Here is a 65,829-nt window from a genome sequence, read left to right as displayed (position 1 = left end):
TAATTAAATTGAGTTAGTAATCAAAAAACTCCCCAAAAACAAAAGTACAGGACCAGATGACCTCACAGATAAATTCAAACAAACATTTAAAGAAGAGTTAATCCTATCTTCAAAATATTCAAAAAAATTGAACCAACTGACACCACTGTACTAGATGATGAAGAGCAGAGACCACACCTTATTACATGAGAATAAGAACATATGGATTCTCCCAGAAATGACAACTAGCAACTGGCAGGCAGCTGGGCCCTTGATAAATCTTGTTGAATGAAGCATGGATCTCCGAAGGTGGCCTTCTATGAACATAACACTGTGTTGTGGACATGAACGGAAATGCACCGAGTCCCAGCCCTTGGGAGACAGATCATCTTGTGAGGGAGATGGTCATTCAAAGATCTAAACATATTACAGATAGAAAGGAAAGAAACAAGCATGTGCAGTGGGAGCAGAAAGAGGAATTTAACTCTAACAACTGGGGAAGGTTTTATCGAAAATTAACATCAATGTTAATTCCAAGATTTTATACATTCCTTTCTTTTCCTTGAAAAGCCAACTTGCTCTATTCCTTGAAAATTGACTTTTAAAAATAAGAAAGGAGACAAATATTTGTTTGGTTGCTTAGCATAAGCAGGAATTTCACATGTATTTCAGTTGTACAACAGCCCAGTGAGCAAGGGATTATAATCCTTATCAGATGAAGAAATGGGGTTCAGAGCTATTGAGTAACTTGCCAAGAGTCGTGCAACTCTTAAGTGGTGAAGGACGTTTTAGAACCCAAATCTGCCTGACTTCATAGGCATCCTCTCTCCACTCCACACTGGAAGATGTTGACAGTGGCAAGAAGAGCATCCTAAGCTGAGAGAAGCACCATCCCAAAGTCACGGAGGTGGGAAAGAACTCTGCATGTGTGGGAAATGGAACATCAACTGGCCTTGAGGTCAGACGAGGTCACCACTGTTCCCTGAAATAGGCTCCTGAATCTATCTGCAGGTTCATTTATTAATTTCTTCTTCATTTTTTTGGTCATTTTTTTAAATTGAAGTATAGTCAGTTACAATGTGTCAATTTCTGGTGTACAGCACAATGCCCCAGTCGTGTGTGTGTGTGTATACACACACACATATTCATTTTCATATTCTTTTTCATTAAACATTATTACAAGATATTGAATATAGTTCCCTGTGCTATACCAAAGAAATTTGTTTCTTTAATCTATTTTTATATATAGTGGTTAACATTTGGGAGCTTAAGATTTGCAAAGATTAATTTCTTCTTGACTTGCCAACTTTTCTAACAACAACTCTGTCTCTTCCAGGCTCAGAGTTCACTTCTGCAGCATGGCATGGGACACCTTTCCATATTCAAGAAGTCCAAGTGGAATTGCCTGCTGCACAGATTTGTGATGTAACATCTCAAAGTACAGAATGTAACGGGGGTATGATGGGATTCTGGAAAGTCATGTCATTAAGCAGTGATTTCCAAGTGTGTCTGATTGTGTAAAATAATGTTTGTTCACTCCCCACAAACAAATGTAAATATACTAACAATATAGATACTAGTTATATACACACTAATATGTAATATAACATTATATTATATATATGCTAAAATTAGAATTTTAAATTTTTAAGATGAAAAGGTTTATTTTTATTTAAGAACCTCTAATGTTTTTTCCTTACCCAATAAATTATTTGAGGCAATCCCTGGTACCCCATTAAGGAACCACGTCTCAGGAGATGTACCCTGTAAAGTCGTGAGTAGGAATATTCTTAGAAGGGCTCTGGACATTTATTGCTGGGAAACTAGGGGAATCCAGCAGACCTGACTAATCCTAGAAGGGTGGGGCTAAAATGAAATGAAGGAAAGGAGGCAGAAGAATAAGTAAAAGTAAAGAGGAAGAGAAAGAGTGGGCAAGGAAAGTCAAATGGCTCTGTTTAAGAGCTGAGAGTTCCTGTACTGTTGGTGGGAAAGTAGTTTGGTACAGCCATCATAGAAAACAGTATGGAGGTTCCTTAAAAAATTGAAAATAGACTTATCCTATGATCTAGCAATCCAACTCCCATGTATATATCTGGAGAAAAAAGAAACAGGCACCCCAGTGTTCACAGTTATTGCTTACAATAGCCAAGACATAGAAGCAACCTAAGTGTCCATCATGACTGGATAAGGAAGTTGTGAGATACATATATATATATATACACACACACATATATACACACATACACACACAATGGAATACTACTCAGCCATGAAAACAAATGAAATAATGCCATTTGCAGCAACATAGATGGACCTAGAGATCATCATACTAAGTTAAGTAAGCCAGAAAGAGAAAGATAAATATCATATGATATCACTTACATGTGGAATCTCAAAAAAAAATAAAAATAAAAAAGAAGGGATACAAATGAACTTATAACAGAAACAGACTCATAGACATAGAAAACCAGCTATGGTTACCGGGGGTGGGGAGGATACATTGGGAGTTTGGGATTTGCAGATACTAACTACTACATATAAAATAGATAAACAATAAGGTCTTACTGTATAGCAAGGGAACTATATTCAATACCTTGGTGTAGCCTATAATGATAAAGAATATGAAAATGAATATGTAACTGAATCACTCTGCTGTACACTAGAAATTAACACATGTAAATCAACTATACTTCAATAAAAAATAGTAAAAAAATTAAAGTTAAAATTAACAATAAAGCAGGCTAGGCTAAGTAAGCCAAGTGTATTAAATGTATTTTCTACTTAACTGATATTTTCAGTTAAAGATGGTTTGCTCAGGATGTAGCCCCATCATAAGCCCAGGAAGAGCTGTACAATGTTGTGTCTCATAAAGAGTTCTGCTGCTTAGCTTTAGAACCATTTGAAGAGGTTCTCATGTTGGCTATTGATTGATGGCTTAGAAATTTTGGAGTCTTATTGTCATCTTTGTCTGCCAGTTGAACATTTTTCAACTTTGATTTGGAAATTATGTGATAAATACTTATTTTCACCCTTTATATGGGCTTTATATTTATGTGTATGTTATCTATGCAAATAAAATTATATTTCCTTAAAACTGGTCTATCATCAATGTTTCCATCTTTCAGCATAAATTACTCTTGTGGTTTTTATGTGATTACTGAGTCAAATATTCATTAACTAAAAGTGTATAAAAAGGAAAAAAAAAGAGAGAAAGATGTGAGGGTTGCAAAACCCAGACTGCTGCAAAAAGCAGACGGCGATGATGCCAGCTGGTCTCATCCCCCCAGACGTGTGCTCGAGGAGGGCAGGTACACTGTCCTGGGCACACTGCAGTGCGATGCCTCTCAGAGAGCCCAGCACACAGCAGACCTTCAGTAAGCATTTGTTGAATGAATGGATGAGTGAATGAATGAGTGAATGAATGAATAGATGAACCAAAAATCACACCCAGGTAAGAGTGCAGGACTGCTGAGAGTAGCTTTTAGCCCGAGCTCTGGTGATGCTCACTGGGTGACCTTGAGTAGGTCACATTCTATCTCTGGCTCTCAGTGTTCTCATCTGTAATATTACAAGTCAGACCAGATCTCTGCACTTCTATGACAGGCTAGGCTTTGGTGACTATGTACTGTGGCCCAGAAGTGGGGAAAATGCCTCTGAGCCTTGCACTAAGCCAAATCCCTGCATTCAAGCCAGGTCATTTTAGGAAAACTCATAAGCCCTGACTCAGAGCCTGTTTTCTCTTAACAAAGTGGCTCTATATTCAATTGGAAGATACTTAAATCACTGGCTTATCTCCCCTATTTCCAGTTGAGCAAATTGAGGTTTAAATAGATTAAGTCATGCAGAGTTGGATCTGGATTCATAGAAGAGGTTTGTCCCCCCAAATAGTTAGAACAAATAATACATTGTCATTTTACGTGACACGGGTCATTTAACCAGGAAAAAAAAAAGCCTGAAGAATATATATATATATATATATATATATATATTCCTGGTTATCTGGTTCCCCAACCTACAGTGACTTGGAAGTGGCCCAAAAATAAGAGAGCGAGGGGAACGCTGCAGCCAGGCCCACAGAGAGCAGTGAGCAGAAACCCGGACAGCAGAGGATGAAGGAGGCAGACAGGAACGCTCACTAGATGGGCGCCTGTGAGTGCCAGGTTCAGAAGTGACCCCATTAGGTGACGGTCTCATGTAATTCTCACACGGTGGGGATGATAGAGCCCCTATTTTCCAGCCAAGATGGCTGTTCTAAGGGGTTAATTAACTCTTTAAGCCAATGTCCAGAAGCCGGCACATGAGAGAAATCACAGCACAGTATTAAATGTTTCAGGCTCCATTGTGACTGTCATTTAGAGTCATCTGAGGGCTTGAGAAAACACTGCCCAATCAGACTTTTCTATTTTAAGCCATTTATGGTGCAGATCTGGACGTCAGTATGGTTTTGAAAGCCCCTCAGGCGATTCTAACCTGGAGCCGGGATTAACAACAGCCACCCTAACGACAGCCCTTCCTTCTGCGCGAGCTCAGCCACTCGTCAGCTGAGTCACTTTGAAGAAGTTACTGTCTATGAACCTCAATTTCTTCAGCTGTAAAATGTAGACTGATGATGGCTTCGATCTGTGCTTAGTATTACAGGTAATACTTAACGCTCAACACAGTGCCTGCCGTAAGGAAAATGCTCAATGATCATTACCCGTTACTAGTATTAGGAACAGTCTTTCCATAAGCAAAATGAGGACCTAGCATCATTAAGAAAAATGTTTAACTGTGATGTTATTAAGAAGCTGGGGAAGGAGACCATGAGTCACTGCATCATTAAACTGGAAGATACTTGGAATCACCAAGTCTTCTCATCTACCATCTTTCTAGTTGAAAACAAAAACAAAAACAAAAAAACAAAACTGAGGCTTAAGTTAAAACAACAACAACAAAAAAAGCAGAATTGGGTTTGGATTCATATTAGAGTTTTGTCTTTTACTCAAAATGGTTATAGTGAATAAGATTTTGTCATTTTAATTGATGTGTTTCATTTAACCAGAAAACTCTTGTAGGCACACTGCTCTGCCCTCTATCCACCAGTGTTCGATGGGTGAAGCATTTCTGGGTTCATGTGGAAATCTTTACCACGGAAGAAAAGCAGAGACGGTTTCCCACGTCATTGCGAGATTCAGGCAGCGGACTCTCCCGGCCTCCCTCCCCTGCTCTGAGGGACCAGAAGGGAGGTGAGACTTATCTCCCCTGGATGGAAGTAGCAGCTCATCTGATGCCAGTGGATGCAGTATTTCCAATCAGCTCCACCCTTGCTGGTGTGCTTTTTTTAAAAAAAAATTCACTGCTTTCTCACTGGTTCAGAATTGTACACAGCTCTCTATAAACCGTGTCTCCACAAATGTGCACTAGTTGAGATGAATATAACCTTAATGACTCATGAACAGAGTCAGTCAATGGCAAATGGCTCTAAAAGCAAATCAAACGTACTCTGTCTTTTTGCAAGCAAACCCAGGGATTTATGAGCAAAAAAAAAATGATACAGGCTTCCACTTTGAGCAGAAGAGAAAATTACCTGTGGGCAGGAGGAAGGTAACAAAGAAAATCATAACATAAACAAGAATATCCTTGCTTTCTACACGTATCATAGTTTTAAATTTCAAAACTTGACTTTACATCAACCTACCCTCCCCCTGGAAAATGCACAGATATGAGAGTCTTTGGAATTTTCATTCACTAGCTGTGCAAAAAATATATGTTCTGGTCTGTGCATTGTTTGCAGAATAAAAGCAAAAATATATATGTTCTGGTCTTTGCAGTGTTTTCAGAATAAAAGAGCCTTTCTGAAAATAAACCACAAAATATCAGCATACATTTTGGATTTTTGTACAATGCTGAAATCAAAACCAACTCCCTGTTAGCATATTTTTCAACCCTCCCTCAGTATGCATATTTTGAAAACTATGAGTAAGTTATTATTATTAGGATAAAGAGGCAGACTATTTGAAGTTAAGACCTTCCTTGAAAACCTGGTCCTATACTGTTTCCATGACGACATCCTAAAATATTTTTCAGGGGGAGGAGTGTCGACCATGTTATTTTCCACAATCCTTTCAGGGACCTTGTCCATTTCACAGATGAGGAAATTGTCCAAGGCCACACACCTAGTAGCAGGAATTTAAATTCAGGATGGTTTCTTTATACTGCACCAAGAAAAGACCTAGCTTGGACATGAGGAATGCTTTAGGATGGTACCTGTATGAAACATGGTGCAGCAGAAGCCTATTTTGCAGGCAGCTGATAATCCTCACTTTCCCCTCAATCACCCTCTCTCTCGCCTTCAGTAACTGATTTCCAGACAGAGGGGCCAGCATGGAGCCAGTGACTTTAGATCACACCCATCATGATCCTGACCACTGTTCTAAGCCCCAGGACCTTGCACTGTCAAGCTCTGCTCCCTGGTTTATCATGAATCAAAACCTGTCTCTCCTATGACAAATTTCCACAGAGTCGTTGATGAAAAGCATACAGTTAGCTAGTGGCAGAGGTCAAAATGTTGGCTCTTGGAGGATTTAACCAAAAAAGAATATCATTGCTTATTGCAGTGTCCCTGTGTAAATGTCTACTGCTCCCAGTAGACTGTTTCATCAGTGTGGGAGGGAACCCTATTTTATCATATGTATCTTTCTATTCCAAACACCTAGCTCAGTATCTGACATGTGGGACATTCTTTAAAATAAATAATGAATGGGTGAATAAGTGAATAACCGATTGGAAGTGTGAGTGGGTGGTGTGCGATCTGATGAGAGAAGTATGGAGAGAGCAGTGCAGCCCTAGAACATGGTGGTGAGTACAAGAGGAACCTGAGGTACCATCAGATATCCAGAAGGAAATGTATGGAAAGTGGCTGCCCTTTCCAACATGAGAGTCAAGACAGAGATCTAGAGTGGAGAGAGCGATTCCACTGTGAGGGTGTTAAGGAGTAGTAGAGGTAAGAATATCATTATGATGGATGGGGTCAGAGGGTTTTGCTAAGAGATGACCCTGCAACACCCACAGATTTTCAAACGTACTCGTCCCCCTCTACCAGAGATGTACAGTGTCTCGACCAACGTAGTCCAACCAAAATAAAATACAAGCCATGTTAAAATGACCTGAATCACTTTAAATTTTCTAATAGCCACATTTTAAAAAGCCACTTTATTATCCCCCTCTATATTCAAAATATTATCATTTCAACATGTAATAAATATAAAAATTATTAATATAATGTTTTACAGCCCTTTTTTTCATTCTGAGGCTTCAAATCCAGTATGTGTTATACACTCACACACCTTAACATGACTGTCACATTTCAAGTGCTCAATAGTCACATGTGGCTTATGGCTACTGGATTGGACAGTGTAGACCTAAAACACATACAGACCTATTATTGAGAGACATCAAATATGCAACAAAACTACTTACTCTTCTGTAAATGATTAATGTAACAAGGAAGGGTAGAAACTAAGTATCTCAATATGCCCACATTCTATGTACAGCATGTCATGTCTCCTTGAATAATCTACAAAGGTAAATGTCATTATATTATATTTACTGAAGATGGAATTGAGCCTCAAAGAGATTCAGTAATTTGCCCAAACTACACAGCAGTATTTATACACCCAGTACATGAAACTAGGTTGATGTGCTTTCAAATCCTTTGCTCTACCAAAACCTTCATATTTTTACTGAGGGAGGAAAAAAATTCCAAACAACCTAATCAGAGATGGTATGAGCTTGGCATCAACTAAAATACCTTTATTCTCATTTATGTTTAATGAGAGCATTGAAACTTGAACATGCAATCATCTGAGCCAAGCCCCACCTAGGGAGATTACTTCAGATCCACAACTCTTTAAAATATTCATTGAATGGAACAGAATAGAGAGCCCAGAAATAAACTCACACACCTACCATCAATTAATCTTCAACAAAGGAGAAAAAACAGCCTCTTCGGCAAATGGTGTTGGGAAAGCTGGACAGACACATGTAAATCAATAAAATTAGAACACTCTCTCACACCATGCACAAAAATAAACTCAAAATGGCTTAAAGACTTAAACATAAGACAAGACACAATAAATCTCCTAGAAGAAAACATAGGCAAAACATTATCTCACATACATCTCAGCAATGTTCTCCTAGAGCAGTCTAGTATAAGCATGGTTTTCTCTGGGAAATCTTCCCAGATTTAACAGACCAGATTAGTCCCCCCTTTACAAGCTCTTGTGTCCTTGTGTACAACTTATTTCTGCCTTTACACCCACTTAACTGACAACGCCATGAGGGTAGTGACCCCGCATGCTCCTGCTCACCACTTTGTCACCAGCCCCAGTCCACTGTTTGGCATTGCCTGGGTGTTCAACAAATGTTTTAATAAATAATTAACTAGATTAACTAGTTACTCTTTCTTCTCATGACAAGTATTCCAAAACTCCCTGGTAATTGCTGCCTAGAATCCAGCTGTCATTCTGACGCTCTCAGTTCCATATGGATGGAGATAAAAAAAAATAAATAAAACACACCTAAGTGGATGGAATTTCTAAAGCCCATACGTAGGAGCCCGTTGCTCCGTCCATTGGAAAAGGTTACGCAAGAGTGACTTGGGTCTCCCTCTCATTGGGGCAAACCCAAACATTAACTCACACCAAAAGAATTTGCAATCCGACACAAGATTTATTGAAGAAGGACTAGGCAGAGCTGAAGAGCTGGGACAGTGAGGCTGCCCTAAACCACCATGGGGAGTTTCCAGTCATGGGGGTGCAGAGCCCAGAGCCCTAAGCTTGGGCTCTCTTAATAGTTACACATCTACTCCTAACTCTCTGATCATGAGCTTGCTCCTTCCTGTCTAGAAACTACCTCCTTCGTTCATAGATAATGAATGAAATACAAGGAATTATTGGGGGTTTTAAACATGCAACGTATGTTGAAGAGTCATCACCTTGCCTGGCACTAGTCCACTGTCGTGGGCACTGCATTAGCTTCCTAAACTGCCCACATTACTTCTCTTCATCCCTCATCAGCAACTGTGAACTAAACGTCCTAGCTACCTACAATCTCCCAGACACTAGCAATGAGCGGTACCCATTTATTACGCTGGTCACCTTCCAACCCGTCCAATGTAGTCACAGAATCCCTGTGCACTCTCCTCTCCCACCACGGTTGCCTATCATTGCCTAAGCATTAACCTGCTTTACTTTCTTCACAATTTTTTAACACCGTTCAAAATTATCATGTTTATGGTTACGTAATCTCACCTCACCAGAATGCAAGCTTTAACACAGAAATGCGGAAGCATGCCTGGCAAGTGAATGAATGAACGTTATTACGCGCTCGTCATTTATAAAGCGTAAGGAGAACGGGCATACTGTGTCAGTTCAATCAGAGCAGTGGTTGGGGCCGGTTTGTTTATGATTTCTCCAGCACCAGAGCTGCCCAGAGTGCGCGTTCAGTGAGTATCTGCTTTCCGAGGGCTGCTTTCCCCGCTTCAGTCCAGCAGACACCCCAGAGTGGTCCTGCAGAGGGTGCACGGTCCAGGCCTGGCTGGGGCTTCCGAGGGCGAAGCCGGCAGCACAGCCCAGCGGCGGAGGACTGGGAGGGCGGCCGAGGCCCGGCGTCGGAGATCCTTGTGTTGCGGCGAAGACGCTCTGCCGGCACGTGGACTGTGGACACGCCACCGGTCCGCCCTCAAGGAGCTGACAATTTTATTAGGAGACAAGACAAAAAAATATTTTAAAGAAAGATACGATGGCCGGGGCTGTCTCCAAAAGACCCCGGGGTGGGGCAGGCGGGCCGCTGCGCACCTGCGCAGTAGCTGCGGGCTTCCCGCGCGCGGGGAAGCAGCGCCTCAGGAAGAGGCCGGCGGGGCTGCTTCCCGCTGGCCCCGGACAGGCCGATGGCGAGCCACGCCCCGGCCCGCTGCGCGCGGTGCGCCCGGATAAGGAAAGGGCGAAGCGAGAGCGGGAGGAAGGCCAGGCCGCGGCAGCCAGCACCCTGGCCGTCTCGGCCTCCCTCGGGCCGCCCGTCTGGTTCGAGACCCTCTGGATGACGACCAGTCTTTCCACCTGGAGTGTGCGGACCCGGCCGGCTTCCTGGCGGAGGAGGCATCCCCGCCGGCCCCACCCACTGGCCCAGAACCTGCCGCTGTCCGTGGCCCACCTAGAAGGGACGGAGTCGTCTCCCACGGCGTCCCCGCTGCTCCTCCGTCGCCGTCTTCAGCCCCGGAACCCGCGTGCAGCCCAGGTTGGTGCGCGGCCACCCGAGGAAGCCCGCTGCCCGCTGAGGGCTGCCGGTGGCCACACACCCAGTGCGCCCCGTCTCCCGGGGAGGTCCTGGCGGGCCCGCAGTGGGGAGAGCCCCTCAGCACAGCACCCCCACCCCCGAGGCGTCAGCCCGTGCCACAGCAGCAGCAGTCGGGGCCTCTGTGCCGGTGGCTGTGCTGCAGGTGGTCAGGACAGTGGAGTGAGCCCTTACAGCCTGGGGCTGTGCAGGATAGAAGCCCCCTCGGCAGTTCCTCAGTGCTGCTTTTCACCCCAGCGTGCACTTTGCCGCAGATAATTGGGAAACTCAGGCGATAATAATACCACCAGCCCACATTTATTTAGCATTACTCTGTGCCAGAAATGAACACATAATGCTCGCCAGAAAGTTGGCAATCTTATCCCTGTTTTATAGGTGAGAGCACTGAGGCACAGAGAAGTTAAGTCGCTTGCCCAAGGTCACACAGCTGGTAGGTAATGGAGGCACCACTGGAACCAGGATTTCGGTCTCCATAGCCAAGCACTGCTGAGACACTGGCAGGAAGAAGGCATTCTCACTGCCCACCCTAAACAAACATCATCTTTGGGATTCCTCCTTCATCCACTGGTCCTTTTAATGTTTTCCCTCTAAGGCTTTGTTTATTTGTTTTTATGGCTCTGGACGTGAACCCACCAGAGGAGGCATGGCCTTTTTTTCAGGGAGGTCCACAAAGCCTTCTGCTGGCAGGCTCAGAGGCATACAGGCTGATGGCTCCTGGGAAGGACCCAGGAACTGGAATAGAACCCAAGAAACCTGCACCCAAGGAATTCACATGCTCTATTTTTTAAATCGTCATTATGGAAAATTTACCTAACGCAATATTAGGAGGCTACTCATAATGAACCTCCATGTAGCCATCACTCAGCTTCCGTAACTCATCACCAATCTTATTTTCAGTAACCCCTTCCATTCCCCTCACCTGATTATTTGCAGTCAATTCCGAGATGTTATATCATTTCATCTGTAAATATTTCAATCTGTAGGTAAAATATAAGGGTTCTTTTAAAAAAACATAACAAAATACCAGTTTTACATCTGAGACTGACAATAAATCCATCAGCATTCAAATTTTACAAAATACCGGTAGCAAGAGTTAAGACTAATACGAAAGAGTCAATGTGGTCTTCCAGAATAAAAAACCATTAGCAACAGTGTCTACTGGGCTTTGGCATCTGGGCCTCGGATTTCTCATATCCTAAATAGACGAGGGAATTAAACAGGATGATAGTTGAGTTTTCATCTACCTATGATATTCTAGCAGTTTTCATAGCTAGATGGATTGTCTTGTATTAAAGGTCTGGGAACCCTTTAACATGCCCTCAAAATTTTTGTTAATAATTTCAGTTGTATTTCATCTATCTCCCCTACCAGAATGTAAACTTGTTGAGAGTTGAAAACTTATCTGTCATTCACTGCCAGATTCTTAGTGCCTAGAATCGTGCCAGGTTCATAGCAGTTCCTCAGTGAATATCTGTTAAAAGATTGGATGATTGAGCCTTTTCCATCTTCAATAACAAAATTGTTTGACCTTGTAGAAATTGTGAGGCATCAGTCATTTGGACAATAAAAAAAATCCAGTAAAATGGTATCACTATAAATTTCACCTTTCCCTATTCATAGAACTTCTTAAATGATCATGGTGATATTATTATTAGCTCTGGAAATGCCCCCCTTGAAAGATATTTTAGGAATTTAGAGCCAAAGCTGAAAGAGGGTGACCAAAATGCATCAGAGCCAGCTGTCCGGGTAGATTCTCTGTATGAAGGATGGAGTGGTAACAGTCAGGAGAAAAGGATCAATACGCCTTATAACAGATGATAGACTGTCAGAAAGGGAGGGCTTGGAGACCACCTACTCCTGCTCTCGCAAAGCTGTTGGACTCGTGCGGTACCTGTTCCTGCCTATGGGAGACTGGCGAGGGCTCAGCTGACCTCCCCTCTGATAGTTTGAGCAGCTAAGGGGCTGGATGGGATGGGAGCTCTGGTCGTTTGGTTTCTGTTTGCCTTTGCAGTAAGCTGCCTGGCTCACCACCTGCCCTGAGCTGCTGAGGGGGCTCCACAGGATGGCTTCCTTTGCAACCCAGCTACTAAGAAATTCTGTAAAGGGACCAAGGAAAGTCTTTGTCTCCTTGGACCCTTCTGGACTCCTGTTAGCAGCTTTTCATCAATTTCAGTCTTAACAAATTCCCTTATAAAGCCTCCATTTTACTTGGTCAATATTCAGGCAACAGATTCAAATCTCTTGAGTGCTCCAGTAAACATGGATTAAGTAATGAATTGTATGATACAATTCTTAAACCCATGGAACCTAAAGTCTGAAGTCTCCAAGAGGTTCAGTAACTTGCCCGTATTCACTAGGTTAACGGGCGATAGCGCCAGGCTTTGGGCGCAGGCAGGATGACTCTGAGAGTTCATGCTTTAAAAACCCCTGTGCCATACAGCCTGCCACCTTGCCCATCCTCCTAGGAAAAAGGTCAAGGAGACAGCCACTCAATACTTCATGATAACCACTGGGAGGTCACCATATATATGAAGAGGAGACAATAAAAACATGAATTTATGAGATCCTTTTGTTGTTCAGCCAAAGTCCCTACCAGGGCATCTACCGCCTAGAGGAGAAGGGATTTGAATTCTGTAGAATCACTCAGCAGTTCCACTCAGAGAGGACGCATAAAGAGCTCTCTAAACTGATGGTCTAGACCTATAGGAAAATAAGCTGGGAACTTTCTCCTACTGATCACCCCAGTATTAACAAGTGAGGCTTGGAGTTCATCGTGTTGATGAAGTGAGATGTGAATGCCTTTGCTGATGCCAGACAGAGCTTCAGTGGAGGATGCTGGCTATGTAAGGCCCCAAGAGTCCGTTAGGTATATGACAGTGAGCAGCAGTCAAAGAAGAAAGGGAGCCACTCAGATTTGGAGATGCCTTCTAACAGTAATAATCCTGAGAATCCCTTTCGTGGCAACGCCCTTCACAGGTGTACAGGATCGGAAGGTGTAGGAACATGCATTCCCCACGTGTTGTTCCAGCACCACAAAGGCAGCCACATCTGGTGTCATTAAGCTTTCTTTCTCTCTCTTTTTTTTTTTAACTAAAGGAGAAACAGATTTAGAACATTCTATGTAGAAAATTCAGGATACAAGATCAGGTTTTCAAGATCTAAAATCAGCTTCAGGTTGAAACAGATGGTCCCCAAACTCATGAAAGTAAACAAGAGGCCAAGTCCCTACAGGACAGAAACTTGAAAAAAAAATTTTTTTTTAATTTTTTTTAATTGTCTCAACTCAGCCCCAGTGTCTGAGGTTCTCATGGGGCTAGGTCTAAATCCCACAGCCCTCAAAAATAAACCCCCCATTTGTAGCAAAAGCAAAATATCACCTTGTCAGCAAGTATAGAAAGGGATAGTCTAACATAAATGGGACTTTATAAAAAAAGTAGCTCTTGTATTCTTCTAAGCAGACACTTGCTATGGTGTCTGGAAGAAAAATCTGAGCCTAGAAGTCAGAAAAATACACTAGGAATTTTTTCTCTGGTTCTTTGCAAGCTCCAGAAAATCTTCCTCCAGAAAATCCAAAGTAGAGACAGAGCAGAGCATCTACTGTTGGGGTGAGTTGGGAGCACTTTGGACATTGAATATTTTTAAAAAATGCCTCAAACATTGTCAGTGCTCAGTAAAAGTTTGGGGACTGAATTAATTCATCCTCATTACCAGTTCACACTTTGGGAAAGGGAGAAGTCAGTTCTAGACTCAAAATTAACTTTACTTAAGAATTTCTTTGAGTTGAACAGTGGTTGCTGGAAGGTAGGGGAAATGAAATGTTGGTCCAAGGGCACAAACTTCCAGTTATAAGAAGAATGAGTTTGGGGGACCTAATGTATAGCATGGTGACTACAGTTAACAGTACTGTTGAAAGTTGCTGTAGGAGTAGATTTTAAACATTCTTCCCATAACAACATCAGCAACATGGTAGTTATGTGATGTGAAGGATGTGTTAACTAATGTTACTGCTGTAACATTTAGCAATATGTGTATCAAATCATTACATTATGAACCTTAAACTTACACAACATTATATTTACATTTTACCTCAATAACGCTAGTAGGGGTGGGGAAGAACGTCACTGAAAGAGATACAGGAAAAGTCTGTTGTGATGTAATGTAGAAACTGATGCTAATCAGAGCAGCATTCCTGGAATTGTGCACACTGTGAGTCCCTCTTGCATCCTGTGCCCTTAGCTTGTAAGGCAGCATCACTGCGTTTTGGTCAAAGAACTTCCTCTGCTTGGAGTTTCCTTCCTGGCTGCACAAATCTCCACCTTAAATAATCCCAAACATATTTCTAGTACATTTTTAAAGCTGCTTATCTCAGAAAAGTCTTCTAGATCCTGTGACAAGAGGAGATCATTCCCTGAACTAAGGTCAGATGGCATTTGGTTTATATCTCCTCTTGGGCACTATTAACTCTGACTTTTGTCACAATCACTGTGACAGTTGAACTTGAGGACTGTGGACGTAACTGATTCACCATTTTTGACCCCAAGTCTCAGAACATTGTTTTCAGCAACTGAGTTGCTCTGTTTTTCCTTTGGATTGAATTCACCTCTTTTAACACTTAACATGGTAATTCCCTTGATTCTCTGCATATTGCATATTGCATAATATTGCACTATTGCATAATATCCTATTCTTTATACCATGTTTACTTAATTATTAGTTATTTAGTTTCTTCTTAATTTTTTGTCTGCTGTATCACATGGCTTGATTTATATTTTGAAAATCCAATTTGTTAATCTTTGAATTTTAATGATGAGTTTAATCCACTTATATTTATTTTCCTTACTAATTCATTTGGATTCATTTATGCCTCCTCAGATGATTTCAGTTTATCTTGATTTTTCCTATTCTTTTTATCTCCTTTATAATCTTTATTCAGATTGATTTTAAAGTTCCATTTGTTCCCCTAACCTTTACAAAAAAACTTCCTTTTTTGTCTTTTGTAATTATTGAAAATATATACATCTAAGTAAAATTCTAAAGTACAAGAATTTTAGAGTACCCCAAATGTAATGAATTCTCTGATCTATTAATATAAACTGATATTTTTAATTTATCACCTCCCCATAGACAATATCATTAATATTTAATACTGCCTCTCTTTGTTCCAGTATGTTCTTTCCCACCTTTACCAGTTTCTAAGCTTAGCATTTCTTCTTGCTTCTGAGACTTTTTTCAGAAATCACATCCTTCTGACAACAATCTTTAGTAGCATCTTTAGTGCACAAATGTTGATGGTAAAGTGTCTCCATTTGATCCTGCATGAGAGTGTTTTATTTTATCCATATTTTGATTAGTTTCTTATTTTTAAATGTAAGACCTTTATAACAAGATAAATAATTGATTGTCATTTTAAATGATAGTACAAGAAACACTGATACACATTTCACTTAGATTAACCGGTTCTTTTTCTTTTCATCTAGCTTTGTCTGTACATAGAAAACTAGGTAATAAATATTCAACATCTATCTCCTACAAAGAAAATCTGTTATACCCAAGCTTTCACTCCAAAGGAATTTAATATTGATAAAATCACATTTTCTATTATTTATTTAAATTCTACTTGTCCCAACAATATTCTTTATACATCCTTTGTTTTCAGATTCAGGATCCAATCAAGGATTGTGCTATAAATTTAGTTGTAATGTCTTTCTAGTCTTTTCTTTCTAATATTTTTTTGGTGGGTGAGTTAATTAGGTTTTTTCTTCTTAATGAAGTTACTAGGTATTGAACCCAGGACCTCGTGCATGCTAAGCACACGCTGTACCACTGAGGCATACCCTCCCCTCTCTAGTCTTTTCAAACCTTAAACAGTACTCAGTTTTGTTTTTTGTTTCTCTGTCTTTTATGAAATTGACATTTATTTAGGTGTCCAAGCCAGTTGATGTGTAGAATTTCCCATCAGCTGGGTTTTTTCAGGTAGCTTCATCTTAATTAGATTCACGATGAACATTTCTGGCATTAAAACAACGGTAGGTGCTGCTTTTGACCCTCCCACCATGCCCACCTTGTGTAATTGCGACGTGGGTGTGCAGTTCCAGACTGTGACTGTTTTCTCTCCGCACTCTGAGGAGCTTATTCTGCTCTCTTCTGGCTTACTGTCATATTGGGAAGTCTGCTTTTTTCAGACTCTGTCATTCCCTTTTCTCAGACTACTTTTATTATCTTCTGTTTTCTTTTGTTGTTCAATTTTTTTTCACAATGATATTTCTAGGTGTGGACAGTTTTTATTTATTCAGCTTGAAAGGCTTCATACTCTCCAAATTTTGTTAACTTTTGGCAGTTCTCAGCCATCATTTCCTGAAACATTCTCTTTCCTCCTGACATGCTAATTTTGTGCATTCTATTCTAACTTCCACATTTCTTAACCTGTCTTTCACTGTTTCCATCTCCTTGTCACTGTGTACAATTTCTAGGAAATTTCTTCATATATGTCTTCCTGCTCACCACCTCTCTCTGCAGACTTAACTCACCAATTGAGTCATTTCAGTGATTTTTTAAGGAAATCTAATACTCTTTTATAAATCCTTTGGTAGTCTTTTTCTTCCTTGCTTTTATTTTCATTGTTAATTTCTTTAAATAACAAAGATCTATTACTCTATATTCTATACCTGGTAACTAGAATATCCCAAATCCTGTGTTATTCAACCCTGCTATTGTTTCTGCAAAGTATTCTTCACAATGGCTTTTTCTTTGTTTTTGTGTTTTTTTAATTTTTTGAATTATAATATCACTGTTACTGAATTTACCTGCAGGAATCTTAAGGTGATCTGGATTATTGGTATATTCCCCTTCAGGATTTTGCTTTGTTTCTGCCAGATAGCTAAGGTATTCACAGCCCAGCAGAGTTCTCTGTTAATTTCTTACCTAGTATTGCAAATTTACACTCCAAACCCATGTGAATTCAAGGTGATAGTTACAAATATTCGGGTAGGACTTCTCCTTCTCCTTCTTCTCCATCTTTTTTTTTTTTTTTTTTTTTTTTTGGCCAAAGCAGAAGCTCTTTTTCCATCAAGGTGGCTTCGTTCTAAGCCATTACTTACCAAAATTGTATATTTGGGTCCATCTACACTCTGCAAATCTGAGACAGAGTTTCCCATCCCTCACTTACATCTCTAAACCAAAGAGCTTTGCTTCATAGAACAACAGAAATCCTTGTGGCAGCTTGAGCATCATCTCGTCTGGTTTGCAGGTTCCTTCTAGATCTCCAGGGCTGGGCACTCTTCTTACCTGCTTCTGAGCTCAGTGTGACTTTACAGTGACCTTTGTTATGTGTTGTCCAGCATTTTCAGGTGTTGGGTACAATCCGGTTTTCTCACTGTCTTTTATATTATGTGGCTTGGAGCAGAAGGATGAATGGGATTTTCAAAAATAATTCTCCCCACCTCACTTGCTTTGAATCAACCCTCAAGGAACAAACATTTCCACTATTGATTTATATTCAGGAAGATGGATTTCAGATTCTGAAAGCAATTACCAGAGGAGAATTTTCAAAAACTATTTTGTTAAAGGCATTATCACTGGTATTAACAATTCAGTGTCTGAAGCACATTGAATTTGACAATTGTCATTGAAATGTGAGATTTTGGTAAAATGTTAATCTTAATATTTTGCTGGGATACTGCATATAAATGAGTCCTGTGATTTTAGCAGCCACACTCCCACATGCAGTTGTCATTTGATATTCATGATGGTTAGGTTTAGAGAATTTTGAACATTTAATTTCTTTTAATGCCCTAAAAGACAAAGTACAGAGAACAAAAGAAACCTGACATTGAAATGTATCAATTATGCTTTCTTTTTTGGAAAATAATGCATTCTAAACCATACAGACTCTCACAACTCACAAGACTCAGTCTTACTGTAACAGTACTCCAGTTTACTGTGCATCAGATAATTAAAGGTCACTCATGAATAATCAGAAGCATGACTGCAGTGAGAGCTGATTAAAATAACACTAGCTGTGAGAATAAACAAATCTCAAAATCTCAGTGACTTCTCACACCCGAAGTTCTCAATCACATACAGTCCAGTGGAGGAAACAGTTTGCTGGCAGAGGGTCTCTGCTCCACATAGTCTTTCAAGATCAGAGACTGAACAAGGCTACAATAGTGACATAGATGGGGCTACCAGACTTGGCAAATAAAAATGCAAGTCTCAGTTAACTGTGAATTTCAAATCAACAGTAATTTTTCATAGATTTTCCATGCAATATTTAAATTGTAGTTATACTAACAAATTATGTGGTTTATCTGCAGTCCTGATTTAACTGGTTTTCCTGTATTTTATCTTAACACATGGCTTCCAAAATTTTCCTGAATGTCAGTATCCTGTCAACAGATGAGGGATAAAGGGAGTAGAAAGTCATATGATTCCAGTTGGAGGGGAGCAGGGAAGAGCTGGTTCAGGTCTAGAAGCAGCATTCTTTCCTTTTGCCCATGTTCCACTGGCCGAACAGGGTATCCTGGCCAAGCTTAAGAAAGTTCGGTTGGAAGTGATGTTTAACTGTGTGCCTAGAAGAGAAAGGAGATCTACTGATGAGGCCATTTCTGCCTCAGCAAAGGCCCATGACACATTACTCCACACTGAGCAGTGCTCAGCAGTTGGAGTCGTGTTTAAGAGTAAAGGCACTAGAATAGAGGAGTTGGGGGCTTACAGAATATGAAAAATTATAGAAGAAAATAACTCAGCTGTATTCCTAACCAGGTAGAGAGGTAGCAAAACTCAGAGTGGAAAACAAAGAGCTCTGTGATTTAAAATAAGCTATCATTATATACTAATAGAGTTATTACAAGATGATTTGTCCTGCAGCTGGGCTATGGCTAAAGAGAAAAACAAGGAAATGGGAAATGCAGGACTATCTCTTAGAAATCCATAAATATATATATACACAAATACAAGTGTGTGTATGTGTGTGTATATATAAATATATGTACTTATGTATATATATACACACAGTTGCATGCTAAGGATGATGGTATAAAGATGCTCTGAAGTCTTCCATGCATATGTGAATCATAAACAAATCTCAGAAAATTTCCCTAGTGAATGCTGCTAACTTCAGGAACTTGACCAGAATTCAAATGATAAGTGGGTGAGAAAAGCTATAGGTTGTTGAAAGGTACAAAATCATATAAGAATATTGGTTTAAGCAAATATGAATACATTTTTAATATAATGAAAATGTGTTAATCTGTGTTTCCTAGATTAACACATATTAGAAATCAGTCTTCTTCTATGAAATCTTACTTATTTTGGAGATGAATCCATGGCTCACATATCACTGTTTTTGTGGTGGGTTTTTAGCAAGAAAATAGAAAAAAAATTGGAAAGAAATAAACCCTGTTGTGAGTGTTTGTCATGAAAATCTGTCAAAAAATGGTCACTGGAATATAACCTTTCATGTTTAAGAAGATTTCCTTTCTTTTCTTGGTCCTCCTCTTGGTCCTTTTTAGGGTTTTGATAGTCATGACACAAGGAAATAGCACTGGAGTGACTGAATTCTTTCTTCAGGGATTTGGTCCCCAACACAAGTTTCAGTATGTCCCCTTAACTTTATTTTTGGTCATCTATGTGAAGTCCAGACTTCAGACACCCATGTACTTTTTCCTACAACATTTGGTTTTTGTTGATATCTGTTACAGTTCTGCTATCACTCCCAAGAAAATGCAAAACTTCATAGTAGAAAACAAATCAATATCATTCAAGGGCTGTGTCATGCAATTATTGGTTTATGCAACATTTGTGACCACTGACAGCTACCTCCTGGTGGCTATGGCAGTGGGCCATTATGTGGCCATCTGTAACCCACTTCGCTATCCCATAGTCATGTCCCAGAGAGTCTGCATCCAGTTGGTAGCTGGTTCATATGTCATGGGCACTATAAATGCTTCTGTGCACACAGGGTTTACATTTCAGTGTTCTTCTGAAAGGGCAACACCATCAATCACTTCTTACGTGACGTTCCTCCAATCCTCACCCTCTCATGCTCCAACATTGACATCAACATCATGCTACTTGTAGTCTTTGTGGGATTTAACTTGGTGTTCACCGTGTCAGTCATCATCTGTTCCTACACATATATCCTGGCTGCCATCCTCAAGATGTCTTCCACTGCAGGGAGGAAAAAAGCCTTCTCCACGTGTTCCTCCCAAATGATACAGTCACCATTTTCTGTGGGACCCTCTCTTACATGTACTTATAGCCTCATTCTAATAATTCCCAGGAGAACATGAAAGTGGCCTCTGTATTTTATGGCATAGTGATTCCCATGTTGAACCCCATGATCTAAAGTCTGAGAAATAAGGAGGTAAAAGAAGCTCTAAAAGTGATGGGGAAGAAATTCTTCTAGATTGGACCCCAAGGGTTAAAATGCAGCACACCAAAGTATGCAGTAGAGATGTTTGATCATATTTAATGTTTCTGAAATAGGGAACCTGTTCACCTCTTAAACCAGAGATACCTCCTTCAATAGATAGCTTAGTAGAATATAAGAAATATAGTATTCAAGTGGAGAGTGTTTCATTGATATTTGCTGATATCACATTGGTCATAACAAGTCACATGGACAACCCAGATTCAAAGACTTGGAGTAACTGATCTACCACTTAATGGAAGGGCCTGAAACATCACATTGAAATGCTGTGACTCCACTGAAGAAAAGGACTTGTGGCCATTTTTATAATCTACCACACCCTATGCCTGCCTGGAAAAAATGGTGTTTTTTTTTTTTTTTGGCTGACACCTTGATTAGGATATGATTTGTATTGCCATAGGTGTATATATCAGAAACAATTCAAATTTAATCTCTGTAAACACAGTGTAATTTGTATTTTCTCACTATTGTAACCCCAGTGTCTGTTAGTTCTGGAATATAATAAGTACTCAAGAAATGCTTACTGAGACAATGAACAGTGAATGCACCCAAAAAACTGACCATGTCCACTACAATGAGGGAAAATACTAGCACAGCTTAGTGCAGCTAACTCTTTTTGTAACATCCCAAATTATGAGAGCTTTGGGGGTGCACCAACTGCCTATAAGCCATTATGATAGAGGTTCAATTCTTCAACCACAATTTGAGATCAAGGACTAGCAAAGATGGCTAACACTATAGAAAAATATTAGTCTATACCACAATGGAAAAAAATATGTTATCACCCATAAAAGTTTTGAACAAGAATGACCTGCGGAAGAGAATACTTACAAAAGCTGAAAGCTGAAAAATCTATTCACCTGTCCCTATGTGTACTCACTAGCTGTGGTGAAATATGCTTGTTTTTCTGTCCACCTTCCATTCTCTTCTCATTTCTTCCTAAAAAGAATCCAGTGTTATGTGGAAGATGATGCAGCCAGATAAACAGGTACTTCTCAGCTTTCACTGTAGCTAGAGTGGTACATGTCTTAGTTTATGTTCCTGAGACATGGCCTTGGGTAAAGGGAATGTATGTGCTAGGGGGGTTGTGGTGAAGAATTAACCTTACCTGAAGAAAGGTCTGGTCTGTGCCTTCAGCTACTGGGAGGTGACCTCAAAGCCCCTGGAATGCCCTCCCTAATAGGACTGTGTTTGTTTGCCTGGAGGCTTTGGCCACTGAAAAGTCTAACAGTGTGATTTATGGGATATGCCCTACCAGTTCAAGCCTCCAGAGGAACTGGGAACTATATGTATTGCCCTAAACCTCCAGGAGGGATTGAGAACTAAGATCATCCACATGAACAATGACAGAGAGCCCCAAAAGGAACAAACCAAAGGCTCAGGTGAGCCTCCTGAGGTGGCCCCACTCCGTGGGCATCACAGACACCCCAGCAGGTGATGCATCCCTGAGAATGGTGGGGGCTTCAAGTTTGGAGCCTCATAGACATTTCCCTCTGTGTATCTTTAATTTTATGATGATAATTTGTGTCCATTTGCTGCAATAAAGTTGTAATTGTATGTGTAGTGCTTTCCAGATGTGTTGGTTCAGGTTCTATTACAAATTACATAGATTGAGTGGCTTCTGAACAACTGAAATTTATTTGTCACGTTTCTGGAGGTTGGAAGTCTGAGATCAGGGTGCCAGCATGGTTGAGGTCTGGTGAGAGCCCCATTCTGGGTAGCAGACTGCCAGCCTCTCATTATGTCCTCACATGATGGAGAATAGCTGGAGAGCTCTCTGGGGACACTTTTCAGGGCATTAGTCCATTCTTGAGGCTTGAATCATCATGACTTAAATAATTTCCAAAGACCGCACCTCCTAATACCATCACACAGGGAGTTAGGATTTCAATAGGTGAATTTGGTGGAAGGGATACAAACATTGTCAATAACATAGAGTGGATTCCAGTAAATTATCAAATGTGCGGGTGATTGTGAAGACCACTAATTTTCAGCCAAGTACAAATGAGAACAGCCCTGAGATCCCTTGAACTTTTGACCAGTGTCTGAACTGACATCAGCCCTATGGGAACTGTTCCCACAGACTGTACAGTTTGCTAAACTCTATGAAGGGGGCTATTCTAAGCGGCTCAGAGAGGAGCAGGAAGAGTGAGGTACAGAAAGACAAAGGCAAGGAAAGGGTGAATAATGTAGCTGGCTTACACCCTGGGACCTGGACCTCAATCCCACAGGGGACTTTGGTAAACTATGTAGAATATCCCCCACAGCTGTCCCTCTGAAGGACAAGAGCTGAAGACAATAATTTACTTCCCCTCCCCCATTGCTTGGTGGTCACCCAGCATCTTCCACAGCTTCTAAGATACTCCTGAGAAACAGAGAAGCAGAGGTACCACAGGAAACCTGCCCCTGGCAGCACAGACAGCCACACACACAGATGCACTGAAACCCAGTAACTGAGGGGCTGTGGTGTGGGACAGATTTCTGTTGCTCCATGTAACACAGTTCAAGACAACGCAATGGAAGTAGAAGTCCCCTAGATGTGGGCAAAGCTTTTGTCTTCCTGATCAAGAGTGTGCATGTGGTTGTCACTCTTTCCTGGATCTTTACCTCCAGGACTCCTCTCATCTGCTTTGAAAGGGTGTGTGATGTCTGGCACCGTAGTAGATATGGTAGACTGTGAGGCAACCAGCACATGGGAGAGACCAAATGCATCATAGAAGTGCAACTCCTGACTTCCAGGCTGTTGCTATAAGTCCTTGCTTTTATAAAATAAGTTGGATTTTTATCTATTCACAGTGGAACACATTCCTAACTGCGACTCGTTCTGCAATAAGGAATACCGAATGTCAGTTCACCAGACATTGGCAATAAGTCTCCTAGAGGCAAGAAGCTACAGGCTCGTTGAATCTAGCTTTCACATTTCATTGAATAAAGCTCTAACCCTAGCAGCAATATAGCCAAACACTCCTCAAAATCTTGTGTTCCATAGATTGTTGTTTGAAATGTTCTTAAGTTATGAAGTGTCGCAGGATGAATGGGTGTCTTTATCCAGGGCTGATTTTTTTAATATAAACATTATTAGACCAAAAAAAATAAAAGGGATCAAGAGTAAAATTCTACTTCAAATTTAAAAAATGGTCAAAGTAGTAATATAAATAATTATTTAAGTAGTAGTAGTAGTAACTCAATTTGTTACATTAGGAACATAGGGACTTAAATTTAGATTAGCTTTGGATTTCCTTTTTCCAGATAGCTGTGTTTGTTGCTAAACATCATGACAAGGTCAGTTTTCTAGACTTGAACACTATTTTTTAGACATCGTAAAAATTGCTCAACTTGATTCATGGCAAGAAAAAAAATTTAAAGGAGTTGTTCTATCAACAAAGCAACACACAAAAAAGTCCCTGATGACAGTAACATGATTAAATCTATCTTCTCTAGAGAAAAATTAAATGTTCTTCAGCTGAAAATAACTACTGAACATCATTTATTCCAATTGCATCACAGCCCCTGGATGCCCAGGTTCCCAAGGGAGCAAGTATTGATGATCCCTCAGGCTCCAGCTTTAAGCTCCCCAGTTAGAAGGAAGCACACAGAGAGCCTGGTGGCCATCAGCCTGTACCAGTTGCAGAAAGAAAATCTGGATGCAACCCCGATGTAAGTAAAACAAAACACAGCCCATTTATCAAAATCAGCTGTGTGGCCTCCCAGCGTGTGCCAGAAACAGTGGAGCAAAGAGGTCAGAGACAAAGCTCTAGTAAGTTTCAGCCAAGACCAGGGGTAGTCATTTCATCCCTGGTGACACAATGGAAATGGAGTGAGGGACCTGAATTGGGCTGAGTGTTGCCTGAGAAGGATGTGAATGAACAAACGATTGAAAGATTAGACAAATGAATGACTGAATGAATGAATAGTATATGGCTTTAGTGTGTTATTTGCATGTGTTATGGCCAGTTATGAGTCCCATTCAAAGCATGACCCTCAGCTGGGAAATTTACATAAATCACATCAGTGACTTTAGGTCATATCATTAAGAAGCAGACTTTACTTCTTTCCCTTTTTCTTCCTTCTTAAAACAATAAAGCTATTTTAAAATGAAAAGCTGATGAAGTTTACAAGTTTAGAGACCGTCTCTCCACTCCTGTGGCAAAGGATAGCCATTCTAAGTTTGGTGTGAATCCTTCTAGAGACTTTTCATTTATAAATAAAGAAAATGAGAAAAGAAAAGAGAGAATGGAGATTTTTTTAAAAAAGTTTATTTTAAGAGGGCCCACCTTACATATTATTCTGCAACTTGCTCTGTTCATTTAGCAATACGGTATGAGCACCTTTCCCTAAGAGTGTATATTCCTCATGGGTATTGACTGATAATACAAATCTACTTTGATTTATTTAACTATATTTCCAAACATTTGCCATTGTAATCAGTGTTGCAATGAGCATTATTACCTTCCAAGTGATTCTGTGTAGAACTGAGGCTGAGGGGGTGACAACATTTGTCTCTGTGAAGTAGTGGGATCAGAATTCAAACCCAGGTGCTTTCTGCTGCACAATGCTGAATGTAAGTGAAGCTTTGGAGTCTCCAGGATTGAGTACAGATTAAGCTCGTTCAAAATACTTGGGTTCTTGTCTTTGTGTGTGTGTGTGTTGTGTTGTGTCCTTTGTACTGAATTTTGCATAACTCTTGAAAATGTCATGTCATACAGTTTACTCTAATTCCAAAGGACTAAATTAACATGGTAAATGTCATTATCTCATCAAGATTCTAATTTAAGTGGACACACAACCAATGCTAGCCTCTTCTGACAAGTGCTTCCACACACTGCATGGAAGCCTCCTTGAAAGGGTTGCAGTTAATCTGTTTTACACTAAATTTACCTCAAGAGGCAGCTCCCACATACTTACTGGCCTTTAGCTGTCACTAAACGTCAAAAGAGGAGAATTGTTTCTTGTTCCGGCACCACAGAGTTACCCCACTCTGTTTATTTCTCAAGATGTTTGAGAGAACCAGATTGCCCACATCCCCGCAGGTGGGCAGGTGGGTTTGCTGTACTCCCCACCTCTAAAGGCACCTTCTTATCCCAAACTGACCCTCCCATCCATGGAGCTACAGCCTTGCCCGGAGTTACCCACATCAGAGTGAGGAGCCCTCTACTGAGGTGTGGGGGTGGGGCTTGTCTTTGTGGCAAAATATTTAAGATGCATAAAAATATATTTAAAATAAGGTTACAACCTGATGTACCATCATGTAAGTTCCCCAACTTCCTTTTCAGTACCCAGCATTCCGTGTGAGAAATGTGACCACATGGATGTTGTGGCACCAGTTCACTGAATTCTCACTGATTTATTAATAGTTCTTATTGTTTTCTATGTTAGAGCATGCTACTAGGAGCATTCTTCTGTGAATATATTTATATGTACCCGTCTTCACAGATACCCTTACACGTGTGTGTCTGTGTAGCCTGTAAATTTATCTAGAATATGTACCTACAGTGGAAATTCTGGATCAAAAGAAGGCATATTTAATTTTATTAATATTTCCAAGTATGTCTCCAACATGACCATTCTAATTTACCTTCTGGCCAGAAATATGTGAGTGTACATTCTAACCTAAACTTTCCATTTGAGACTGAGGACTATAGAATTGTATTTCAATGTGATATTATTATAACTAATAATAATTATCTGATAATTGATGAGTTGTGTGTATATCCATACTTCTATTGGCCATTTAAGTCTCTCCTATAATTATCCTGATTATATTTTTGTGAATTTTTCATGTGGGGCAATTTACAGAAATTACTTAAATGTACTGGATACTAATTCTTTGACCTTTATGTGTGTTTCAAATAAATTTACCTGAGTAAAGTTTTAGTCATTATCAGGTCTTTTCTCTTTCATAATATTGGTGTTTTTAAGTTAGATATCATTGAATTTTCTGCTTTTTATGATTTATGCACTCAGGTCTTATTTAGATTTTTTACTGCATAGCTAGGGGGAAGGTATTCTGCTGTGTTTCACTCTCACAGCTTCACAATTTAAGTCTTTAATCCATTTGGAATTGATACAATGAGAAGTAGAAACACAGTGTAAGTCATTCATTTACATAAACACTTCAGCACCACGTTTATGGGGCCATTTGCATTGTTGCCTGTGCTGCTGTTCTCATGCTTCAAGCTTCAGTGACTTGTGGGCCTGTTTCTGGTCTTTTTCACAGTTCCATTGACCTGCTTGTCTCTCCTTGCACCAGTACCACACTGTCTCTATTACTGTTGCTTTATAATATGTTCTGATTTCTAATAAGACAATTTCTCCCTTTTTAACCATTGAAATTCTCTTAGCTATGTTTAGCTCTTTTCTCTTCTATGTGTTTTATAAGCTTGTGAAGGTGAACATGAAATTCACTCAAGCATTTCACTGAAATTACATTGAACTTGAAAATTAATATGAGCGGAAACATCACGTTGGTACAACTTGGTAATGACTGCTGCTGGAGAGTACTTTGTCCCTGTTCCTGATGTTTCTCTCCTGCAAATGGAGCTCAATCTGTGTAATCATGGCCACCCTGTCCCCATTTTATTCACTTGGTTCCTAGAAAGGTGGAGGGGCTTATCAGGTTCTTAAATCTGAGAACAACCTGGCGTGCCCTGCTCTGCCCTCACCCTCAGGAGCAGCCAGGCTGCTGAAGCCCACAGGCCCCTGCATTTCAGAGGTGCTTCCCCACAATGTGCAAGAGGGCTGCCCCCATCACTGCCACCAAGATTGGGTGGATAAGCCTATCTGCGTATGGTGTTCATTGGAAGCAAGCAACTTGACTAATAACCTTGAAGTCTTCCCCCAGGTGTCTGAAGGTGATATAATGGTCTCCATATCTTTTATTTCTCAACTGTGCAAATCTGGGAAAAAGAAGAAAATAGCTCTTCATTTGGAGCCTCTTTGAGACCCTAGCAATTGTTTGTTTTTGAATGGATGGGTTGATTGTTGAATATGTATTTATTGACCACTGTTTGCATCTATTTTTACAAGTGAAATGGTTCTAATATTCTTTTCTCAAACTTTACTTAATTAGGTATCAAGGTTACATTAGCTTCATGAAATGTGGAATGTTTTCTTTTGTGACTTACAGGAAAAGATTATTTGATATTAGAATTATTTGTTCCAAAAATGTTTGGTAAAGGTTCTTATGTCTAGTGTGTGTGTGTAAACTTTTAAATAAAAAGTCAAGTCAGTTAATGTTTTAAAACAGTTTAAACATTTTGCATATATACTGGCAGAGACACACACAGTGACTACTATCACTCTCCTGTTGCTTGCTTTTTTAAAATAAATATTGAGAAAATGCAACTAAAATTTATCAAATTATACATATGCTATAAATGTCATGATGCCACAAATACCATGTGCCAGTAACCTAAAATGAAAAATATATATATATTATTTCTTTTTACTATCTTGGAGAAATGCACCAAGGAATGAAATTTATTTTTCAAAAAACAAAAGTCAAAGAATGATAGTTATTTTAAATTTAAGGATTACTGTTCTATGAAGGATGTAGGCAAAATTAAAAGGTGATAAAATTGAGGGAAATTCGTTAAGTAAGAAACTGACAAGGAATTCAAATCTTGGATAAACAGAGAATGTCTAAAATCAACTCAATACAAACATCCACAGAAAAATATAAACAGGCAATTTACCAAAAACAAAATTAATACCCCAAAATTCTAAGAACATTAGACAATGATCAAATTTACTTGTCATTAAAGGGAAAGAAAACAAATAAAAAAATATAACAATTTACACCTATTTTTCCTGGCAAAAAATGCTAGGAAAGTACCAGTGTTCACTGGAAAGTGACAGCATGGCAACCCCCATGTACACATTATAGAGGTGTAGATGGTGTATTCATCACGAAGAGTGATCTGGAAAAAACATGGTCAAGTTAAATGTGCGCACACCTCCAGAGTCAAAAATGTTCTCCCTAGGAATATACCCTAGAAAAATTTCACGCTGAGTTCTTTGGAGTGGGAAAATGTTGTTCATAAGATTCAAATTCACATACTTCTTCAGGTGTGTGGGCTAATTCTCCCCGGGCAGTAGGCAAGAGAGGCCAGGACCTCTGAAAGATGGACATAGAGCAGACTTAAGAAAAGCAATACCAGCCATGGGGATTCAGAGACGCAGGTCCAAATCAGGCTTCCACACATCACCACACCACCTGCAACAGAATCATCAGTTTACGGGGGCTTTTTTGCAAAAGTACAATTATAAGTATATTTTTTAAATTGTATTTCCATTACATAAATACATCATGTCACCTTGTTCCATATTAGTATACACAGAGAATGTCTTTTCAGCCTCTACTAAATATTGCAATGTATGCATGTAATAGTTTCCTTGACCATCACTGACAGACTATTTTTTAGTAAGATTTTAATGTTAAGAATATTTTTAGATTTATAGAACAGTTGCAAAGATAGTATCAAAAGGATATACCATTCACCAAGTTTTAATTTCCTTTAATGTTATTTTCTTGCAGTTTCATGGTTTGTTTGTCAAAACTAAGAACCCAGATTGTACATTCTACTCTCGACCTCCAGTTATTATTCAGATTTCACTTGTTTTTCTATTAATATCCTATTTCTACTCCAGAATCCAATCCATATGCCACACTGCACAATTGTCATGTCTCCTTACTATCCTTTTGATCTTTCCATGTTTTTCATGAACTTCACAGTTTTGAGAAGTACTGGTCAGGTATTTTGTAACCGTCCTTCAATTTTGAACTTTCTTATATTTTTATAACTGAATTGGGCTTATAAACTTTTGGGAGGAAGAGCACAGTGTTGAAGCACCCTACTCTTCACATCAAGTCAGAGTCCCCACATGACATCACTGGTGACATTAAACTTGATCACTTGGTCATGGACCTCTGTGCCAGATTTCTTCATTGAAAGTTCCATTTCACTTTCCCTACTTTATTCTGTGCACTCAAGTCACTAACTGCAGGCCACCCTCAAAGGAAAGTAGGTGAATACTTATGGTTTGGAATTTCTTCAATAATAAATTCAACAGAATTTTATAGGTTTACCAATAGTTAGCAGTTATCAAAATGATTAGTAAATATCTTTTACATCCTTCTTTGTATTATATATTGGGTGGATGAGGGGCAGGAGAAGTCTCCATGCTGGCCACAGGTGTTCTTACACTGAAATCTTGCTTTAAAATTCAAAAATCCATCAATTAATAAAATAAAGCACTTTCTTCATTACAGAATATATTTAAACATACCTCAGGAAACAGATTTCCATGTTTTCAAATACACTTGTTAAACACCATAACTGATAAAATAACCTTTGCAACCTCTTTGGTAAGTTAAAAATAAAAGTCCTTCATTTTTCACAGAACTAGAATAAATCATAAAATTTATATGGAATCACAAAAGACCTAGAATTGGCAAAGCATTACTGAAGAAAAAGAAAGAGGCTGGAGGAATAACTCTCCCAGACTTCAGACAATACTACAGAGCTGCAGTAATCAAAACAGCATGGTACTGGTACAAAAACAGACATGTAGATCAATGGAACAAAACAGAGAGCCCAGAAATGAATCTACAAACTTGGTCAATTAATCTTTGACAAAGGGGACAAGAACATACAATGGAATTCAGACAGTCTCTTCAGCAAATGGTGTTGGGAAAATTGGACAGCAGCATATGAATCAATGAAATTATAATAATCCCTCACACCTTACACAAAAATGAACTCAAAATGGATCAAGGACTTAAACATAAGACAAGATACAATAAACCTCCTAGAAGAAAACATAGGCAAAATATTATCTCACATACATTTCAGCAATGTTCTCCTAGGACAGTCTACCCAAGCAATAGAAATAAAAGCAAGAATAAACATGTGGGACCTAATTAAACTTGCAAGCTTTTGAACAGCAAAGGAAACTATAAAGAAAACAAAGTGACAACCTAGGGAATGGGAGGAAATATTTGCAGAAGATGAAACCAAGAAGGGCTTGATCTCTAAAACATATAAACAGCTTATATGACTTAGTAAGAAAAAAAAAAAAACAAAAAACAACCCAACCCACAAATGAGCAGAAGACCTAAACAAGCATTTCTCGAATGAAGTTGTACAAATGACCAATAGGCACATGAAAAAGTGCTCAATATCTCTAATTGTAACAGAAGTGCAAATCAAAACTAAAATGAGGTATCACCTCACACCAGTCAGAATGGCCATCATTCAAAAGCCCATGAATGATAAATGTTGGGGAGGCTGTGGAGAAAAGGGAACCCTCCTACACTGCTGGTGGGAATGCAGTTTGGTGCAGCCATTGTGGAAAACAGTATGGAGATTCCTCAAAAGACTAAAAATTGACTTACCATATGACCCAGCAATCCCACTCCTGGGCATATATCCAGAAGGAACCCTAATTCAAAAAGACACTTGCACCCCAATATTCACAGGAGTACTATTTACAATAGCCAAGACATGGAAACAGCCTAAATGTCCATCAACAGATGACTGGGTAAAGAAGTTGTGGTACATGTATGCAATGAAATACTATTCAGCCATAAAATGACAACATAATGTCAGTTGCAGCAACATGGATGTCCCTGGAGAATGTCACTCTAAGTTAAGTTAAGCCAGAAAAAGAAAGAAAACTACCATATATCACTCATATGTGGAATCTAAAAAAAATAGAAGACAAATAAATATAAAACAGAAACAGACTCACAGACATAGAATACAAATTTGTCATTGCCAGTGGGAAGGGGAGTGGAAAGGGACAGACTAGGAGTTTGAGATTTGTAGATAATGACAAGTAAATATAGAATATATAAACAAGTTTATATTGTATAGCACAGGGAAATTTATTCAAGATCTTCTGGTAGCTCATGGTGAAAAATAATATAAAAATGAATATATGTATATTCATGTGTGACTGAAAAATTGTGCTATAGACCAGAAATTGACACAACATTGTAAACTGACTACAACTCAATTAAAAAAAATCTTTAAAAGCAATCATATTTTAAATGGCATTAGAAATAAATAAAACATTTAGGAATAAATTAAATTAGGTAGATAAAATATCCATACACCTAAAATGACAAAACGGTAATGAGCAAACTGAGAAAAACAGAAACAAATGTTAACAGTTTCCATGGTTATGAATTGGAAGAATAATACTGAAAAATGTCTATACCACTCAAAGCTGTCTATAGATTCAATGCAATCCTTATCAAAACTCAAATGACTTTTACACAGAAATAGAGAAAGCAATCCTAAAACTTGTATGGAACCACAAAACACCCCTAATGTCAAGTCAACCTGGTTAAGAACAAATCTAGAGATACCACACTCCCTAATTTCAAATTTTATTACAAAGCTTTAGTAATCAAAATGGTAGGTAATGCCGAAAAACAGAGACCAAGCCCAATGAAACAATCAGAGTTCAGAAATAAACCCATCCAAATGCAGTCAACAAATATTTCACAAGGGAGCCAAGAAGAAGTACTGGGGAAAACACAGTCTTTTCAATAAACTACACTGGAAAACTGGATAATGACCTACAGATGAACACAAATGGACCCTGTTCTTGCAGCACTCACAAAAATTAACTCAAAGTGGACCGAAGGCTTAAATGTAAGACTTAAAACTGTAAAACTACTTGAAGAAAACATAAAGATAAAGCTCCTTAGTGTGGTTTTGGCAAATATATTTTGGATATGACACCAAAGTTACAAGCAACAAAAGCAAAAATAAGCAACTGAAGCTACAGCAAACTTAAAAAAAAAGTTCATAGCAAAATAAACAATCAGCAAATGTAAATGCAGCTGCAGAACAGGAGAACATATACGCAAACCATTTCTTCATTTTTTAACCAAAAAAACATTTTTGATAAACTATATAATACCTCATAAAATACTAGCAATCAAATAAAAAATAAAAATTAAAAATGGGCTAAAGGACCTGAGTAGACTTTCTTTTCCCAAAAAAAAGACATACAAATCACCAACAGATATTGAAAATATACTAATCATCAGGGAAATGCAAACCCAAACCACAATGAAACATTACCTCACACCTGTTAGAATGACTATTATAAAAAATAAAAAACAAATATTTGCAAGAATATGAAGAAAATGTAACTCATGAACTTTTTGGGTGGAAATGTAAATTGGTACAATCGAATGAAAGTAAGAGACTTAAACTGGAGTCCACCTTACACTACTCACAAAAATTAACTTACAATAGATTAAAGAGTCAACTGTATGACTTGAAACCATAAAACAAAAAATCATAGAGGAAAATCTCCTCGACCTTGGTCTTGGGAATAATGATTTTTTGGATATGACTCCACAGGACAGGCAACAAAAGCAAAAGCAAAAAGAAACAAGTGGGACTAAGTCAATGTAAAAACTTTAGCATAGGAAAAAAATTGAAAAAATAAAAAGGCATCCTATGCAATGGGAGCAACTATTAGTGAACCATCTTTTGATGAATGGTAGTTACTCAAGTATATAAATGAATCATACAACTTAACAGCCAAAAAAAATCTAAGTTAAAAATACTGGCTCTGAATAGACAATTTTTCCAAAGAAGACATAAAAATGTCCAACATGAAAAGCTGTTCGATGTCATTACTCATCAGGGAAATGCAAATCAAAACCACGAGACCATCTCTCACCCATTACAATGGATACAGTCAAAAAAGACAAGTGATTACAAGTATTGGCAAGGATGTGGAGAAAAGAAAATCCTTGTGCATTGTTGGTAAACCTGTAAATTACCACACTCACTATGAAAATCAGTTTGGAGGTTCTGCCAAAAATTAAAAGTAGTATCCAGTTTTCCCAGCACCATCTGTCAAAGAGACTGTCCTTTGGCCGCTGAATGCGCTTTAGTCCCATCTCAAATATCCGTTGACATTTTATGCCAGGGTTTACTACTGGGCTCTCTATTCTATTCCTTTCTTAGACTACATGTGTATTTTAATACCAGCATCATGGTGTCTCATGACTATAGCACTGTGATACAGTTTTAAAGCAGAAAGTGTGATGACTCCCAGTTTATTCGTTCTCAGGCTTGCTTTGGTATTTGGGTCTTTTGTGGTCCCATCAAAACATTTAAAGATGGACTTCTATCTTTGAAAAATGTTATTGGAATATTGACAGAAATTGCACTGAACCTGTAAATGCCTTTGGGTAGTATGGACATTTTAGCATTAATTCTTCTGGTCCATTAACCATACATCTGGTCCAGTATATCTTTCTAGTTGTTTTGACTTCTTCAACTTTTTCCATAAAAGTCTAATTATAGTTTTTAAAGTACAAATTTTTCACTTCCTCAGTTAAGTTTATTTTTAAGTATTTTAATGGTTTTAAGGCTATTTTGAAAGGGGAAAAGCTAGTGTCTTCAACAAATGCTGTTGGTTACACTGGAAAACCACATGCAGAAAAATGAAATTGGACAGCTACCTTCCACCACTCAGAAATATAATTTAAAATGGATTAAAGACTGAGAGGTAAGATCTGACACTATAAAACTCCTAGAGGAAAACATAGAGAAGAAGCTACTTAACACTGGTTTGGGCAATAATTTTGGGATATGACCCCAAAAACACAAGTCAGAAAAGCAAATATCAACAGGTGGGACTACATCAAACTAAAAAGCTCCTGCACAGCAAAAGTAACAATCAGCAAAATATAAAGCCTAATACAGAGTAGGACAGAATCTCTGCAAATCATATATGGGATGAGGGGTTAGTATCAAAATATATGTGGACCTCATACAACACAATAGCAAAAAAAAAAAAAAAAAAAAAGCCAAACATCCAATATAAAAAATGGGCAGTAAAATTAAATCTATATTTTTCCAAAGAAGACACCCAAATACACAAAAGTGTACATGAAAAGATGTGCAACATCACTAACATTTAGGTAAATGCAAATCGAAACTGGAATGAGATATCCCCTGCCTCCTGTCAGAATGATCATCACCAAGAAGACAAGAGACAAGTGCTGGCCAGGACGAGGACAAAAGAATATCCCTGTGCACTGTCAGTGAGGATGTAACCTGGCTCAGCCACTATGGAAAAGCTGCAGAGGTTACCCAAAACTTAAAGACAGAGCTACCATATGCTCCAGCAGTCCTCCTTCCTGGTGAGCATCTGAAGGGAGTGAAAACAGGATATTGAAAAGATAGCTGCACTTGCATGTTTATTATGTTATTCACAATAGCCAAGATATGGAAATGACCTGAGTGTGCAACAATGGATGAACAGATAAAGAAGAAGTAGCATTTATACAGAATGGAATATTATTCTGCATTGAGAAAGAAAGAAATTCTGCCATTTGTGATATTACAGATGGACATTGAGGGCTTTATGCTTAGTGAGATGAACTAGACAGAGAAAGATAAATGTAAGATATCAGGTATACATGTAAAAAAACAAACAAACTCTTAGAAACAAAGAGTAGAATGGTGTTGGGGTGGAGGAACTGTGGAGACATTAAAGGGTACAAACTTGCAACCCAAAGATAAATAAGTCATGCAGATCAAATGCATAGCACAGTGATTACAGAAAACAGTGACGTATCAGTCTTCAAAGTTGCTAAGATACTATCTTGTGAATGTTCTTGTCACAAAAAATAAAGAAAATTATACTTGTGAGTCATGTGAGAGGTGTTAGTTAAAGCTGTTTGTGGTCACATTGCTGCATGTAAGTGGATCAAATCAACACACTGCAGACTGTGAAAAAAGAAAAAGTAGAACTGCATGATTTCACTTACACATGTAATCTAAAAAAGCCAAATTCACACAAACAGAGAACAGAGTGGTGGTTGTCAGGGCCTGGGAGTCAGGAAGTGAGAAGATGCTCAAAGAGCACAAACGTTCAGGTTTAAGATGAGTGAGTTCTGGGAAATCTCACGAACAGCACAGTGACTACAGCTAACAATGCTGTATTATTTATCTGAAAGTTGCTGAGAGCAGATCTCAAAAATTCTCATCACAAAAGGGAATTAGGTGAGTTTATGGAAGCAACCTTACTGTGAAAATCACTCACAATATATATGTGTATCAAGTCACCACGTTACTTACTGGTAGGCCTGTGTCCTGGGTCACTGTCTAAGAAGCATTCCACCAGAGTTGTCTCTCAGGACTCAGACTTCAGGTAGTCTATTTCACTTCATGGGTGAACATATTCAAATGGCCTGTGTATAAAATAAGAATATAATGACTAATAGTTCATTGTGAATGGCTCCCAGAATGTGTTTTAAAATTTTTGTTCCCATGCTTACATTTCACACTACTGGAACAAAATCAAATATGAGCCAACACAAATGGCACATTAGAACAATGATAACAGAGTCCTGAACACAAAGATTCAATGTTTCTTCCTGATGTTTTCTAATCAGAAGTGTTTTTAAAAATATTTGAACTCACCAATTCCTAGGTGACAGCTGAAAGTGACAAAATCAGAGAACCCAAAATGGCAGATGATCCTGTAAGTGATTACAGATGTTGCTACATTTTGTGCCAGAAATTAATTATCTATTAGAAAGTTACATAAAAATACTTGAAGTTCAAACCCTGGAATGCTTCCCAATTTTGTTAAACTCATGTTATTATAATGTCTGTGTCTATTTAGCTGATGAGGTAGGTGAAGGTAAAAAGTGACCTGTTCCTCTGTGTTTAGTACAATTAAAATAACTAACAATAATTATGCAATGCTTTTAAGAAATCAGGTTAGATCTGGAATACAAATGGAGATATGAAAATGCTTTTCCTTGTTCTATACATGAGTAGTAGCCCATCATGTACAAATATGTCAGATGACAAGGTATCTTCATGTTAAAAAAAATGCCATCACAACAAAGGAAAGCTTTACTGATTGTACTGAAAATAAAAGGAAAAAAATAGAATTGGAAAAAGATCATGTTGACATAAAAATGCTCATGGTCACAGATACTATAGAGAAGCAACTGTGGCAGATGTATGAAGACGTAGAAGCCATCACTCATCCACTGAATGTGATTACACCAAATTGTGACTTAATCATTTCATAAACTTGACAGACAACATTTCTGCTTCTATAATTTAAGATATAACCTTTAAAATGCTGTATAATGAGAGGTGTGATGTTCTAGTATCTGTTCTAAGAAGTGCGTTAGACACACATAAGAATAGCCAATGGTCAGAAAGATCACATGTTATCAGCTACCACCCCATGCAAATTAATGGCATTTAGCAGATATTCATATATGTGTGTACATATATAAAATGTGTATTAGTATATATGTAAATCAAATAAAATATTAGATTATAATCTAATGTAAAATCATATCAGCAAAAGCACTGTGCTGACATAAGTTTCCTGGTGTAAACAGATTACGATTTTTTATTGAGTTATCATAATGGGATAATATTGTGAACCAAATAGAAATTGTAAAAAAAGTTATTAAAAAAAAAAAACCTGACTACATGAAAAGATGCACAATTACTATAAGGCCTCTTCCCTTATTTACTATCAGTGTCAGAAAGTCACTTGGAATAGGTTAGGAGAATTAAAAACTCTAACAAGACACAAGAATGCACTCTCTGTTAAAGAAAATAAACCAAAGGAAAAAACGAATGGACAATTAAGATCCTACAGATAAAAATACCAATTTTTATGGGAAATAGGCTTAAAATAAAAAATAAGGAGATTATAGTCTAATGTCACCTTTTGAATAAAGATATACATTAAGCTGAATATCTTTGTATTTTGCACTTATGAAGAGAAAATGTATTTGCAATGAAAAAGCAGCCATTGTCCTGCCTTTTCAGTATTCTGAAGGTTTAGGTTTGAATATATTTCATCTTAAATGGTCTTAAGCACTATGCAGTGGTTGGTGTTTTTAAAATACCACTGTGTCTGGAGCTTCTGAAAGTGATTCAAAAATTTTTTAATTATATTTTTGTAATAATTTGGTAGTGGCCTGGATATTATTTTTAACAAGACTACTCACCCTGGAATGCTGCAAGGTTTTTTCAATGAGTTTATATTTACACATATTTAAGATTGTCACTATATTTTGAGAAAATGTCAGCCGTGGGAGTATTCTGACTTGAAAATGAGATAAGCTGAGAAGCATATTGTAAGTATAAAATAAATGATTGCATTCCTTTAAAGAAAGGAAAGTAAAAGCATAATAAACTCTTACTTCGACACACTTAAAATATACACGTTAACGTAATATGTTTTTACACACTTCTCTTTAACTCTTTCAGTACTTTCTCAGCCCCTTTCTCATTACACCCGCATCCCCGATCCTGAACCGCGCTGTACACACCTCCGATCACGCTGGGGAGGGGGGACCCGGGCGGCGAGGACCAGGGGCGCGGACACCCCCGCGGCCCGGACGGACACGGACAATCACCCGCTCCCAGCGGGCGAGGAGAATAGTCGAAGCGGGCCCGCCAGCGCACCCGTCCCCTCCTGCTCTGCCGGCCGGGGCCCCAGCTCGGTCAGGTCCACACACACCCCGATAGGAAGCCAGCTCAGGCCGCGGGAAACTGGCATAACTTCAGACACCCGGCGGGGAGCGTCCTCCTCCCGCGGACACGCGAGCCGCGCGGCCCCGGAGCCGCCATGGCTGCCCCCGCTCCGTCCTGAGGAAAACAAGCTCTGCCCCCAGGGAAGACGCTGGCTGCTGACGCGGACTGCGCATGCGCACCGCTACCTAAGACACGCTGGCTTCGCGCGCCCCCTGTAGGTCCTCGAGGGCGGTGCAGGATACTCAGAACTCACTATAGAACACATGACCCCTCCCAGCCAGGATGCTAAATCACTGGAAATCTCAGTGCCCTGGCCTCTTTGTTGATGGCACTCGTGATGCTCTCATCCAGCCATGCCTGATCTCTTGCCTGGCACATGCCTCAGTCCTTGGAATCCCGCCTGAATCAGATTCTGTTCTGGAGGAAGGACAGGTGCAGAAGAATCTCAAAATTCCTGACTTAGAAGATGATCAGGAACCTAAACTCAACTCTGGCAACTCCCTGGGGTCCTCTGAGGAGTGTGGTTCTGTCAGAACCATCTGCCCTGTGTCAGGAGCAGACCAAGCCTCAGGTAGCTTAGAAGGGCTATCATGCAGCCCATGCTTTGGACGGTCCTCAGTTCTGACCTGCATGATCTTGAGACACTTTTGTAACTCCTAACACTCTGTTTTCTCATACCTATAGTGATGGTTATTGATGACTAACTGAATTATGCTCTTACAATGCGCAGGTGCTATTGTTCCTCAGATAACAGAATGTTTTGAAGGGATCAACTGCTTATCACTCCCCTCTAATCAAATATCTTTTTAAAGCACCAGTTCCTGAGGTGTTGGCAGTTTCTGCTCTGAGCTCCAGATCCTGATCCTGCCAGTGGTCTATAGTGATGCCAGTGTGTACATGCTCTTCCTTGTGCACCGGTGTGGAAAGGAGACAGCTCATTCCCCTACATGAGGCTGCAACATGCTGAAACTCAAAGCAGGCACAATGAAGAATCAGCTAGAGTCCCCGGTACCAGCTGTCCCAGGTAGAAACATCACCTTCACCACTGTGTTTCTGTGCTCCTATCAGGCCTTCACTACTCCCAGCAGGCCATGCATGAGCAGTGTGAAAGGTGACCGCCTGTCCCAGCACAGCATGGTGGTGATGATCCCTCCTTATCTGTTTGTCTTTGGAATGTCCCCACACCTCTCTGAGCTTCACTTTGCTCTTCTCACAGGCAGGGTTGTACAGGCATGAACCTCACAAGGTTATGGTAGGAAGTCACGGTAGCTGCTCACCCAGTGGCAGGCTCTGCCCAGAGGGCTGCTGGGAGTGCTGTGTGTCTTCACACTTGTCCTTCACTCTCCCCAATGAAAACACTCTTGGCCTTATCCTTCCCTGGCCTGCGGCCTTTCTGTGCTTGCAAAAGAACATGGAAACAATCTGCAAAGAAGTTTTGAGGTTCTGTCCGTCTGGTCCAGGAAATGCTGACTCTGCTACATGTGCGGGTGGGTGGGCTCTCATGGGAGGGGCTGGGGCAGGGCTTCCCTTTGCAATAAGCTACCACACCCAGGCCTTTCCATGATCCAGACTCCTGGGACCAGGGTGCAAGTCCCCAGCTCCCCACTTGTCAACCATGTGACCTGGGCAACTTTCTCAAACCCAAGCTTTGTCCACCCAAGGTCAGCAGAGATGGAGGATAACAGGATGTCCTGCACAGAGTGTCTGTGCAGATTAAGTGAGATAGAACAGACAGAACAGTGGGCAGGGCCTGGCCCATTTGTTGGCAGAAGGGAATTCACCGTGTGCAACCAGGTCCGCGTGTCACCCAGCAATCTGCCCAGAGGCTTAGCCACTCCATCGCTATCACGCATCTGAAGTCCACTTAACCACATGGGAGAGAAACAAACATATCTTCTGAGTGTAGCTGCCACAGGGAAAATTGCATCTGAGCAGGCAGTCAGACCAGAGGGTGATCAGGAAGGTGGAAAATGCCCCCTGGGTTTGAGCAGAGTGGAGCTGCCCTCCAGAGCCTGGGGTTAGTGAGGATGGGTTTGTAGAAATGCCCCTCTCCTTAACCCATCAATGCTGGGTCCTGTGGGTACTGAGTCCCACAATCGGTGTGGTGCTAGTGCCCTCAGCACAGAGAAAACCCCAGGGATTCCCACAAGGCTCTGTCCATGTCCTCTGCTTGCTGAACTCCCACTCTGATTGGTGACCCCACCTGGGATGCATAGAGGAGGAGAGGCAGAGGTCTGTGCTGTCAACATCACTGCTCTACCCTGGGAATCTGGCACACAGTAGGTGCTCGGTAAGTCATTTTTTAATGAATAGCAATACTGGGTCCATTTTCTGTAGGTGTCTGTGCCCCCAGATCAGGGACCCCTTGGGGCTCACCTCACAAATGACATGAAATAATAATCCCACCAGGAGCAACAACAGCTCCTCAGAATAAGTGGGATTTTCCAAGCACTCTCCACCTGTTGCATCGGCCTCCCAGCAGGAAGGTGGACTGTGAGGGGCAGCACTGCAGTCTGCACTGTAACAAGGAGAAAGCCAAGGGCCGCAGAGAGGAGTGCCTTTCCAGTGTCACTGCTCACTTTCCCACTTTTTGGGAGACTGGGAGGCTTTTCTGCTATATTCTGGGCCTGAAGCTCCAATAGTGTGTGGATATGACTCCCTCCCTGGAGCAGGGAACCACTAAGTCACCTGTCACTTGTCACCAAGAAGACAGACTCATTCCAGCTCATTGTGCCACCTGCAGGTTGTGCTAATAGCAGGATCCTGTGGGAGACATCACACTCTCCCAACCTGGAAACAGGCGAACAGCCCACAGGTTTCCTGGAGAGGATGGTCACATGGCCTTGATCTGGCCAATCAGCATTTTCCATCCTCCCTGGCCACTGTGATTGGCTCAGGGCTGGGCACCAGCCCAATCAGGCTCCACGGAGGTCAGGCCTAGTTGCTGGAATCCTGGGAGCAGAGAAGTTCTATTTCAGTTGGGAGTTGAGGGGTGGTGATGTCAGCCTGTGGCAGTTGGTGGCTGTCTTGCTCTCATAAAGGCAGAGCCATGTGAAGATGGCACCAGTGGCAGAGCCCAGAGGTGGGGAAGGATGACTTCTGCCGATGTCTCTGAGCACCAGGTACAGCCCTGCCTGAAGCTGTCTCCCTGTTGACATCTCAGGTAAGTCATTCTCTCCTGCACTGTTTGTTTCCTTAAGTCACTTTGGTTTTCTGTCACTTAAGAACAATTTTTGACTATTCCTTCAAGCTGGCTAAATGGAGTCCCTGGAACTGCAAAAGTGTGGTGACAGGCAATGATGTGGCTAATAGACTCCAGAGGCCTCTGTTCAAACAGGGGGTTGTAAATGACAAGGGAGCGTAAACATGGCCTCAGGGAACAGATTTGCTAGTGGCAGCTCCCAGTTCCTGGATATTAGAGTGCACACACTCAGCCAGGTCTCAGCTCTGCTGTCACACCTGCTAACCCACACCTCTCCTCTCCCACGTGCCTGGCCTCGGGGCTGGACACCCCAGGGCAACTGAAAAAGCCCAGGGCTTTGTGTTGTAATTTACACAGGCTGTCTCCACTTCTGAGTGTGAGGGTGACTGGGTTCCAGGTTACAGAGGAGAAAACAGACTAGAAGGGCTCGCTGGTGAGCTGTGGGGGTGGGACCCCAAAATACCATCTGACCTATGACTTCAGAGTGGGCAGCCTCCCCACCCTCAGCCAGGATGCTTGCTAAGCCTAGGGGCTCAGAAGTCCTGCTCACTCCAGCACTCCTCCTAGAGGTGAGGGTGGGGAGGGGAGGGGAGGGGTGGGCTCTTCTCTATATAACACTCACCCCTGCAAGGGCACACGTATGACCTCACAGTCTGTCATTCCTTCCTTATGACCTGGACCTCCTTGGCCGGGCATGAGAGGCGCCTTGATGTGTGAGCACTGCAGTCCATGGGTGCATACTTGGGCAGGTGCACCATGACTGAGAGGACAGCAACACAGGTTAAGCCCCCCCATGCTCAGATAATTACATTCTGGAACTGAGCGGTGTCCAGGGGTCAGGTGGCCAATTCTGGCCTTAGGGGCAAATTCTTATCATCCAGGTGGCTGATTTTTAAGTTAAATTACACATTTGCAATCCAATAGTCAAGCCCATTTCTAAGCAGCCTCGTAGCCTCTCAGCTTTTACCCCTCGCTGGGACCATGTTCTTAGCTTCAAACTGAGTGCCATAATGGACATGAATGTGTCCTTTTCATGTGTCACCTTCAGAGTAAGGGACCGCCCAAACTCTCCTCCCTTCCCCTTGTCAACACCTCCACACAGGGAGTGGGGCAATTTTGATGCAGTTGTGCAAATGTGTGAGCTAAGGATTTAGAATGACCAGGCTAGAAGGGGCCTGCCCCACATGGCAGGGCAGGTGGTCTGGCAGGGGAGTGATGGTTCACTTGTGAAACCTCAGCTGGTGTCAGGCAGCGACAACAGACTGGCAGCCAAGGGCTCAGCTGGTGCAGAGTAAGCGGATTAAGTGTGTTCACCCAGACGCCTCGGGGATGGTGGCCCCAGACTACAACTACAGGTGAGGAAGGTGGAGGGTCCCCAGTGCCTGGACCTCCACCTTCTAAAAATCAGGATTGAGATGTGGCTTTGAAATCAGAACACTGGGGCTCAAAGCTTCCCTCACCACTTGGTCAATAATTCAAAGCAAATGAGCCTCAGTTTTCTCATGTGTAAAATGAGAACGTTGAAGCCTCTCCCTCTGAGGGTGTGGAGGGAAGTAAATGCGGTGACAGCAGAGCACAGGAGCTGTCTGGGCTGAGCCTGCACACAGGCAGGCCGTTGTTGCTGCCATGACCACTGTCTTCCAGGGCAGGGTCTGCACTCTCTCCCTGTGAAGGTCCAGACAGTAAACATTCTAGGCTTTGAGGGACCTACAGTCCCTGTCACAACTACCACCCTCTGCTGTTGCAGGGCAAAGGCAGCTCCTGCAGTAGGTAGTCCAGGCTCTCACCTCCGCTTCCTGAGTGTGTGTTCCTGAGATATAACTGTCAAATAATGTTGTTGGCTTTAGGTGTGCAGCATAATGATTTGTTACATGTACATATTGTTAAATGATCACCGCATTAAGTTTAGTTGACGTCTGTCATCACCCATAGTCACACACTATTTTCCTTGTGATGAGAAATTTTAAGAGGTACTCTCTTAACAACTATCAAATGCACAATGCAGTGTTGTTAACTACAGTCACCCTGCAGTACGTTATGACCCCAGGACTTGTTTGTCTTATAACTGGAAGTTTGTACCTTTTGATTATCTTCACCAATTTCAACCACCCCCTCCCTCACCTCTGGCAATCACCAACCTGATCTCTGTTTCTATGGGTTTCGGTTTATTTTGTAGATTCCACATATAAATGAGATCATGGGTATTAGTCTTTCTCTGTCTTATTTATTTCACTTAGCATAATACCCTGAAGGTCCATCCAAGTTGTCACAAATGGCAGGATTTCAATTTTTTAATGTCTGAATAAGATTCCATTATATACATATATATACACACATATACATATATATATGTATGTGATGCATATATATATGATGCATGTATATATGATGCATATATACATATATATACACACATATAAGCATATATACATATACACATATATATATGCTATATACACACACACACACACACACACACACACACGTATCACATTTTCTGTATCCATTCACCTGTTGATGGACACTTAGGTTGTTTACATATCTTGGTTATTGTAAATAATGATGCAGTGAACATGAGGGCACTATTGTCTCTTTAAATAGTGATTACATTTCCTTTGGATATATTCCCAGGACTGGACTTGCTGGATAACATGAGAGTTTTAATTTTAAATTTTGGGGGAGCCTCCTTACTCTTTTCCAGAGTGACGGCACCAGTTTACATTCCCACCAATGTTGCACAAGTTTCCCTTTTCCCCACACCCCCGCCAGCACTTGTTATCTCTTGTAGTTTGATGACAGCCATCCTGAAAGTGGGAGGGGATATCTCACTGTGATTTTGACTTGCATTTCCTTGATGATGAGTGATGTTGAGCGCCTTTTCATGTACCTGTTGGCCATCTGTGTGCCTTCTTTGGAAAAATGTCTATTCAGTTTCTCTGCCCACTTTTTAAATCAGATTGCTTGTTTTTCGCTGTTGAGTTGTAAGAGTTCTTTATATGTTTTGGGTGTCAACCCCTTATCAGATATATGGTCTGAAAGTACTTTCTCCCCTTCTGTCTGTTACCCTGACCACTGCTTTCTGGATGACGGGGGTCCAGGCACTTGGGAATCTCTGCTTCTCACGTGTTTCCAATGGTGGGTGGGTGAGGGCTGTGTTCTGATAAAACTGTGCATAACCGTCAGTCACTACCCCTTCTGCTAGGAGGTGACTCTGAAGAGTGCAGTGAGGGCAGGGATGTTTCCCTGAAGTCATCATTTCGATGGTCATGTGCTCTGGAACTCACATCTTCTAGCCCGGATGTGATGGGGCAATTTGAAAAGGGAGGACCTTGCAGCTAAAACACTGAGCAGGTGCTCTTGTGTCTTATTGGAAGGACCTGGAGACCAAGTTGTGTGGAACAGGGACTCCTCCAGGTCACAAGACTCAGTTCAGACTTCTGGGATGCAGAGACCTGCTCTGAGCCACTATCACTGAGGAGGGAAAGGCCTCAGGCAGGAGGGAGGAGCTGCTGGGTTTCACTTGCCCTGCTTGTCAAGTATCAGCTCTGGTGATGTGTGGCACATGGGCTTAACTTTGGGCCTGTAAAAGGAGAGGTTCCTGGGGAAGGGCTGGCTTTTTCTTCTGATTGAGGTCCTACTGTGTGCCAAGCACTGCAGTCCTCTGAGTCAGGGCTGGAAAGCCAGGCACAGAGAGATCAGGGAAACTTTCCAGGTCACACAACATTAGGCGCATCACTAGGGTCTAATGCAGACCTGACACCCAGCCCACATTCTCTCTCCTTTCCCAGGACCATCATGATCCCACATGTCAGCATCACCCAGAGAGGCCCGGGTATGGGCACTGGGACCTTCCCTGACTAACATGTCAGGAGCTTTAGGAGGGAGGACAGGACACTTCCTGAGTCCATGATGCCCACAGGCTGATCTCAGCGAGAGGCCCAGCACACGCTCTGGGCCGAACCCTAGCTCTGTCCTGAGTCACTCTGTCCTCCCCGCCTCAGTTCTTCTGCCCATATGGGGCTGGAAACAGCAGCCACTTCACAAGGGTCTAAGGAACCTCCAGGATCCTGGAAGCAGCGCCCTCACACAGGGAGCACGGTGGGGTCAGCTTCCATTGTCTCCTTATCTTTTCCTCACCTCTTTGCTGGATGAGGAGTCCCAGCAGGGCCCTGGCTTGTCCCAAGTCTCACCCCAGATCAGGGTCCAGCAGGGGGTGGTGTCCAGGCTGGACTCTGTCCTCTACCCCTTTTGGGGACCCTCGTTCCCCGCACCTTGGCTGCCTGGACACTGTCTTCCAGGGGCCTCTGTGTGCTTCACCACGCACCTGGCATTCCCCAATTCTGCGCTATTCCAGTGCCCTCTGGCCCTGGGCCTCACACCGACTCCGTGCTGAGTGGAAGTGCACTGACGGACATGCTGGGCCTCCTGGACTGTCTGGGGGAGCCCGATATCCCCATCTTGCTCATGGTCCAGAGAGACCAAAGTGGTGAGAGGGTGTGTCTCCATTCACGTGGATTTGCTCAGAGATTCTTAGCAATATGAGGGACAAAAGGATGACATGAACACAGGAGAGCGGGGTGGAGGGGATGTCAGCAGAGCATGAGGAGGGGGCGATCCCGGGCTGGTCTCATAACCCCCTCAGCCTTGGCTTTCTCCTCTTTAAAGTGGGACAGACTATTGTGAGGTGAGCGGGATCCTGACCCATGGCCAGACACTGTCCTACACTCCTAAGAGAAGCTCACTGACTCCTCGTGGAAATCTGTGGTGCAGGGACAGGCGTTATCACCCATTCCTGCAGAAGAAGTAACTGAGGCACAGAGAGGACAGGTGAGGTGACCACCCCAAGTTACACAGCCCAGGCCGTCTGGTTCCAGTGTCCAGGCTCATGGTCGGTGCCCACTCTGGGTGTCCCCCCTCCCTTCACCCTCCAGTGGGACCCACGGCCGCAGCCTCATCTCAGTGTGATTGTTCATGGGGAGCAGGGTGGGGGCACTGAGGGCCCCTTTCTCTGAGCACTGCTTTCCCAGGAGGCTCAAGGGGTTGGTTGTATTCACTGCTGGACCCCCAGGCCTGGCCCCAGGCCAGCCACCCTGCAAGGCCTGAATCAATGATTATTGAGTAAATACCTGAACATCTCCATGTACCTGCGTGGTGCCCCATTTCCTCATCTCCACAGCACACCTGGCTGCACGGCTGATACTTCTTGTCATCAGGCCTCTTCCAGGGAGAGTCAAGGGGACCAGAGCTGTTCAGCTGGGGACAGCTAGCCTCAGGGGCCCTGTGGCTGCCCCAAGCCTCTCCTGGCCTGTCCCAGGACAATCCACAGGGAGGCCCAGCCAGCTTCCAGGAACAGCAATGAGGTCCTCACCCCAGGGGTGTGGAGTAGGTGCTGAGTGACTCTGCATCTGATGGGGCCCTGGGGGTCAGGCTGCTTTCAACATCCATTCCAGGACTACACCCCTGCTGGCAGCACGGAGCTGGTCATAAAGGACACAGGCCCTGGGGCCAAGGTTATAGCAGGTCCCTGCTCCCTCTCTGTGCCTCAGTGTCCTCATCTGTAACAGAGAACTAGTAACAGGGCCATGGAGGGGCTCACTGAGACCCTCCTCTGTGGCCTTGGGTGGACACTGCCCTCCCTGTGCCTCAGTGTCCTTGTCTGTAACACAGAATTAGTAGCATTTTTCTTAGCCCCTTTGGCACATTTTTCTAAGTCACTTTCCATATTGGGCCCAGGGCTCTCACAGAGCTCACAGATTGGAGAGGAAATCAGAGTGAGGTCCCAGCCCTGGGGGTGCCAGGGGAGGACAGAGGGGCTGCAGGAGGGACTTGGAATCCAGAAGAGCTTCATGGAGGAGGTGAGGTCTGAGCTGTGTCCCCAAGGATGAGCTGTCATCTAGCTGAGGACTGGCACTGAGCAGGACCCATGTACATGGTGAATGAGGGTGTGAATGAATGAATGGGCACCCCTCTAACAGAGAGTGAGGAGGGAAGACCCCCAGGCCAAAGCAGGAAACACAGAGCACCCTGGGGGAGCAGAGGGCGGGGCTGCAGTGTGATGCCTGCCTCACCCTTTATGGGTGTCTTGCCACCACTTTACCCTGTGCTCTGGTGGATTGGGAGCCTTTGTCTCTCCTCTGCTACAGTATCCTGCTCGTTATTCCCAGCAACACCCGCCTGTGTCACCTCATTGTCCCCAAGTGGACCTGGACCTGTCTTGTGGGAGATTGCGAAGAGGTATTTGGTGTGCAGCCCAAGACAGAAGTGGGAGTGAGAGGATGATAACGACCTCCAGAGGGGATCGTGGGCTGGGAGACATCGGAGGGGTGGGGAAGGCAGAGCCTCAGGGCAAAGTATCCTGCTAGTGGTGGCTCCATCCTGAGGGGTTTCACAGGGAGGAAGCAATCATGGGGTAAAGGCAGAGCTCAGTTTGGGGCACACTGACCTGGAATAGCTCATCACAGAGACGTCCAGAGGAGCTGGATGTAGGGGACAAAGGAGCCACTGATGTCAGGGTCAGAGCCTGAGACCCAGATGAGGTGGGGCGCTGGTGCAGGGGAAGGGGCTTGAGGATGTCAACATGTTCATTCATTGGGGTCCTCAGGGTGGGGACCTTCATGTTCATTTCACAGCCACCTGGTGCCTGACAGAGCTGGGCTTAGGGAGGTCACTGAGTAGACATGTGCTGACAACCTAGATTCTCCTGTTTCCACATAAAGTCCCTGGTGTGAAGCCAGCTGGCACTCTTCAGAGTCATACATCCTCATCCCTGGGCTCTCTGTGTGCCTAGAGCCCAGTGGCACCTTACCTCCCACTCCCCACTGAAGGACCCTTTGCACACCTGCATTTCCACAAGCTATAAAACATCTTCACTTGATGTGTGTTTACCCTAGGAAAACTCATTTCCCCAGGAAGAGAGGCCTCACATCCTTCCCTTATTAAACTGGTAAAGCATTTTGTTCAGAGAAGCCCCTGACAGATCTCACAACCAACCAGGTACTTGTGCATGAATTGATCATGCAGCCCCATCCTCCTTGTGTGCACAGCACACCCCCAATAACAGACTCCACACACCTACCCTTGGTGCTCATGCAGGCACCACTTGTCTGTGGGGCCTGATGTGGCCTATAGCAGTGTCCCTATTAAACTTTCCTAAACGCTTCTGAGACACTGCTAATTCTTTACCAACCCAAGTAACTAGCCCGCCATTGTGCCCACAGCACCTGAAACAGAATTGGCTAAATTATGCAGATTGATGATGCAGGTTAATTTCTATAAAGGTGAAATCAAGGTTTACAAATAAAAGCAACATACATACTCAAGGCAGGACTAAGAACTCACACGGATAACTAAGACCCTCCAAGTGCATCCCACTGTGGCCTCAGGGCCTTTGCAGTGGCTGCTCTTTCAGCCAGTATCTCTCTCCACCTGCTTCTTAAACACCTCCAGGAATCTGCTCAAATGTCCTCCCTGACCTTATTTTTCTCCAAGGAAATTATCACCGCCAGACATTGTGTATATTTTACTTAATTTTCTCTGTGTCCCCCACCAGGCTGTCTGCTGCACTAGAATGGAGACCCGCCTGCTTCACTCCCTGCTGTGCCCCGTATCTGGAACCCGCCCAGCACACAGTAGGACCGCAGCGAATGTATGCCGGGTGTGTGATCACTGTAGGCCACAGGCAAAAGTCTTCCCAGCAGTGATGATAAGAGTCATTCGTTCTCTACTTACTGAGCCCTACTGTGTGCTGGATACTGACCTGGGTGGGAGGCATGCAGTGGGTGAGACACAGTGAGCACACACAACATGTTAGGAGGGACACAGGATTGGGGGAAGTCAGGAGTGTAGGGTGGAGGAGAGGGCCGGGTGGAGACAGTGGTGGCAGGGGAGACAGAGAGGTGGGGCCCAGGTCGTGCAGGGCTTGATGGGATGGCTCCTGTGAGGGCTTTCCCTCTGGGCAGCGGAACCACGGCTGGGTGCGGAGCAGGGGCCCGGGTCCTGAATGCTATGCAGGAATTGAAGCAGGTGTCTGCTGGGGAGATATGTGTGGAGGAGGCTGTCCCTGTAGACTGTGCAGGCAGGGAAGGCTCCTCTGAGGAGGTGACATCTGAGGGGAGCCCTTGTATGGGCCGTGTTTCCATCTTCTGTAGACTGGATGTTTTCATATGCCCTGCAGGCCTACGCAGGATATGCCCTGTTCTCAGCCACCTGGACTTGGCCTCCTGCCTCCCTTGTGTGCCCTCCCACCACGGAAGGAGTCCTTCTAGATCTAACCCACTACCTCCTCCACTGGACTTGGACCCACACTGAGCCACTGTCCACCTGCCCAACTCACCCAGAGTCAAGTCCAGACACTTGGGGGAGCCCCTCCACCCCAGAACCCAAATCCCAGTCCTGCCTGTGAAAGTGGCAGATCCTATGGCTTTGGATACTGATTCCAAACCCAAGGCCCCCTGGATCCCTCAGACCTGATTCATGATGGCTCTGATTGAGCCCCACACGTGCTCGATTGGCAAAATGCCAAATTGGTATCTGGGTGTGCAGATGCAGTGGAGGTGGCCAAGGGAGATTTTGATAAACTCAATCACGCACACCAGTGTTGTTGCTTTCTCACGGGGTCCAGGCCGGTTTGCTCTCTTGATAGGAGCAACGACAATCCACAACACTCTCCAGATCACTGAGACTGAGTGTGTGCCATCATCCATACCCCTGTCCCACATCTTGCACAGCCTCTGCTAGCTCAAATTTGGCAGCTCAGTTCTTGGTCTGGGAATCAATGGTGGGGATATTCTGGCTGAATTTTTAAGTTCTGTCAGCCAAGCATCTGCTGTGCACTCTCCTAACACTCAGTGCAGTGCTTTCAATCCCATGCGTCCAGTCCGCTTGAGAGTGTGTGTCCAAGTAAAGCAGAGTTTCACCTTTGCTGCTCCTTCACCAGAGGCCAGGTCCTGCACTGGTTTCCATTTTCTACTTTGCCTTCTCCTCCTTTCAGGTTTTGGGAGGTCTCTTTCTGTCTTCGGAAATAAGAGACCACTCTTCGTCAAGTGTCCTGAGCCAAGGCCTGGGTGAGTCGCAGTTTATCTTGCTGTGGCCATGGCAGCGAGTAAGCGAAGCTTGCACTGGTTCTCTTCCAACTGGACATCGATAAATCAACACTTTCCAGACATAACTCACAGATATGTGATTCTTATTTAGCTCTTTCATCTGTACAGCCATGGTGGGAGGGATTGTCTGAAGACTCCAGTATTGACATCATGTTGATACCTCAGGTGCAGTCTTTCAAATGGTTAATGGAATTGATTTACGTATTTTGGGATTTGTATGAAAATGAAGTTAATCTTTGAAACATACTGAATCAAGCTACAAACCAGACTTGTCATTTTCAGATACCAGTTTGTCAACTCTAAGAGAAAAATAGACAGAAACAATGTAAAATAGCAGTCCAAAGTGGTGAAGGGGACAGGTGAACCCTTTAATGTTGATGCTTTCAACAACAAGAGCAACCATGATATGAATATTGGAACCATGAAATAACCACCACTCTGGATTTCCCTTGTGCATGTGGTGCAATTTCCTACCAATGACACGTGCTGGCCAATGTTGGTAATTCAAGGGGCAACTTTTCTCTCTAGGAAAAAAGAAGGAAACTCAAACAATATATTTATATGTAGGCTTGATTCCAATAGCACCTAGAGGCATTATAGCTATGAGAAGACTGCTGCAGCTTTGCTAGTCTATGCAGAACCAGGTGCTCTTCTATCAACCATGAGAATATTTAATCATCCCATCATGTTTGGTAAAGCGATTTAACCAATCCAAGACTGAAACCCCATGATATCCTGCACCCGGGACTTGACTGAAGGGAAAAGACAATCCACAAAACATGTGTCCCTAAATGTCTATGGTGACTTTTACAGTTCATTTCAATAACTGACTTATAATAGCTACCTATACTGTCTTGAAAAACTGAGGCCTAATACATATTAAAGTTCAGTCAAAGATTCCCCTCACTTATCACACTCCCTTCACCCCAAAGAAGACATAACCCCAGCATTTTCTGAATCTAGGGGAAGGTTACCATTTCAGGCTGTGATCTAAGAATTCAATTCCAATCTATTTTAATCGAGAGTAGTTGACCATGGAGGAGCTCACATTTGTGCACTGAATGTGAGTGTGGTTGAACTCTGATTCTAGGAGGGGCTTACTCTGCTCCTACTGGATTCATTCAGCCCAGGTGCTGATGCTTTGAAATGGATGCCTGAGTGGTGGGGAGGGAAGAGAAAGTGCTTGATAGCAAGGCACAACCCTGGGAGAAGGCTTACCAGGGCTTGGTGCTTGGTGGTATTAGCAGTTTGTAATTGCCCCTTGTGATATGTGGATTCTCATGACTTGTTCCAAGAACATGAGAGCTTTTATGATCTCTGCCATCTCTTCTGTTTTAGGAGTTCGGAAACTTGGACCCGTTCTTGGAGCACTGAATTGAGTACTTTCCTCAAGTGCACGTTGATCCTCCACAGGTCTCTGCCAATATCAGTGAGGCTCAGTATGTCGAATGAATGAATTTCGAGCCTAGCATTCTATACAGAAGTCTCCATGACAGTATTCTCAATTGTAGCAGGACCACACTCATCAATGTTTTGCATCTCCCCTTAATCCGTGCATCCAGCATTTCCGCAAACTTCTCTTCGTGTCTCCCATAAAGTTGACTTCTAAAGGACTGGGAATGTCTCAAAGTAACTCAGAGTCTCACCAGTAAGCTGGAGACAGGCAGAACTTCCACTGTCTGACCTTTCAGGATCTGGAAACTGACCAGTGAACTCAGGCCATTGGGCAGCAGCAGTATCTCGAACTTACACAGCTTACAGAACAGGAGACATAACCCAAACTTCACATAGGGCAGTAGCCCTTCCATGACACTGAGCCACCAACAGGGTTTGGCCCAGTTACATTGGATCCACCAGCCACAACAAGCCACGCGGAACACACCTTTATTCCACCTGGAATTCAACCGGTAACTGCCATCCCTAAAGGTAGCTGCATCTTGTCAGAGTTGGGGGAGGGGCTGCATCAGACGAGAGTTTCCTAAGGAAAGTGCGTTTCTCTCCATTAGTGCCCCATGGTTCTTATATTCCATTCCTCTTACCTTATGTGCAGTTCTCTATACACAGCACAAATGGAGGAAGTATGTCCATGTTAACTTTATGGATTCACATGTCTTTAAACTTTATAACAGTTAACAGTACCCAAAGACCCACAAGAGGAATCTTATGTTTGCGTCATATCCATTCACCCAGAATGCATATCTGTCTGTTGCTTTTCTGCTGAAACACCCACACTCTCAGAACATAGATGCATTTGTTTCATGGGAGCTGAATTTCCTAGAAATGAAACCAATCCCAATATACACTTTACTGTCTGTCTCCTTGGCTCCTACTCTGGTTTGGCAGAGCAGCTTGTCTTTGTTGTAGGCATATGCCATTTATTCTGTTCGTAGGCCTGAATATGACATTCATTCCTCCTGATGGAAAGCTTGTAACCCTATATCATGGACTATAGACCCATTTTATTGAAAATAGTCATTTGGGTTAGGTCACGATGTGCTCTTATGAATCAATATTTATGAATATTAATGCACGCATCTGTTTTCTAAGTTCAAGTGCGTTGTGAACATGCATGCAGCGAAACTGTGTCAGAGCATGCTGAATGATCCTTGACATCATTTTGAGTATTTTCTTTTGAATTTTCTTCGTTCCTTCGGATATATGTCAGTCAACCGTAAGCTTTTGGTGTGTGAACTTTTTGTTTGCTTGTTTGTTTGTTTGTTGTTTGCTTGTTGTGCAAACACATTACGCCATGTGGCACTCCGTTTGATTAAGAGAGTCATATAAGCTGATTCGGAATATAAAGTGCTGAAACTCACCTATGTTTTCCTGCTTCCTTCTCCCATTCTTAGGACTTTGACGTCCTCTTTGCTTACTTTCCGATTATTCTTTGCAAATGATTGCACCTCTTGCATTTCCAATGATGGTTCTCTTATTTCCAGATCATCTTCCTTGTTTTCTATTCTGGGAAGGATTCTCAATCTTTCTTTTAGGATAAATTTCAAACTGCTGAATTCTTTTACGATTGGCCGGTCTGTGAAATTCTCTACATTGGCCAGTATTGTAAAGGGCAGTCTTGTGGCATAGGCTACACTAGACTGCAGCTTTTTGTCATGCAGAATTTGGCCTTTGTCTTGTCCCTGTTTCCTGTCCTGCAATGAATCTGTGGAGATATCAGCTGAAACCCCTCTGCAGGTTCTGTTGTGACAAAGTTGCTTTTATCTAGGTGCATCAAAATCACTCGGTTGATCATGAACTTTGATGAATTGAATGATAATACAGGTGCTTCTATGTCTATTGGGATTCCGCCTTCTTTGGATGCTGTGACAGAGAGGGCAGAAGGCCCAGGGGCCCATGCTGAACCAAGGCCCCTGCACCCAAGATTATGGTCTGACTTTGGGCAAATTACACAGTCTTCTTTACCATGAGATTCCTCTTCTATCCATGAAAATAACTGCCCATTGCACACAGAGTTACTTTATAAAGGACCAATCTATGGTCTTTTGCTGTTTAAGTATTAATTTTTAAACCAACTACAAATTGGCTTGCATTTAAAAGTCAACAATCTGGTTAGCATGCAGGACTTAGTGTGTGACAACCTGGACTCAGATCCTAGTTCCACATCTGTGGGCAGAGTAACCATGGCCACACCTGTTAACACGTATGTTTCAGCCTTGGCACCTTCACCCATCATATGGGGCGAGTGGGTGCACAGAAGAGACCCAGTGACAGGCAGCAGGTCAAGCACACAGCATGGTTTAGGCATGCACTAAGGACTCAGTAATTGACCTGCTCACTCTAGTAAGGGCTGCACTTGGTAGGAAGGGACTGTCTGGCAGGTCCCCTTCTACCCTATGCTATGTGAGATCCATGCTGTGGGGAGCTTGGATCTGCTCACCCAGCTGCCCTCCCGGGCCAGTGACCAGGCTGCCAGCAATCACCAGCAGGGCAGGGCCAGGAGCTGCTGTGTGGCCCCAGGGCCTCACCAGCCCCCTAGGTTGCCACTCAATATGCAGGCCACAGTATGGGAAGGTCCAGCTCATGCTGGTGGTAGCAGCCGGGCAGAGTTGACAATCCCCACCTGCACCAGGTAGAGGAGGCACTCTGAGCTCCCTGATGGCACCGGCTGCTTGTCACACACCCATGGAGACAGAAGGCTGGAGCAAATCCTCATCCATCTGACAGATGTATCAGTTCCACCGAGTACAAGCACAGACAGTTACCAGTGAAGTTGCAAGAAAAGGTGACTGAATTCCTCTTATGTCTTCTGAGATTCCCAACTTCTTGATGTGAAAGAGTGTGTAGCGTTTCTCTGGAGCCCAAGCCAATTGTAGAATATTTAAAAACAAGATAATAGATATGTATACATTATTAAAATCAAAAACTTAAATTCATAAGAACAGTAGCTCTCACAAACAGAAACTATTCACAATTTCTATACTCTATATATTTCATATAACATTTTCTAAAATTAATTCAACCCATGTTGAGTAAGTATCAGCTTCATCACAGATTAAATATATAAAAACAACCCACAGCCAATGGTAGGAAAACAAGTAAGTGAATTGTGCTATACCCACATGATGGGCTGTTAGGTAGTTTCTAAATATTTTTCCACAGAGTATTTAACCATAAAGATACATCAGGGATAAATCAATATGCAAAATACAGCTTCAGGAGCACATTGTACAATTAGAACAGGAAATCGGATGGAGGGTATCCCAACTGTGCTTAAAACATTTATCGTGTGTCTAAGAAAAAGAGCTCAGTAGACTATACCAAAAAATTGTGGCACAGTCTTCTGGGTAGGTTTGTGGGTCACTCTATTTTCTTCTTTACATTTCTCCATTTTATCTAAATTTTGTACAGTAAATGTAATTTTTATAATTAGGGGGAAAAAACTGCACTAAGAAACAGAGAAAAATTTGAACAACAACCTTCTCTGTGGGCCTGCACGTAGTGTGAAACTTGTTTCAGATGCACAGGGGAGGCCAGGAAGCAGGCCCACAGGCACAGGCCCTGATCTCGGCCTGAACTGACCTCTGAGGATGTGACTTCAGAGAAGAGCCAGGCAGGACCGCACAGCAAGTGGCACCAGAACACCTCACACCCACGAGGGGGCAGTGTTCCGAGACTGGCCGAAGGGGCTGCGAGCACAGAGCATGCTCTGCAGGCCTCCTGCCTCTCCTCACCCCAGGACAAAGGGGACACTGGCAGGGTGCGAGGACAGAGGGGAAGGATTTGGCTTTTTCCTCCTGACTGTAGACACGTCAGCCTCCCCCTGCAGTGATTTCTGAACTCTGAGGTATTAAAGCACCAGCATATTAGTACATCATCTCTGCAACGTCCTGAAATAAAACAGTGACTATTTTTTTAACTGAAATAAGTGAATTGATTTTAAAAAAAACCTAGTTTGCATTTTTTAAATTTAAGCCTTAATTGATTTGCAAAGTTATGTTAGTTTCCCGTGTATAGCATAGTGATTCATTTATTGCATTTTTAAACGGAGCTTAGCACATATACACACAAAACTGTATTTGCACAAAAGATACTTGTAATACACAAAATAACAAACATCAGTATCAGGGGTTGCCTCCAAGAAGGGACCTGCAGGAGGAAAGGCAGGTCTGACTTCCCGATGTAACCCCCTCCAGATAGCTTCAATTAATTAAAAAAAAAGCTTTAAATAATACATTTAACTAGTCCATTTTACCAAATATATATATATATATATATATATATATATATATATATATATAGTCTTTTGAAGCCTGAATTAGAAATCACTTCTGTAATATTTTGAAAATTAAAACGAAAAAATGACATTGCAGAGCATCCTGCAAGTCAAGGTGAATAATCTCTCCTTCTTGGCTCTTAAATAATTTTTGAAAAACAAGAAGCAAATCCTCTCCAGCCTGATCTTGTCAGAGAACACAGAATCACCCTCCAAATGGTCATGCGCCACACCCACTGATATCCAGATGACAGTTCAGAATGAAAGCCAGAAAGACTCTCCTGGCAAAGTGACACCAGGGCCAAGCAGAGCCCAGGGACATCAGACGACTGCTGACACCCGACTGCACAAATCTGCTACTGCAAATTTCCAACTGCCAGTGCCACAGACACTAAGCATCTTCCATTTTCTCACACACCTGGGTTAAAAAGCTCTTGTTACCTTTGCTAAGTACAGGTATGTCTTCAAAAGTGGTGCTTTAACAGAAGGGTTTTTTCTTTCACTGCTTCCTTCACCTCAAATCAAGTTAGGCCCACAGACAGAGCAGAATTTGGTGCCCAGCTGACCACTGGGATAGTGTGAATGACCCCATCCCTGCTGTCAATGATGGTTCCTATTAATGTGTGTTCACCAACTTGTCATGATGTCCAGTACACAGCTAAGGCCAGCAGTGCCTTCACAAATACCACGGAGACCATCAGCATGGGGACTTTCTCAAGTGTTCCACCAGCCTATCTTCAGGTTTGAGCAATAAGCCCTTTCTTTATTACTGAGTCTGAATGACCTTTCCCTTCCCTACCTTCTATCTTCCTCCCAAATCCAAATTCCAAAGTGAACAACTAACATGTAAGTTTTTTGCACTTAATCTGGAGGAGTCAACTTCTCAGTTAGAGAAATCAACACTTTGCAAAGAAAAGCCAGAGAGAAAGGAATTTTATTGTGGAATCAGGAGGTTTTAATTTCTAATCCACTGGTTCCCAGTGTGGGTCCACAGATGGATTGCAATAAGACTACTTGTGGAGACTTTAGAAAGACAAAATACTGGGCCTGGCATCCAGAAATTCTCATCTGGAAGAACCAGGATGGTGGTTCTCAACCAGGGGCAATTTTGCCCCCAAGGAGCATCTGGCAACATCTGGTGCCATTTCTCGCTGTCACACTTGGGGGAGGGGAGGCTGGTGGTGGTGCTTCCCCTGGTGGGTCAAGACCTGAGATGCTGCTAGACATCCCACAACACACAGCTCTGTACCCGCCCCTCCCACGAGGACTGCCCGATCCAAAATTCTGAGGCTGGAAACCCGTGGTCTGATATAAATTCTGAGAATGTGTATTTTGAAAACAAAACTTTTGAGGAGACCTTGCTGCATAGACTACTTTGAGAACCACTGGGCCACTGTTTCCTAAAGTGTCTCCTATTCCATGGAACAAAAACAGCTTAGGGGTGGGGGAATATTAATGGTTAAATTTGGAAGTGGTGGAATAAACAGAGTTTTCTAATGCAGGCATTTTCAGAGTCTTTAAGACATCACTGTGTACTGAGAATCACCACACAGAGGACACGGCATGTGGAATCTTCCAAGTTAATCATCTATGCAACTCCTCCTCTTTTTTCCTACAAGTAAGGGAATAGAATATGCAAGAAACATTTTGGAAAACAATTTTATCATTTATTCCCCCAAATTTTAGTCAATTCCCATATATAGAGTGGCAGATACATTACACCTAAAACCAACAAAACACCCCATGAAGAACAAGCAGCTTCAGGGGAAGTTCTGCAAACTCATGGAACCACAGGAGCTCAGATCCACAAGGGGCAACCCTTGAAAGGCATTTATTTTGTTTTGTTTTGCTTTGTTTTAACAGATTCTATAGTATATTTTCTTTTTTATGATCAGAAGTAAAAGAAGCCAAAGAACCACACCTACATCTTGATCTTGTCTCCCTGAGGATACCTGAGATTTTAATGAATGTAAACAGACAAAAGCTGGACAAACTCTACACCAGCAGTAAAACCATAAATCACAGAACTTGCTCTGTACAGTGTTTGAGCTTGGACCAGAATGGGATGAGTTCATGTGCTCTTGAGTGCATGGGAAAGGAAACCACACCACACAATCTTACAGAGGCCTCTAGAATCACCATTTCTTCCACAATAGACAACTAGGGTCACTTGAGAATCACGAAAGTCTCTTGTCCTTACCTGAACTGCAATGTACCGTCCTGGTACATTAAATAATTTGAACATAATTTCTGCAAGATATTCTCTATTTTCTGGTGTATTCAGTGGAGGTTCTGTCTGTAAGGAAACATTCACTATATTTAGCGTTCACCCAAATTTCATGTAATTACATCAGAACCACAAAAACTTGATCTAAAAGCATGTTCATTAAGATTCTGTACAACTCCTTAATTTGACAGACAGAGTATACCCAGAGTGATTGATTAAACATATTTTGGCTGTGGGGTTTAAAAATCTTTGAGAAATCAAACCCTCTCTAAACACTTCTGCTCTTACTAATTCACCCCAAAACAAGAACAAGCTACAGAGAAGGAAACTCCACCTCGGATAACAGAATGCCCAAACACCGTGAATCTGAAGAGACGGGCAGTGAGCTGCCAAGGGCAATAACAACCCCACCGAGACCAGATGAGGGAGGACAAGGAAAGGGAACACCAGTGACTTCAGATACCAGGTAATATCCAGTTCTCCAGAGAAGAGCAAAAGCAGAGAGCCCTTGCTTGGAACCAGAGCAGTCTGAGCAGCACAGCTGCAGAAGCCTCACTCCACAGGCCCTCCCCTCAGAGCACAGGAGGCAAGGTGAGAAGTTACACCTCCACCATCTGCTGTGAGAAACACAAGCTTGGGACAGAAGCTGCTTCACCCAGATGCTGCCCGCCACCCAGCCTAAACTCGCACACACAGCCAGTTCAGGAAGAGCTCCCCTCACTCAAAGATGAGGAAAGAACACAAAGAGACTAGCCAAACACCATATAAAAACACTCATAGACAAAGACAGGGGAAAGAGAAAATAGGAAAAAACAAATGGCAGATAAAAACATGTACCCAGAAAAATATAAAAATAAACCAGATGAAAATCATGACATAGATATCTGAATTTTTTGAAATGTCTATTTAAAATAATAACTATTATCTAATAGGAGGAAATTAACAGGATTACAGAAAGATAAAAATAAATAAACATGCTTTTTGTCATTCAGCAATATGTTGAACATTTTTCCATGTTAATAAATATGGATTTACATCACATATTTAAGCTGGAGGAAAAAGAGAGAAAACAAAGAGAAAAAAAAACAAAGAAAGGAAAAAAAAATCTAGGCCTTTTGACAAAATAAATAAATAAATTAAAATCCACATTACCCTTTGTTACATACTGAGCTTTGTGTCCCAAAACTCTTATGCTGGAGCTGCAACCCTCAGGTGACTGTGTTTGGAGATGAAGCCCCTAGAGGGGTAATCCAGGATCACTGAGGTCACAGGACAGCATTAACATCTCTGCAGGAAAAGGCAGAGGGATCAGGGAGCTCTCTCTCACTCACACACAGAGGAAGAGCCACACGAGGACCTGGTGAGAAGGAGGCCGTCTGCAAGCCAGGAAGAGAGATCTCACCATAGACCAACCATGATGGCACCTTGATCTCAGACCTAAAGCCCCCAGAGCTGTGAGAAAACAAATGTCTGTTGTTGAAGCCACTCAGCCTATGGTGTTTTGTTAGGCTTATTGAGCAGAGCAACATACTCTTATAGCAGGAAAAGGGCAGCCTGTCTCAGCCATTGGCACAGCTGCATGCAGAACACTGGGACACAAGGGGCCACATTTACAGACTATTCTGGCAGGAAAATATGACCCCAGAATTCTACATCTGGCCACATTGCCAGTCAAGTCTTTTGCAAAAACAAAATATCTTTAAACATACAACTTGAGAGAATTTGGTTTCTATGAACCCTTCATGAATTAACCATCAGACAATAAGCTTTAGCCAAACAATAAGAATGCACAAAGTACAGCCAAAGACTTACAGTGAGCAAGTAGTCCATTTAAGATGTAGGGATAAATACTTTTCTGGGAGAATCTATAGCTATAGAACAGAATGTAAATATTATAAATTAAAACAACAGGAATAGTATCAAGTTGACAGGCACAGATGGAAAGGAGGAAAATATAAAGACACTGATGCCCTTGTGTCATGGAATCAAAAGATATTGTTTTCTTGGTAGAGCAGCAGAGACACCAGTAAACATAAAGTCACAAACATAAATATCAGAGTAAATTCACTAACATAAACAATCAAAAGCAGGTGATAGAAGAAAGGAGGAGGAGGTAAGAAATGTGGACATGTACCAACTTGGTCACTAAGCACAGTAGGAAGTAATCATCTCTAAACAAATACAGGTAAATATCTTATGCAAAAGTACAGTTATGTTAAAATATGTTTTACCAATTATCAGACTAATATGCACCCAACAGAAACCAAAGAGAAAGTCAAGCCTGAGTTTTAAAATATCCATACATAAATAAAACACACTAAAACTAGAAAGCGCAGCACCAGAAATGCAGCTGGGACCACACATGCCTGCCACACAGACCAGGCCATGCCAGCATGGGCAACAGGAGAGCTCCAACTCCAATCAGCCCAGCTACATCCCACCTTCGATTTTACCAAGTTTGGAAAGTGATTTCCTCTCTCCATGCATAATTAGCTCTGACTTCACAGAAGTCTAAACAAAGTGCTCATCGCATGGGGCATGTACTCAGTGAAAGTGCATTATTATCACTAAAATCATCAGCATGTACCAGTGAGAAACTCACCTACTGAAGAGAAAGTCTCTGAACTAAGACTATGAGACAAAATCAAATTCCATTGTCAAGTCAAGGGACATCTAAACCAAGGTGCCTCAGAGAGGTGCATGGTTGTCACAGCTTCCAAGATCAGAAACAACATAACTGCACATAACTAGGAACTGATTACACAGATTAGGTCACATCCATAAAATGTAACACTTTGGAGCAATTAAAAAGGATGGGCAGTGTGTCTGCAGATATGAAACAATATCTACTATAAATTTGCTACATGAAAATAGGCCTCTCCATACATACACATTCTTAAATATACTTCTGTATCTACAATATTTTTTAAAAAAGCAAGGTGTATGAGGGAGAGAAGTGAGGAGCTGTTTATGGGCACAAAGTTTCGATCTTGCAAGTTGGAGAAGTTCTAGAGGTCTGTTACACCATAATGTCAATGTCGGTAACATTACCAAATGTTACATTTAAAACTGAGTTAAGTGGGTAAATTTCATATATTTCAAATTATAATTTCTAAAATTTTTAAAGTAAAAATCAAAATGTACCTTAGTATGTCTATTTTGTTACCATTTTATGAAACAAGTTTATGTATAATCCATGGGCCTGCACATAAGTATTGCTGGTTAAGCACCAGTAAAGTTGGTTTCCTCCAGCAAGGGGATCTAGAAGGCAACACATAAGTGGGAAGGAGACACTCTTGCACTGGGAATCCTTCCTCACCTTTTGAATTCTGTGCTGTGTGTATGCTAACTCTTCAAGCAAATAATCTAATCTGGTTATCAACTAGCTGGGGGCTTTAGTTTATACTCCTATCTGATACAAAGCTCAAACATCATGCCCCAAGTAAGTTTTAATTACTCTAATTAGAATCAATACACTCCCTGAATGGGAGAGAGAAAGCAATCTTAAGACATAGACAAGAAATAGTAAAGTCATCAAAAGCAGATTGTAAGTGATATAAAAGTCATTCAACAACACATTACTTATTTTATTGTGCCTACCTCAAGGGGCTGAGATCAAATTAGTTAATACCTTAATGTTCCCAGTACACATTTAGCACTGTGTTAGTGGTTACTATTTCAGATTTTTGATTTTTAGTTTTCTTTCATTTAAAGCACATGAAGAATAGCTGTGGATTCCAATATTTAGGTTACAATAAATCTCCTTATGGCACCTCCTATCAACCTGAAAAACAGGCCTAATAACTGCCTACCTCACAATTGTCTGTGGGATTAAATAAGTGAGTGAATTCATGCAAATACTTGGTGGGGAGAGGCCTGGGCCCTTAGCAAGGGCTGAATATATCAACAATCAACTGTAATATCAACAATATATCTCAGACCAGAAGAAACTGAATGTATTAACTCCAGAGACCTAGAGTCTTCTCTTACCTTGAAGAGGAATCCAAGTACCTTAATATGTTAATTTTATAAACATAACATTTAAACTGATTAGAGGGGTAAATAGGATGAAGAGAGGAAGGCTAGAAAGGTATGCAAAGTGGGAGCATAGTCATGCAATGTTTCCTTCCTGCCTGGCTTAAAAAAAAAAGTGAGCCTATAGAAGAAATTCCAACAAGAAGTAGATTAACCCTGGCTCTGGATTCCTCCTTGGTTTAATTTCAGTGTCAAGTGATGTTCCAAATAAATCCCACATGAATGAAAAATATATATAAACATCAAAGGAAAGTAGGTCTACTTACATAAAAATTTACAATTATAGATGTTCAAAAACATAACCTACAAAAAATCAAGTGGGAAATTAAGTATCTGCTTATGACAAAAACTTCTTATCTGTTATATGAAAGAGTTCACACCATAAGCAGATTATGGCCATACATATAACAGAATATTATTCAGCCCTAAAAAGGAAGGAAATTCTGACACATGCTACAATGTAGCTGAACCCTGAAGACCTTATACCAAATGAAATAAACCAGTCATAAAAGGACTAATACTGGATGATTCCATTTATATGAGGACCCAGAATTGCCCTTTTCCCCTTTTGAGAATGAACGTCATCCAGAGCCGGTACCCTACAGGATGCCACCTTTTCAGATTGGCTTCTTTCAGGGGGTCGTGTGCACGCAGAAACTGCCCCGCCTGTCTCCCACAGGTCTCTCGGCTCCACGGGCCCCTGGTTTCCTTTTTAGAGCCAAATCACATGCCGTGGCACGGACCTAGCCCGGGCTACATGTCCCTTCACCTCTTGAAGGACGCGTCTGTGTCGGTCGCCTCCACGGTTCCGGCAGTGATGAAGCAGGCCCCTCCAGCCCCCACCCCCAAGCCGCCCGCCGTCCAGGTCCGTCCGCGTTCAGGATTCCGCGTGGACGGAGCCCCGAGGGCTAGGCCTCAGGGTGAGAGTGGTATGGCGGGTGGCGGGTGGCACACTGAAGGGTCCAAAATCCGGAGGATGCCGGCAAGGAAGGTCGCCAGGTCAAAGCCTTCCTTCCCTCCCTCCGTCTCCTTAGGGTGGATGGCTGGGCCCGTGAAGTCAGAGAGGACACGAGACACGTGGTGTGAACCGAGATTCCCAAGCCAGGAGACCTGCTGGAGGGTAAAGGAACGAGCTTATTGGGTGGGGCGGAGGGGGGGTGATCGGAGGGTTCTTGGGACTGCAGCCCAGGAGACACAGATGCAAGAAAGAAGCACTGGAAGTGTGAGTCAGCAGACGAGCCCGCCCACGGGGCAAGTGGAGACGGGGAAACGAAAGAAAACACACCGCAAGAGCAAGGCGGGAACTTTGAAACGACCAGGCTGCAGCTAGCAGCTGCTGGCAGATTTGTTTTGGAAACCGGTTGGTGGCGCCCTTGAGCTTGATACAGTTCTGACCACTCATGCCCCCCCTCCCCCCATTGATGCGGGTGTCGGGACCCAGGGGAGGCCACCCCAAACATGTGTGCGCCTCCGTGGCACACGGATAGGTTAGAAATGAGAGTGACCGAAGAAGCCGAGGGGCCAGCAGACGCAAGAGGGGCCGGACCCTCAGACTCTTCTTTCTGTCTCCCTGGAAGCGGGAAATCAATCACTTCCGGGGAGGGTGCCCTCCCTGCATCTGGACTTAGGAAAACACCCCGATCACCCACTCAGAGCCCTCAGGCCCCGGAAGCCTAGAGAAACCGACCAACCTCGTGACTTCTTTCAGGGGCTTCCCCCCCAAAACCCAAGCTCCGTCTCGATTCTTCACGGACGGGTCACCCAAAACCAAAGTCTCTCAGCCCGGTCCATTTCGCACAAAGGGCTGATTTCTTGTCCTAAAACGGAGAAAAGCTGCCTGCTTCGGGGACTCATGAGTGCTTGAATGAAAGACAGGAGGTTCCCTGTCGCTCCTGCTCAACGATACTTCTGGGGTCCATTTTTGGATCAGCCCAGCCCAGAGGACTCAAGATGTGTAGAGGGAGGGGACAACGTGCCCCTCCCGGAGACAGGACTATGTCTGCAACCAAGTTCCTCCCACTGGCCGTCCAGCTCCACTCTGGAGGACTGAATCCAGGTTCACCTCGTTTGGGTGTTTCGTTTTGTTTCGTTGTGTTTGTGTTTGTGTTTGTGTTTGTTTTTTGATTAATAGACTTTATTTCCTAGAGCAGTTTCAGGCTCACAGCAGAATTGAGCAGAAAGTACAGAGAGTTCTCACATAGCCCTCCCCACGCACACATATATCCTCCCCTCCCCTCAACATCCCTCATCAGTGTGGCCTCTTTGGTAAACCTGATGGTCCGACATGGGCACGTTATTATCAATCAAAGCCCATAGTTTACATGACGGTTCACTCTTGATGTCGTCCGTTCTATGGGTTTTGACAAATGTAGAATGACATGTAGCCACCACTATGGTATCCTACAGAATAAATTCATCGCCTTAAAAAATCCCTCACGCTGCATCTGTTCATTCCTCCTTCCCCCCCTCTCCCCAAAACCCCTGGATACCACGGTCTTTTGATTGTTTCTAGAGCTTTGCCTTTTCCAGGATGTCCTTTGCTTGGAATTGTCCAGTTGGTAACATTTTCAGACCGGTTTCTTTGATTTAGTAAGATGTCTTTTAAGTTTCTTCCATGTCTTTCATGGCTTGATAGCTAATTTCCTTGTCTTTCTTTCTTTCTTTTTTATTCATTTCTTTATGTTTTAATTTTCTACTGCCCGTATATTTTTCAGTTGACATATATGTACTGTTCATTGTTTCCAGGAAGGTTTAGCGCTTTAGCTTTTTAAACTTCCATAGTTATCCAAGGAAGAAAGCCAACCGCAAAATAAGAATGAATTCAAAAAGATACACACACCCTGCTATTCACAGCAACATCATTTATAATTGCCAACATACGGAAGCATCCTAAGTGCACGTCAATATTGGAATAGATAAAGAAGAGGGGGGACACACACACACACCCACAGACACACATACTCACGCGCGCGCACACACGCCCGCACACACACACAGAGACAACCTTCATCCCCCACCCCCACACACACACACAACCCCACTCATCTTTTCACCCTCTCTGGGCTTTTGCCCTTTTGAGAATGAACGTCATCCAGAGCCGGTACCCTACAGGATGCCACCTTTTCAGATTGGCTTCTTTCAGGGGGTCGTGTGCACGCAGAAACTGCCCCGCCTGTCTCCCACAGGTCTCTCGGCTCCACGGGCCCCTGGTTTCCTTTTTAGAGCCAAATCA

General features: G+C 42.3%; 2 long non-coding RNA genes and 1 pseudogene across 3 annotated transcripts; 2 read left to right on the top strand and 1 right to left on the bottom strand.

The window, feature by feature from the left end:
* The first annotated feature begins 19,833 nt into the window (after window positions 1–19,833).
* Window positions 19,834–20,716, top strand: LOC102539735 (olfactory receptor 5AK2-like; annotated as a pseudogene).
* Window positions 20,717–27,969: 7,253 nt separating this feature from the next.
* LOC140694540 (uncharacterized) lies at window positions 27,970–38,573 on the bottom strand. Its single transcript, XR_012070150.1, has 3 exons — window positions 38,097–38,573; window positions 35,863–35,975; window positions 27,970–28,955 (listed from the first exon to the last, which is right to left on the bottom strand). It is a non-coding gene; the product is annotated as an uncharacterized lncRNA (long non-coding RNA).
* Window positions 38,574–41,290: 2,717 nt separating this feature from the next.
* Window positions 41,291–52,210, top strand: LOC140694502 (uncharacterized). 2 transcript variants are annotated; one of them, XR_012070133.1, is made up of 6 exons: window positions 41,291–41,464; window positions 46,169–46,330; window positions 47,647–47,737; window positions 49,053–49,157; window positions 50,493–50,565; window positions 51,943–52,210. It is a non-coding gene; the product is annotated as an uncharacterized lncRNA (long non-coding RNA). The 2 variants fall into 2 exon arrangements; XR_012070134.1 differs by lacking the exon at window positions 47,647–47,737.
* The last annotated feature ends 13,619 nt before the right edge of the window (window positions 52,211–65,829 follow it).

Source organism: Vicugna pacos, unplaced genomic scaffold (genome assembly GCF_048564905.1).
Source record: "Vicugna pacos unplaced genomic scaffold, VicPac4 scaffold_21, whole genome shotgun sequence".
NCBI classification, from domain to species: domain Eukaryota; kingdom Metazoa; phylum Chordata; class Mammalia; order Artiodactyla; family Camelidae; genus Vicugna; species Vicugna pacos.
This window is presented reverse-complemented; position numbering and strand designations above follow the sequence as displayed.